The sequence below is a fragment of the Oncorhynchus masou genome, chromosome 28 (genome assembly GCF_036934945.1).
Source record: "Oncorhynchus masou masou isolate Uvic2021 chromosome 28, UVic_Omas_1.1, whole genome shotgun sequence".
Lineage (NCBI taxonomy): Eukaryota > Metazoa > Chordata > Actinopteri > Salmoniformes > Salmonidae > Oncorhynchus > Oncorhynchus masou.
Genome location: NC_088239.1, coordinates 38,790,450 through 38,862,538, shown reverse-complemented (window position 1 = coordinate 38,862,538; position 72,089 = coordinate 38,790,450). Strand labels below are relative to the sequence as shown.

The 72,089-nt window shown below is 40.4% G+C and overlaps 2 protein-coding genes and 1 pseudogene across 2 annotated transcripts; 2 read left to right on the top strand and 1 right to left on the bottom strand.

The window, feature by feature from the left end:
- Positions 1-8,024: 8,024 nt before the first annotated feature.
- Positions 8,025-10,903, top strand: LOC135516982 (retinal homeobox protein Rx3-like; annotated as a pseudogene).
- Positions 10,904-22,273: 11,370 nt separating this feature from the next.
- On the bottom strand, positions 22,274-31,116 carry LOC135516981 (serine/arginine repetitive matrix protein 1-like). Its single transcript, XM_064941031.1, has 2 exons — positions 31,091-31,116; positions 22,274-24,236 (listed from the first exon to the last, which is right to left on the bottom strand). The coding sequence occupies exons 1-2, from the start codon at positions 31,114-31,116 to the stop codon at positions 22,274-22,276; spliced, it is 1,989 nt and encodes a 662-aa protein (XP_064797103.1).
- A 5,434-nt stretch (positions 31,117-36,550) lies between these two features.
- On the top strand, positions 36,551-71,294 carry LOC135517558 (zinc finger CCCH domain-containing protein 15-like). Its single transcript, XM_064941971.1, has 10 exons — positions 36,551-36,731; positions 37,366-37,461; positions 50,100-50,205; positions 58,672-58,824; positions 58,920-59,020; positions 60,192-60,374; positions 60,654-60,800; positions 60,932-61,033; positions 61,188-61,320; positions 71,032-71,294. The coding sequence occupies exons 1-10, from the start codon at positions 36,654-36,656 to the stop codon at positions 71,202-71,204; spliced, it is 1,272 nt and encodes a 423-aa protein (XP_064798043.1). The 5' UTR covers positions 36,551-36,653; the 3' UTR covers positions 71,205-71,294.
- The last annotated feature ends 795 nt before the right edge of the window (positions 71,295-72,089 follow it).

Sequence of the window (72,089 nt, the reverse complement as noted above, 5' to 3'; positions counted from 1 at the left end):
TAGCCTAACACGTATAAATCTTGATTCAGTGCATTATTACAGGGTAAGTATTAGAATAAGCCTCCTCAATATTTACAGCCATAGGTGATAATATCTCTCTAGCTGCTGATCCATCATAAGTATTGTGGAATAATTATAATGATAAGGTAAGATTTGAATGGAGGAAGCTGACTCGAGAGCAGTGTTGCCTTTCTTTTGGTACTATCATTATTGACACATGCCTCAAGGAAGCACTTAGCAAATGTTCTCTCTGTGTGGTGTTTTAGGAAACGCATGTTACATATTCGGCCGGTGTAGATAAGATATATTGTTAAACACTCATCAGCCCAAGTTCCATCGTTATCTGGAAACCGGACCCAAGGCTCTCTGAAACTGCTCCTTGAGAGTGTTGTGACTATCATTAAGGTGATTATGGTTATTTTATCAAATCAATTAACTATGTATACTTATTACATGATTAAATTAATCATGTAACAATTAACTCATTAGCAATCTTGGGGCATCATGGAAAAGTTTATTTAATGAGTTACTGTTTCCCTAATTAACTCTAGAATATGTCGTTATCATACCAGTCATCCATTAATTATTATTATTACCTCATATCAGTCTCATTCTGAACATCGTTGACTTCAAATCTGCGCAAACCCTAGTCTAAATGATGATTCAACTATACACAAATTGGCTTAATTATTTATTTACTAACTAACTAAATAATCACACAGAATTACATAAACACACACACAGGATAGATTCTCTGTTGTATCACTCAGACATTCCAGTCTCAACACTGCAAATGCAAGAGAGAGAGAAAGTTTCCGATTGTTTGTTAAAGTCCGAGAACTGGCTCCACTGCCCTCTTCCTCTCTGGTGGGAGAGAGGGGGGGGGCTCTCTTTGATCCTCACCCAGGAAGGAAAGTCATGACAAGAGCTACCCTCCTTTAGGTTTTTTTCCAATCCCATTTGTATCTAACCTTATTAATCTTATGAACCAGATAATTATTAGAGTCATGTGAGCTAGATTAGAGTGAAAACATACCGGATGGTATCTCTCCAGGAACAGGGTTGAAGAGCCCTTGTATAGACCAATACAGATATTAAAGTCATGTTCTTGACCGACTCGCTCTGTTGGAGAAACAATAGACATGTTACATTAGCGAGTCAGATATCGTTATCTAGTGAGACTCCTGCTCCCACTAAAAGACCAATGCAGACAGAAGATAAGCAAGTGAGACAGACAGTCTGAACCTACTACTTTCCTGTTTCTTGTTTGCTCTGTAGAGACCAAAACAGTTGTAAACTTCCAAATACAATCCTGTCTATTTAGTGGCCAATGCAGGCATCAGATCAGCTAGTGAGTAACAGGCATCTTACTACAACTACTGTATTAGTGCATTCAGAAAGTATTTACACCCCTTGACTTCTTCCAAATGTTGTTGCATTACAGCCTGAATTTAAAATGAATTAAATTGAGATGTTTGTCACTGGATTACACACAATACCCCATATTGCCAAAGATGAATTATGTTAGAATTTTTTGTTGTGTTTTAATTAAAAAATTAAAAGCTGAAAAGTATTCAACCCATTTGTTATAGCAAGCCAAAATTAGGAGTAATTCTGCTTCAAACCTCTTGAGGATAGGGGAGACGCTAGCGTCTTAACTGGCCAATTGCCAGGGGAAATGCAGAGCGCCAGATTCAAATAAAATGCTATAAAATTCAAAACTTTCATTAAATCACACATGTAAGATACTCAATTAAAGCTACACTCATTGTGAATCCAGCCAACATGTCAGATTTTTAAAATGCTTTTCGGCGAAAGCCGAAAGAAGCTATTATCTGATAGCCTGCAGCCATCCTCACCAGCAGTAAAAAAAAAAGCAGTTAGCGTATCAGGCATAACACAAAACGCTGAAATAAAATATAAAATATGCATTACCTTTGATTAGCTTCTTTTGTTGGCACTCCAATATGTCCCATAAACATCACAATTGGTCCTTTTGTATGATTAATTCCGTCCATATATTTCGAAAAGCCTGTTTGATCCATAAAAAAAACAGCTTAGAAAAATGCAACGTCACTACAAAATATTTCAAAAGTTGCCTATAAACTTTGCCAAAATATTTCAAACTACTTTTGTAATACAACGTCAGGTATTTTTAAACGTTAATAATCGATCAAATTGTAGACGGGGCAATCTGTATTCAATACTTGAACAAAGAGAGATGGGGGGGAAAAAAATATCTGAACAGTTAGTCCTCTGGGTTTTGCCTGCTACATAAGTTCTGTTATACTCACAGACATCATTCAAACATTTTTAGAAACTTCAGAGTGTTTTCTATCCAAATCTATGAATAATATGCATATCTTATATTCTTGGCATGAGTAGCAGGAAGTTGAAATTGGGCACGCTATTTATCCAAAAGTGAAAATTCTGCCCGCAAGCTTTAAGAGGTTTTAACTTCTTCGATATAGGGGGCGCTCTTTTAATTTTTGGATAAAAAATGTTCCCGTTTTAAACAAGTTATTTTGTCACAAAAAGATGCTTGACTATGCATATAATTGACAGCTTTGGAAAGAAAACACTCTGACGTTTCCAAAACTGCAAAGATATTATCTGTGAGTGCCACAGAACTGATGCTACAGGCGAAACCAAGATGAAATTTCAAACAGGAAATGGCCCAGATTTTGAGGGCGCTGTGTTCCAATGTCTCCTTATATGGCTGTGAATGCGCCAGGAATGAGCCTACACTTTCTGTCGTTTCCCCAAGGTGTCTGCAGCATTGTGACGGCATATCATTGGAAGATTGACCATAAGAGACTACATTTACCAGGTGCCCGCTTGGTGTCCTCCGTCAAAATTATTGCGTAATCTCCAGCTGCGTGCATTTTACAATTTGCTTAAGAGGAGAAAGTCAACTGCCATGAATGATTTATCATCGAATAGATATGTGAAAAACACCTTGAGGATTGATTCTAAACAACGTTTGCCATGTTTCCGTCGATATTATGGAGTTAATTTGGAAAAAAGTTCAGCGTTGTAATGACTGAATTTTCGGGGTTTTTTCTTAGCCAAACGTGATGAACAAAACGAAGCGATTTCTCCTACACAAATAATCTTTTTGGAAAAACAGAACATTTGCTATCTAACTGAGAGTCTCCTCATTGAAAACATCTGAAGTTCTTCAAAGGTAAATTATTTTATTTGAATGCTTTTTGAACGCTTTTGTGAAAATGTTGCCTGCTGAATGCTCGGCTTAATGCTATGCTAGCTATCAATACTCTTACACAAATGCTTGTGTAGCTATGGTTGAAAAGCATATTTTGAAAATCTGAGATGACAGTGTTGTTAACAAAAGGCTAAGCTTGTGAGTGAATAAATTTCTTTAATTTCATTTGCGATTTTCATGAATAGTTAACATTGCGTTATGCTAATGAGCTTGAGGCTATGATTACGCTCCCGGATACGGGATTGCTCGACGCTAGAGGTTAACAAGTCAAATAATAAGCTACCTTGTGTGCAATAATAATGTTTAACTTCTTATGGCTTGGAGGCAGTATTTCGACGTCTGGATGAGAAGCGTGTCCTTTTACTCAGGCCCACAACCAAGGATATGCATTTATTTAGATGAGGATATAAAACATCATTCTAAAGTTTCCAAAACTGTTACAATCATGTCTGTGAGTATAACATAACTGATACAGCAGATGAAAACCTGAGGAAAATCAATCAGGAAGTGTGATTTTTTTATGTGGGTAGTTTTCAATTGAATGCCTATTGAGTTTCTAATGTTTAGGACCCAGATTGCAGTTCTTATGGCTTCCACTAGATGTCAACAGTCTTTAGACATTGTTTCAGGCTTGTTTTCTGAAAAATGAAGAAGAACGAGACCTTTCTGTCAGTGGACTGAGGAAGCATGCAGTGCTGGTTTCAACGCGTGACCGAGTGTGCACCCTTCGTTGTTTTTCCTTTCTATTGTCCGGTTGAAATATTATCAATTATTTAGACAATTAACAACCTGAGGATTAACTATAAACATTGTTTGACATGTTTTGACAAACTTTACCGTACTATTAGGATGTATTCGCCTGCATGTTTTGACTGCCTTTGAGCCAGTGGATTACTGAACACAACGCGCCAACAAAACTGATTTTTTGTGATCTGAAGAGGGACTTTATCGAACAAAACAAACGTTTATTGTGGAGCTGGGAATCTTGTGACTGCAACCAGATGAAGACCTTCAAAGGTAAGTGATTCATTTATCGCTATTTCTGACTTTCGTGACTCCTCTACTTGGTTAGAAAAAGTTTGTATGCTTTTGTAAGCGGGGCGCTGTCCTCAGATAATCGCATGGTATGCTTTCGCCGTAAAGCCTTTTTGAAATCTGACAAAGCGGCTGGATTAAAAAGATGTATAACACTTGTATTTTTGGAATATTTATTATGACTATTTCTGTATTTCGAATTTGGCGCTAATCAGTTTCACCGGATGTTGTCGAAGTGGGTTGCTAGCGGAACGCCAGCGCCAGAGAGGTTAAATGGTAAACATTTTTTTTGTGTTTGAGCTTGGTGATGGGTTAAACTGACGATTCTTTGAATAATTTTTGCTTTGCAACTGTATTTTTTTCTATTATCTCATATATTTTTTCATCAGACAGAGCAATGTCAAAGGCAAAGGCACAACAATGTACCCATCCCCTAAACTGAGAAAAATAGACCCATTGATGATCTTTCTTCCAGTTCTTGAATTCAGTTAAAATGCATGACATGAATTGACGAAATGGAGTTGAATGAAGTTGCACCCAGCCCTGGATATTGTTACTCATATTGTGAACTACAAATATGCTAATGAGTCAAGAGCCAAAGAACCCTTTTAATATCCAATATCCATCCCCTAAATTAAAAAGATACAAAATCTAAAAAGATAGAAACTAAAAGATAGATTTGTGTTATAACCGTTGTGTTTGATATTACAAGCTTAATTGTGATTACAGATGTAGGATCTTAATTTGATCACCCTGTTGCAGGAGAACTTTCCTGCAATGCAGGATATTAAAAACGTGTAGCGTATTTGATGTTTAAAAAAAGCTTCTGAAGTTTGTAACTTCCATTATCAAAATTCAGACTTCATTTCCATTTATGAAAAATATATCAACATCTACAAAAGTGTTGACTACTTATAACCCACATTTCCTGTTGCTGCAGGATAATTTTCCTGCTGTAGCAAACTACCTCAATTGAGGATCCTATAGCTGTACTATAGTTCTCAACATACCACATCCAGCTCTGCTTCCTTGTGCAGTGACTATTGGGCCAATGGCCAACAGAGGATAATGTCACTTTCAGCAATTGGGAAATGCTAAATCGTTATAAGGATTTTACTCCTTTTGAGTAAAAAGAAAGTAATCCCTTTAAGCAACTTGTGGGCCAGGGATTACCAACCTGCTGTCAATCTTTGTTTAGTGTTAATTACACATATCCTCCTCAATATTGAGGAAGTTAAGAAATGTTTCCAATCATTTGCACCTCAATGCTAGGCCTGGGCTCCACTCGGGTCTGTATGGTTAACCTCTCACATAATAAGGTTGTGTACTGTATAGGCCTAAAATGTAACAATGTAACTAGATGTGAACTATGACATTTAAAATGGTTACTTAATGGAGCATAAGCCATAGTATCTTTGTTTGCTTACAGATAATAGGATACAACAGGCTTATAGGCCAACTCAACTCATTCAACACATTCAACCCAACTTGAAGTAGGTCCAATTATTGAGACTGGATTAGGCCTTAAATGGAGAACAGCTATGCCTATAGTTGTTTATAGCTGTTACTAGTCATATACTATAGTAACTTGTGTTTTCATTGCTTAGTTTAACTCATTTTGTAAAATAATTATTGAATGTTTGTAGACTGTAAAGTCAAAGAAAATTATGGGGAATGTTTTTTTTTTGCTCATTATTTATTTATTTGGCCTTCACAGAACAAGTGGGCATAGTTAAGATAAATCTAAAAAATGAATACATTTAATGACAACTAAAGAGTTTTGAATTAAATATTTAATCATGAATATGTAATCTACCTCTCTGAGAAAGTTCGTAAGCTGCCAAAAGACCTATCAATAACTATTTAACAATTTTATATGTACAGTTGAAGTCGGAGGTTTACATACACCTTAGCCAAATACATTTAAACTTAGTTTTTTCTAATTCCTGACATTTAATCCTAGTATCCTCTTCGGTCAGTTTTGATCACCACTTAATTTAAGAATGTGAAATGTCAGAATAATAGTAGAGAGAATGATTTATTTCAGCTTTTCTTTCTTTCATCACATTCCCAGTGGGTCAGAAGTTTACATACACTCAATTAGTATTTGGTAGCATTGCCTTTAAATTGTTTAACTTGGGTCAATGTTTCGTGTAGCCTTCCACAAGCTTCCCACAATAATTGGGTGAATTTTGGCCCATTCCTCCTGAGAGAGCTGGTCAGGTATGTTGGACTCCTTGCTCGCACAAGCTTTTTCAGTTCTGCCCACAAATGTTCTATAGGATTGAGGTCAGGGCTTGGTGATGTTCACTCCAACCTTGACTTTGCTGTCCTTAAGCCATTTTGCCACAACTTTGGAAGTATGCTTGGGGTCAATGTCCATTTGAAGACCCAATTGAGACCAAACTTTAATTTCCTGACTGATGTCTTGAGATGCTGCTTCAATATATTCACATACATTTCCTACCTCATGATGCCATCTATTTTGTGAAGTGCACCAGTCCCTCCTGCAGCAAAGCACCCCCACAACTTGATGCTGCCACCCCGTGCTTCACTGTTGGGATGGTGTTCATCGGCTTGCAAGCCTCCCCCTTTTCCCCCCAAACATAACAATGGTCATTATGGCCAAACAGTTTTTTTATGTTTCATCAGACCAGTTGACATTTCTCCAAAAAGTCTCATCTTTATCCCCATGTCTGGCTTTTCTATGGCGGTTTTTGAGCAGTGGCTTCTTCTTTGCTGAACGGCCTTTCTGGTTATGTTGATATAGGACTCATTTTACTGTGGATATAGATACTTTGGTACCTGTTTCCTCCAGCATCTTCACAAGGTCCTTTGCTGATGTTCGGTGATTGATTTGCACTTTTCGCACAAAGTACGTTCATCTCATGATGTCAAGCAAGGAGGCACTGAATTTGAAGGTAGGCCTTGAAATACATCCACAGGTACACCTCCAATTGACTCAAATGATGTCCATTGGCCTATCAGAAGCTTCTAAATCCATTACATCATTAGATGGAATTTTCCAAGCTGTTTTAATTAAGGCAGAGTTTATTTAGTGTATGTAAACTTCTGGAATTGTGATACTGTGATTTATAATTATGATTTTGTTCTGACACCTTAAACCATACTCTTCTACCCCACCAGCTAATTTTACAGGCCACCATAAGCATGTTGCATCCCAAATGACACCATATCGCCTACATGGAGGGAATAGGGATTTGCCATTTGGGATGTAGCACATGACATCTGGAGATGGAGGGAAAGATTGTTTTAAGATTTATGTAAGGGGGTTTATAAACCAACACTGACTGACTGACAAGCACAGCAGAATACTTGTCTTGGGGAGGAGTTAGAGTAGTCTAGCTCTGCATTGCTGCATTGGTTCAATGAGGACAATGTAGTTACCCCCAAACCGCAGGGCTGGGTCAAGTCGAACGTGACATTCTTCTTTTGACGTGTCTAGTGGAGAGGTGGGAACTGTCACATGGACTGAGGGACACGGGGGTCTTACCGGGGGGACTACTTTATAAACCCCAGAAGATACAGCCTCCTCTATATGACAAGACCTCTCGTCGAGTGTCAGCTCGGTGGCCTCTATACTCAGTAGCAATGCATGCCTTACACAGATTTGTTAGTCAACAGTCTGTGTTTCATTCTATTTCAACATTTTTTTATGCATTCTTAAATATAACTTTCTCGGGAGTTTAAATGTATTTTTCAATGTCATTTCAAGTTAGTTTGAGAATATTTTATACATCAAATGTGGCTTCTTGGTTCAACTCCCGAAGTCATGGAAGAGCGCCTGTCGCCTTCTGCACGTTTTGTCCGAAGCCCCTGGAATAACCATAATCAAGCCGCAACGAGGGTTCACAGTATTGAAGCAATATTGGGATTTAAAGACGAAAATATGTTTCATCAATCTGTGTCCTACAATGAATCAGGAAAACCTGCTGAGCTGAGAGGAAATGGAATTATGTCATCCCCGAAGAAAGAACTCAACCCAAAATGTTTTGACAGTAAGTAACGTTGGCAATATTTTTTTAATTGATTCAAAATTTATTCAAAATGTTATCTTTCATACCAGTAGGCTATTTATAGTTATTTATTCCATGTTTAGGCCTACACATGCGTGCCAGTAACCATTCAAATTAGAGTAAAAGGTTGGCAAATATAGCTCAGAAGTTCATAAATTGATCCAGCCTACAATGTATTTTTCAGGTGTCTGCTGCAGCAGTTTGGGGCCTCTGTCAGTTCTGACTTAACTAAAGGGGAGGATAAATTGCACATTGATGAGAACCCAAAGAAGAAACACCGGCGTAATAGGACCACGTTCACCACCTTTCAGCTGCACGAGCTGGAGAGAGCGTTCGAAAAGTCGCACTATCCTGACGTCTACAGCAGAGAGGAGATCTCGCTCAAAGTTCATCTTCCCGAGGTCCGAGTACAGGTACATCATGAGCAAGCAACTGAGTCCGTCGTTGAAAATGTGTATGAAGTTCGACTCGAGGTCTATCAATGAATGTTTCGAGCATGGGCTCAACATAAGTTCTTGTCTTATCCTATTTGTGAAACATTTAGCAAAAGTTGTGTGTCTGAGTCTTATCAATAAAGTTTATATAAAATGTGGTTCGTGAAATAATCATCGTCTTTAGTTGAATATTCATCTTGTTAAATTACAACCGTAGGCTAATGTCAGGACCACTAAAATATGTTATTGCAATTTATATTAGGCCTAACTTCTTCACTATTAAGTAAATTTTCACATATGGTATTTGATGATAATAGCCCTTTTTTTACATAAATGTTGAGTCAATGCTGAGACCAAGGTCTCTTTTCTAGATGAGCCATGTATAGCACTACACACCAAAATACAATATACACAATCAAATACACGGTATTATACACAACAATACACCAAAAGCAAAACACAATCATAATAAAACAGATACATTCTTCTGTAAAAAGGTCCCTTAATCTTTTGAAATGCTCGAGAGACACCAATTCCTCCATTTTGAAGTGTACTGTCTATCATTCCACACATAAGATGCAAGGAAATGAAAGGCTGATTCTCCTAACTCTCTAGACTCTGAATGAGTTTCCAGAGTTAACCAACCAGGTGAATGGGTTTGATGCATTTTAAATCTTAACAGTGATGTTAGTTAAGTCGAGAGTTTGTGGAGCAGGGCTTTATATAATAATTGTTACCTATAAGTTTCAAGCCTTTGAAACCGTTTCAAGCCTTTGAAATTATCATCAATGAGATTCTATATTCAAACTATTAATTGAGTCTACTAAGCCATTAATGATGTTAAGTAAATAATCATGTATTTTATCTGCAAGATCTCATTGAGTCCAAGACCTGTCTATATACTTACATTATATAGATATTATTTAGATAATTAAAGTTATTCCAATGATGTATCATTATGTTTAAGACATTTCATTAGTAACAGTATCATAGTTAATAATGTATTACACAAAGGTTGACAGTTATCATTCATATATTCAAATAGTAGATATCTTCCCATTAAAGATATTACATATTTTCAAATAGCCTGCCAAAGCTAAGTTTTACAATAGACTGTTGTTGTGCTAATATGTGGAGAGATAGGCAATTGAGTTTATTTGACACAGCAAAGTTTTATTAAGTTGACAAACAGTACATTTTGGCAAAGAGGTTGAACTAAGTAGAGAAGTTTTCTGATTAAGCTTTCTTTCATCTGCCTTTCAGCAGTGTTATCATTGTTAGGGTTAAATCATGTGCAGATGTAGGAACTTCATTCCATCACCATGTTGCAGGAGAACTAAACCTGCTCTGCAGGAAATGTAAAACTTGTAATGTATATTTGAAGTTTAAAAAGCCTTCTGAACTTTGTAATTTCCACTATGAAATTTCAGACTTGATTTTCCCTTAAGAAAAATGTATCAACCCTACATAAATTACATTTATATTATAATCCATATAATAATTCATTCTTCCAGTTGCTACAGGATATATATACAGGATATATTTCCTGCTCAAATTAAGATCCTACATCTGTATGGTATTTCAAAATTTTACTGATATGGTCAAAGTGCCCCTGAATCTTGTTTCTGTGTATAATCGCCCCAGTTCTCATAATGTTGAATTACAGAATGTCTTAAAAGAATGTTGTGATGATTCCATCCCAGGTGTGGTTCCAGAACCGTCGGGCCAAGTGGCGTCGCCAGGAGAAGCTGGAGGTGAGCTCCATCAAGCTCCAGGACACTTCCTCCTTCCTGTCCTTCAGCCGCTCCTCCTCCCAGTCTCTGGGCTCCGGGCTACAGCTGGAGCCATGGCTCAGCACTCCCACCACCACTGCCACCCATCTGCAGTCCCTTTCCGGCTTCATCACCAGCCCATCTCAGGGCCTCCAAAGAACATCCAGCTACACTCCTCCACCCTTTCTCCACTCCCCCAGTTTCGGGCATATTGGTTCTCTGTGTCCTCCTCTGCCGCCCCCATACCAGTGCTCAGTGTCTGGGTACGTGGACAAGTTAACTATGGAGGAGTTGGATCCTTGTAATTCTAGTATTGTGTCTCTGAGGATGAAGGCTAAGGAGCATATTCAGTCTATTGGAAAACATGGTGAGGATGGATGCATGCTTGCATCCCTCTGAGGCAATGCAAAGACTAAAGACTTCTACTGAATGAATTGTTGCTGCATTATAGACATTAAAGTCCAATGTGCTAGAGGACTCTTCCCCACAAGATGATGAACATAGTTTTTTTGTCTTCTTCAATGGTTTACATTATCATCCCAGTCAGTGTTTTTTGTGCATTTTCAGTATATTCAAGTTTTATAATGTACTTTCCTCATCAATGAAATGCTTGCATTCACCAAGATACATCTGGTTTACTCTGGTCTACTTTTAGTTTCTGACTTAGGAAATGTACACTTTTCCTCCTTACCTTGTGCAGGTGTGTAAAGGTATCCAAATAAGCTGAGTAGGTTCGGTTGACGACGAGGTGAAGTGAACATCTGTGCTTGCATACTCCCTTAAAGGGACACTTTGGGATTTTGGCAATGAAGCCTTTTAACTACTTCCCCAGAATCAGATGAACTCATGGATACTATTTTTATGTCTCTGCACCCTGTTTGAAGGAAGTTAGAGGTAGTCTATGGTATCTACTAGCATGCTAGCAGTATTACTGTTTGTTCCTCTTGAGACGCCATATCCAGTACACTTCATCATAATAGTCAAAATTATGATTACAATAGCTCAAGAAATCTTTAATTCATTTTGACATTTTTGCCAGGGAGGTTTTAGTCGCAGATTTTGGTGCAGTATTTCTCAAGTGAAAAACTTAGCATGAAGACTACTCATCTGTTGTTGAATGCCAACAAACACTTAATTGAAGAATCCCTAAGAATCCCCAAAGCTCGAACAGGCTGGGGAAAAACTGACGAACACAGCCAAACACCAAAAACAAACACAAACCTCACAGAATGTTGTCATAATATATGCAGTAACTGTTTACAACTGGGAAGTATAAGATAATCTTAACAGGCTTTGCAGACGAGATTACCTTGCGTGCGTTGAATAAATTTAATTCAACCGCTGAAACCCTCCCACTTGCTGGCCAACAGATTTTCTAGTGAAATTTTTATTCAATGGCCTTCCCTTTAAATTTGGTGTACCTTTAATTAGAATTTTCTCAACAGACTCACTAGAACATATAGATGGGTTGGTTGTTTAGCAACAAAACCGACCCATGCACAACTATGGGGTAAAACAGACGGGGTTGGCTTAGATTGTTGACAACATGTAAACTATATTTAATCTCCAATGTTTATTGAAAACATGAATAAAGTTGCACAATACATTTTTTGACATGTTAGCATAGCATAGCATAAATGTGACAGTCAAACACCTCATAACAACACATGGTTTTCGGGAAGTTCTCAGCTAACCTGTCTATGGAGAGAATGTTTCAGAATGTTAGGGATCAATGAAAAAAAGCCTTGTAAATACATGCATTTTTCTTTCCTTTTCAGCACCAATTGGTAGATAAAAAATACTCTGATCTTGTATATTATTTAGGGTTAGCAAAGTACTTATACATTTTTTTACCTACCAACTAGGTAGGTTCTGCTCTACTATCAGTGCACACAACTCCTGCAAATGATGAAGTCATAGGCCTACAATTAAAATTCTGAATAACGATACAGATATTTCTACTTCACTTGTGGAAAAGAGGCCGAAATACCTGTCATATTGACATGCTTTTCAGTTTGCTGAAAAATGACTGGTTTCACATTTGTCTCCAACGATCATAACATAAAATAGATCTAAAACAACTGTCATTTATATTTACAATCCTCTTTTATTGACTAATTAACTAGGTCTTATTAATAGCTCTTATCAATTTATGAATTACAGTGCATAGAGATTTGGTGTTATTTCTACATATAATTATCATTTTTTTAAAGTAGTGGAATTTTGAGAAAATTAAGTCAAGTTCTGACTACGGAATATCTGTAGACACACCTCTGTCTCACCTCCTTTTCTGTAAATAGCATTGAATAGCTTGTGAATAGCATGATATTCTCATCCACGGGGTCAAGGTCAGAATATGCTTGAAGAGAAAAGTGTAGAAAAAGGGGAATTATGTTCCATTTAGGCACTCTTAATTCGGGTAAGAATTTCCCCTCTTACTGAATGAAGGATGCCATTGAAGAGAAAGTGGAAATGTTGCCTGCAACCTGGTTTCTATGTTGACATTTGCATCCCTATTTTAACAATTATCTTCCGTTATGTATATGTACTTCTGCTAAGACAATCACATCCCAGGATTAATCAATGTATTATTATTGTTTCCAAGCCCTTGTCTAGATAACTTTCTTTCATTAACGTTCTTCCAGTTTGTGCAGCTGACTTTACAAACGTTCATGACCAATTGTCCATTTGTTGTTTATCTCCATACGTTAATGATTTTATGGAAATAAAACTGCATAGTTACATCAACGCTTATCCCTTATTTCATTAATTGTCTTATGTCCTATGATATATGCATGTATTGTGTTGTTGCATACACGTTATGTGTCATAGCTTCACCATGCACAATGGGCATTTCTTATTCATTTGGAGGACTTATTCATTTGGAGACACTTGTTCATTTCAGTCAACATTTGGTTTGGAGAGAAAAAGAGAGACATATTTATTTCTTACAATAGAATATTCTTTTTTGAAGACGATTGCTTTTGCACAATGCTTTCAACTTTTTAGAAAACAAGTGGTTTTATATTCACACTTATTGCTAATTTAAATCTCAAGTCACAGAGCAGAGCGGAACAAGTGAACATGGTGTCCGGTTCCCTCTAGTGGACATTAGTGTTATGAAGAAGGAGAAACGTATCGTTCAACATTTTGAGTCCCAGCTTTATTTTGTTCAGAAAGCTGTCAACTACACCTTTCTTCGAATTAAACTATATATTATTTAGTCTACTTTCAAAACTGGGTGGGTTTTTTTGTGTGTGGGGGGGTCCCCGATGTCATTAGGAATAAGAGATTTGAAAGTCTAGGTTTCAGATCAAATATGTCATCAATTACTGTTTCAAAAGGAATAATAATAATAATAATAAAAAATCTTAGATCTTTATCTCTAAACATGTGTATATTCCCATCGGAACACAGCCATTTAAAAGTGCAGGGCTGATGAAACGTGCCATATCTTTATTTTCTGTCTTTCTGTCAGGAATGATATACAGTGCCTTGCAAAAGTATTCGGCCCCCTTGAACTTTGCAACCTTTTGCCACATTTCAGGCTTCAAACATAAAGATATAAAACTGTATTTTTTTGTGAAGAATCAACAACAAGTGGGACACAATCATGAAGTGGAACGACATTTATTGGATATTTCAAACTTTTTTAACAAATCAAAAACTGAAAAATTGGGCGTGCAAAATTATTCAGCCCCCTTAAGTTAATACTTTGTAGCGCCACTTTTTGCTGCGATTACAGCTGTAAGTCGCTTGGGGTATGTCTCTATCAGTTTTGCACATCGAGAGACTGAATTTTTTTCACATTCCTCCTTGCAAAACAGCTCGAGGTCAGTGAGGTTGGATGGAGAGCATTTGTGAACAGCAGTTTTCAGTTCTTTCCACAGATTCTCGATTGGATTCAGGTCTGGACTTTGACTTGGCCATTCCCTCTCCGTAGGGAGACCGGGCAAAGGGAGGAGACGACAGGACTTTGAAAACCGATCCACAATGACCAGGATCGTGGTGTAACCCTGTGAAGGTGGAAGATCAGTAAAAAAAATCTACCGACAGGTGCGACCACAGCCGTTGAGGAACGGGTAGAGGTTGTAGCTTACCTCTGGGCAGGTGTCTAGGAGCCTTGCACTGGGTGCACACCGAGCAGGAAGAAACATAAATCCTCACGTCCTTAGCTAAAGTGGGCCACCAGTACATCCCATCAAGACAGCGCATCAGGATGACCAGAGGAGGGTGACGTGTGAGCCCAATAGATCAATCGGTCGCGGACAGCAGATGGAACGTACAGACGACCAGCTGGACACTCAGGGGGAGAGGGCTCTGCATGTGACGCCCGCTCAATGTCCGCGTCCAGCTCCCACACTACAGGCGCCACCAGACACGAAGCTGGGAGTATGGGAGTGGGATCCATGGATTGCTCCTCTGTGTCATACAGCCGAGACAATGCGTCTGCCTTAACGTTCTGGGAGCCTGGTCTGTAAGAAAGAGTAAACACAAAACGAGTGAAAAACATGGCCCACCTTGCCTGGCGAGGATTCAATCTCTTCGCCTGCCGGATTTACTCCAGATTGCGGTGGTCAGTCCAGATGAGAAAAGGGTGTTTAGCCCCCTCAAGCCAATGCCTCTACATCTTCAAGGCTTCTACGACAGCTAACAGCTCTCGGTTCCCCACATCATAGTTTCGCTCCGCCGGGCTGAGCTTATTCGAACATAAAGCACAGGGGCGGAGCTTCAGTGGCGTACCCGAACGCTGAGAGAGTACTGCTCCTATCCCAGCTTCTGATGCATCCACCTCCACTATGAATGGCAAAGAGGGATACGGATGAGCCAACACAGGCACCGAGGTAAACAGTGTCTTCAGGTGACCAAAAGCCCTGTTCGCCTCAGCCGACCACTGCAAGCGCACCGGGCCCCCCTTTAGCAGTGAGGTAATGGGAGCAGCCACCTGACCAAAACCCCGGATAAACCTCCGGTAGTAATTGGCAAACCCCAAAAAACGCTGCACCTCCTTTACCGTGGTTGGAGTCGGCCAATTACGCACGGCGGTCACTCTCCATCTCCACTCCTGAAGTGGAAATCCGATGCCCAAGGAAGGAGATTGATTGTTGGAAGAACAAGCATTTCTCAGCCTTGACATATAGATCATGCTCCAACAGGCGACCAAGCAGCTGGCGCACCAGGGACATATATCAGAATATCATCGATATACACCACTACACCCTGCCCGTGCAGGTCCCTGAAGATCTCATCTACAAATGATTAGAAAACTGATGGAGCATTCATCAACCCATATGGCATGACAAGGTACTCATAATGACCTGAGGTGGTGCTAAATGCCGTCTTCCACTCATCACCCTTCCGAATATGCACCAGATTGTATGCACTCCAATTTTGTGAAAAAATGTGCCCCGTGCATTAACTCAATAACCGTATTGATCAGAGGTAGCGGGTAACTATATTTCACTGTGATTTTGTTAAGACCTCGACAATCAATGCACGGACATAAACCGCCATCCTTTTTTTTCACAAAAAAGAAACTCAAAGAGACGGGTGAAATGGATGGCGGAATGAACCCCTGATGCAGGGATTCAGAGACATATGTCTCCATAGCCTCCATCTCCGCTTGCGACAGGGGATACACGTGACTCTTGGGATATGCAGCGTCTACCAGGAGATCTATCCCACAATCCCCCCATCGATGGGGTGGAATTGAGCCAAATCGGCATATTCGGGGGGAATGCGCACGGTGGAGACCTGGTCTGGACTTTCCACCGTAGTAGCACCAACGGAAACCCCTAAACACCTACCTGAGCATTCTCGCGACCACCCCGTGAGAGCACTCTGTGGCCAAGAAACAGTGGGGTTATGGCAAGCTAACCAGGGTAGGCCTAGCACCACAGAATATGCAGGAGAATCAATAAGGAAAAGACTAATCTTCTCCTTGTGACCCTCCTGCGTTATCATACACAAAGTTGTGGTTACCTCCCTGATAAACCCTGACCCTAATGGTCGACTATCTAAGGCATGAATAGGGAAAGGCATATCCACAGGAACAATAGGGATACCTAAACTATGAGCTAAACTTTTATTAATGAAATTCCCAGCCGCACCTGAATCTACTAGCGCCTTATACTGGGAATGCAGGGAAAAATCAGTAAAGAGACCGAGACAAACATTAGTGCAACAGAGGGCTCTGGATGAGAATGGTGCCTACTCACCTGGGGTGACGCCAGAATGCCCTGCCTGCCTTCTCTATTCCCAGAGGAACCAACCCGGCACCGACCAGCAGTGTGCCCTCTGCGACCATGAATGGTGCTCGAGCGGGAACCCCCTCCGGTCTCCCTGCGCACCATCCCACCCAATTCCATAGGTTCGGGAGAGAGGGTGCGGGAGGATGGATCAACCAGACCCCGATCTAGATGTCCACGAGTAGCCAGCATGTTGTCCAGCTTGATGGACATGTCCACCAGCTGGTCGAAGGTGAGGGTGGTGTCACTACAGGCCAGCTCCCGACGGACATCCTCACGTAGACTACAACGGTAATGGTCGATCAGGGCCCTGTCGCTCCATCCAGCGCCGGCAGCCAAGGTCCTAAACTCCAAAGCAAAATCCTGGGCACTCCTCGTCTCCTGCTTCAGATGATAGAGGAGCTCACCCGCTGCTTTGCCTTCAGGTGGATGATCGAATACTATCCGGAATTGGCGGGTGAACTCCTCAAAATGGTCCAACGCCGCATCCTCCCTTCTACACACAGCGCTGGCCCATTCCAGGGCTTTCCCGGTGAGGCATGAGACGAGGGTGTAACTCTTCTCACGGTCAGATGGTACTGGGGAGGCCGTGGCTAGAAACAAGTTCAGCTTAAGGAGGAAACCCTGGCAGCCGGCAGTATCTCCGTTGTATCCCGTGGGTAGGGATAAATGGATCTTCGGTTCCGGAGAAGAAAAAACATTCAAGGGAGATTCCGGTTGTGGTGGTGGTGGCGCTGGAGAAACTCCCTGTCTCTCCCAGCGAGCCATATTCTGGACAATGCGATCCATGACAGAGCTTATACTGTCAATCTCCTCCTCTTGTTCCCGAACGCGTTCCTCCAGCTCCATGAGCATAGTTTCCTCTCCTGCTGACTACATATTTTTTGGTCAGGGATTCTGTCAGGCATATGTGTATAGGTGGCAGGGAAGTCAGGTGCAGGAGAGTCAAACGGAGTGTAAAATGGAGTCTTTTAATAAAGTCCAAGTAACATGCTCCATAACACTAAATAGACAAATGAATATAAATAAATATGGGTACGAAGACCCTTCGCGCACCTATACAAAAACAATACACTGACGATAAACAATCTCTGACAAAGACATGAGGGGACACAGAGGGTTAAATACAAAACAGGTAATGAATGGGATTGAAAACAGGTGTGTGGGAAGACAAGACAAAACCAATGGAAAATGAAAAATGGATCAATGATGGCTAGAAGACCGGTGACGTCGAACGCCGAGCACAGCCCGAACAAGGAGAGGCAACGACTTCGGCAGAAGTCGTGACAAATAGGCTGGGCAAGTTTAAACCTATGTCTATCACAGTATAAAGAATACTGTTTACATACATCTTGTCAGTTCTCTGTTCTGCCCTGCGTGGCATAACAGTGAGCCCGTATATACGAAAGTTGCATTTGCCATTTATTACCGAGCTAATAAAAAACACATAGTATAAAATCGGTGACTCATTGTTATATTTATCCTGATACAAGATTCGAATTTACGCAACTCTAACACTGTCTGTCTGTGCTTCTCCCTGTCCTCCTCTGTTGTCACTGTCTGTCTGTGCTTCTCCTTGTCCTCCTCTGTTGTCACTGTCTGTCTGTGCTGCTCCTTGTCCTCCTCTGTTGTCACTGTCTGTCTGTGCTTCTCCTTGTCCTCCTCTGTTGTCACTGTCTGTCTATGCTTCTCCTTGTTGTCACTGTCTGTCTGTGCTTCTCTGTTGTCACTGTCTGTCTGTGCTTCATCGTGTTCTCCTCTGTTTTCACTGTCTGTCTGTGCTTCTCCTCCTCTGTTTTCCTGTCTGTCTCCTCTCCGTTGTCACTGTCTGTCTGTGCTTCTCCTTGTCCTCCTCTGTTGTCACTGTCTGTCTGTGCTTCTCCTTGTCCTCCTCTGTTGTCACTGTCTGTCTGTGCTTCATCGTGTTCTCCTCTGTTTTCACCGTCTGTCTGTGCTTCTCCTTGTCCTCCTCGGTTGTCACTGTCTGTCTGTGCTTCTCCTTGTCCTCCTCTGTTTTTGTCACTGTCTTCTCCTTGTCCTTCTCTATTGTCACTGTCTGTCTGTGCTTCTCCTGTCTGTCTGTGCTTCTCCTTGTCCTCCTCTGTTGTCACCGTCTGTCTGTGCTTCTCCTTGTCCTCCTCTGTCGTCACCGTCTGTCTGTGCTTCTCCTTGTCCTCCTCTGTTGTCACTGTCTGTCTGTGCTTCTCCTGTCTGTCTGTGCTTCTCCTTGTCCTCCTCGGTTGTCACTGTCTGTCTGTGCTTCTCCTTGTCCTCCTCGGTTGTCACTGTCTGTCTGTGCTCCATCGTGTTCTCCTCTGTTTTCACCGTCTGTCTGCGCTTCTCCTTGTCCTCCTCGGTTGTCACTGTCTGTCTGTGCTACTCCTTGTCCTCCTCGGTTGTCACTGTCTGTCTGTGCTTCATCATGTTCTCCTCTGTTTTCACTGTCTGTCTGTGCTTCTCCTTGCCCTCCTCTGTTGTCACTGTCTGTCTGTGCTTCATCGTGTTCTCCTCTGTTTTCACCGTCTGTCTGTGCTTCTCCTTGTCCTCCTCTGTTGTCACTGTCTGTCTGTGATTCTCCTGTCTGTCTATGCTTCTCCTTGTCCTCCTCTGTTGTCACTGTCTGTCTGTGCTTCTCCTTGTCCTCCTCTGTTTTCACTGTCTGTCTGTGCTTCTCCTTGTCCTCTTCTGTTGTCACTGTGTGTCTGAGCTTGTCCTTGTCCTCCTCTGTTGTCACTGTCTGTGTGTGCTGCTCCTTGTCCTCCTCTGTTGTCACCGTCTGGCTGTGCTTCTCCTTGTCCTCCTCGGTTGTCACTGTCTGTCTGTGCTTCTCCTTGTCCTCCTCGGTTGTCACTGTCTGTCTGTGCTCCATCGTGTTCTCCTCTGTTTTCACCGTCTGTCTGCGCTTCTCCTTGTCCTCCTCGGTTGTCACTGTCTGTCTGTGCTACTCCTTGTCCTCCTCGGTTGTCACTGTCTGTCTGTGCTTCATCATGTTCTCCTCTGTTTTCACTGTCTGTCTGTGCTTCTCCTTGGTTGTCACTGTCTGTCTGTGCTTCATCTGTGTCTGTCTCCTCTCCTTGTTTTCACTGTCTGTCTGTGCTTCTCCTTGTCCTCTTCTGTTGTCACTGTGTGTCTGAGCTTGTCCTTGTCCTCCTCTGTTGTCACTGTCTGTGTGTGCTGCTCCTTGTCCTCCTCTGTTGTCACTGTCTGTCTGTGCTTCTCCTTGTCCTCCTTTGTTGTCACTGTCTGTCTGTGCTTCTCCTTGTCCTCCTCTGTTGTCACTGTCTGTCTGTGATTCTCCTGTCTGTCTATGCTTCTCCTTGTCCTCCTTGTTTTCACTGTCTGTCTGTGCTTCTCCTTGTCCTCCTCTGTTGTCACTGTCTGTCTGTTGTCACTGTCTGTGTGTGCTGCTCCTTGTCCTCCTCTGTTGTCACTGTCTGTCTGTGCTTCTCCTTGTCCTCCTTTGTTGTCACTGTCTGTCTGTGCTTCTCCTTGTCCTCCTCTGTTGTCACTGTCTGTCTGTGCCTCTCCGTGTCCTCCTCTGTTGTCACTGTCTGTCTGTGCTTCTCCTTGTCCTCCTCTGTTGTCACTGTCTGTCTGTGCTTCTCCTTGTCCTCCTCTTTTGTCACTGTCTGTCTGTGCTTCATCGTGTTCTCCTCTGTTTTCACCGTCTGTCTGTGCTTCTCCTTGTCCTCCTCGGTTGTCACTGTCTGTCTGTGCTTCATCGTGTTCTGCTCTGTTTTCACCGTCTGTCTGTGCTTCTCCTTGTCCTCCTCTGTTGTCACTGTCTGTCTGTGCTTCTCCTTGTCCTCCTATGTTGTCACTGTCTGTCTGTGCTTCTCCTTGTCCTCCTCTGTTGTCACCGTCTGTCTGTGCTTCTCCTTGTCCTCCTCTGTTGTCACTGTCTGTCTGTGCTTCTCCTGTCTGTCTGTGCTTCTCCTTCTCCTCCTCGGTTGTCACTGTCTGTCTGTGCTTCATCGTGTTCTCCTCTGTTTTCACCGTCTGTCTGTGCTTCTCCTTGTCCTCCTCGGTTGTCACCGTCTGTCTGTGCTTCTCCTTGTCCTCCTCGGTTGTCACTGTCTGTCTGTGCTTCATCGTGTTCTCCTCTGTTTTCACCGTCTGTCTGTGCTTCTCCTTGTCCTCCTCTGTTGTCAATGTCTGTCTGTGCTTCATTGTGTTCTGATCTGTTTTCACCGTCTGTCTGTGCTTCTCCTTGTCCTCCTCTGTTGTCACTGTCTGTCTGTGCTTCTCCTGTCTGTCTGTGCTTCTCCTTGTCCTCCTCTGTTGTCACTGTTTGTCTGTGCTTCTCCTGTCTGTCTTTGCTTCTCCTTGTCCTCCTCTGTTGTTACTGTCTGTCCGTGCTTCATCGTGTTCTCCTCTGTTGTCACTGTCTGTCTATGCTTCATCGTGTTGTCATCTGTTGTCACTGTCTGTCTATGCTTCATCGTGTTCTCCTCTGTTTTCACTGTCTGTCTGTGCTTCTCCTTGTCCTCCTCTGTTTGTCTGTTCTTCTCCTTGTCCTCCTCTGTTGTCACTGTCTGTCTATGGTTCCTCGTGTTCTCCTCTGTTTTCACTGTGTGTCTGTGCTTCTCCTTGTCCTCCTCTGTTGTCACTGTCTGCCTGTGCTTCTCCTTGTCCTCCTCTGTTGTCACTGTCTGTCTGTGCTTCTCCTGTCTGTCTGTGCTTCTCCTTGTCCTCTGTTGTCACTGTGTGTTTGTGCCTCTCCTTGTCCTCTGTTTTCACTGTGTGTATGTGCTTCTCCTTGTCCTCCTCTGTTGTCACTGTGTGCCTGTGCTTCTCCTTGTCCTCCTCTGTTGTCACTGTCTGTCTGTGCTTCTCCTTGTCCTCCTCTGTTGTCACTGTCTGTCTGTGCTTGTCCTTGTCCTCCTCTGTTGTTACAGTCTGTCTGTGCTTCTCCTTGTCCTCATTGGTTGTCAATGTCTGTCTGTGCTTCTCCTTGTCCTCCTCCTTTGTCACTGTCTGTCTGTGCTTCTCCTGTCTGTCTGTGCTTCTCCTTGTCCTCTGTTGTCACTCTCTGTCTGTGCTTCTCCTGTCTGTCTGTGCTTCTCCTTGTCCTCCCTTGTTCTTGGTCTTGTCTTGGTCTTGGTCTGGTCTTGGTCTTGTGTTGGTCTTGTTCTTGTCTAGGTCTTGGTCTTGGTCTTGGTCTGGTCTTGGTCTTGGTCTTGGTCTTGTTCTTGGTCTGGTCTTGGTCTTGTCTGGGTCTTGGTCTGGTCTTGGTCTGGTCTTGGTCCTTGTCTTGTTCTTGTTCTTGTCTGGGTCTTGGTCTTGTTTTTGGTCTGGTCTTGGTCTTGTCTTGGTCTTGTTCTTGTGCTTGGTCTTGTTCTTGTCTGGTCTTGGTCTGGGTCTGGGTCTTGGTCTGGGTCTTGTCTGGGTCTTGGTCTTGTCTGGGTCTTGGTCTGGGTCTTGTCTTGGTCTTGGTCTGAGTCTTGTCTGGGTCTTGGTCATGGTCTGGTCTTGTCTGCGTCTTGGTCTTGTCTGTGTCTTGTCCTTGGTCTGGTCTTGTCTAGGTCTGGGTCTTGTTCTTGGTATGGGTCTTGTCTGGTCTTGGTCTGAGTCTTGTCTGTGTCTTGGTCTGGTCTTGTCTGGGTCTTGGTCTTGTTCTTGGTCTTGGTCTTGTTCTTGGTCTTGGTCTTGTTCTTGGTCTTGGTCTTGTTCCTGGTCTGGTCTTGGTCTTGGTCTGGTCTTGGTCTCTTGGTCTTGGTCTTGGTCTGGGTCTGGTTCTTGGTCTGGGTCTTGCCTTGGTCTTGGTCTGAGTCTTGTCTGGGTCTTGGTCTTGGTCTGGTCTTGTCTGGGGCTTGGTCTTGTCTGGGTCTTGGTCTTGTTCTTGGTCTTGTTCCTGGTCTGGTCTTGGTCTTGGTCTTGTCTGGGTCTGGTCTTGTCTTGGTTTTGTCTTGGTCTTGGTCTGGACTTGGTCTGGTCTTGGACTGGTCTTGGTCTTGTGATGGTCTTGTTCTCGTCTTGGTCTTGGTATGGTCTTGGTCTGGGTCTTGGTCTTGGTCTGGTCTTGGTCTTGTCTTGGTCTTGTTCTTGTCTGGGTCTTGGTCTGGGTCTTGGTCTTGTCTGGGTCTTGTTCTTGGTCTTGTTCTTTGTCTTGGTCTGGGTCTTGGTCTTGGTCTGGTCTTGATCTGGGTCTTGGTCTTGCTCTTGGTCTGGGTCTTGGTCTGGGTCTTGTTATTGTCTGGGTGTTGGTCTTGGTCTTGTCATGGTCTTGGTCTTTGTATTGTCTGGGTCTTGGTCTTGTCTGGGTCTTGTTCTTGTTCTTGTCTTGGTCTTGTTCTTGGTCTGGCTCTGGTCTTGGTCTGGTTTTTGTCTGGTCTTGGTCTTCTCTGTGTCTTGGTCTTGTCTGGGTCTGGGTCTTGGTCTGGGTCTTGGTCTTGTCGGGGTCTTGGTCTTGTCTGGGTCTTGGTCTTTGTCTTGTCTGGGTCTTGGTCTTGTTCTTGGCCTTTGTTTTGTTCTTGGTCTTGGTGTTGTTCTTGGTCTTGTTTTTGGCCTGGTCTTGGTCTGGTCTTGGTCTGGTCTTGGTCTTGGTCTTGGTATTGGTCTTGGTCTGGTCTTGGTCCTTGTCTTGTTCTTGGTCTTGTCTGGGTCTTGGTCTTGTTTTTGGTCTGGTCTTGGTCTTGGTCTGGTCTTGGTCTGGTCTGGATCTGGGTCTTGGTCTTGTCTTGTCTGGTCTTGGTCTGGGTCTTGTCTTAGTCTGGGTCTTGTCTGGTTCTTGGTCTGGTCTTGGTCTGGTCTGGTCTTGGTCTTGGTCTTGTATGGTCTTGGTCTGGTCTGGGTCTGGGACTTGTCTGGGTCTTGTCTGGGTCTTGGTCTCGGTCTGGTTCTTGGTCTTGGTCTGGTCTTGGTCTGGGTCTTGGTCTTGTCTTGGTCTTGGTCTTGGTCTGGACTTGGTCCTTGTCTTGTCTGGGTCTTGGTCTCGGTCTGGTTCTTGGTCTGGTCTTGGTCTGGGTCTTGTCTTGTTCTTGGTCTTGTCTGGGTCTTGGTCTTGTTCTTGTTCTGGGTCTTGGTCTGGGTCTTGGTCTTGGTCTTGTCTGGGTCTTGGTCTGGGTCTTGTTCTTGGTCTGGGTCTTGTCTTGGTCTTGTTCTGAGTCTTGTCTGGGTCTTGGTCTTGGTCTGGTCTTGTCTGGGTCTTGGTCTTGTCTGGGTCTTGGTCTTGGTCTGGGTCTTGTTCTTGGTCTGGGTCTTGGTCTGGTCTTGTTCTTGGTCTTGTTCTTGTTCTTGGTCTGGTCTTGGTCTTGGTCTTGTTATTGGTCTTGGTCTGGGTCTTGGTCTGGGTCTTGGTCTTGTTCTGGTCTTGATCTTGGTCTGGGTCTGGGTCTTGTTGTGTTCTGGTCTGGGTCTGGGTCTTGGTCTTGTTCTGGTCTTGGTCTGTTCTTGGTCTGGGTCTTGGTCTGGGTCGGGTCTGGGTCTGGGTCTTGTTCTTGGTCAGGTCTTGGTCTGGGTCTTGTTCTTGGTCTGGGTCGGGTCTGGGTCTGGGTCTTGGTCTGGGTCTGGGTCTTGGTCTTGGTCTTGGTCTTGGTCTGGGTCTTGGTCTTGGTCTGGGTCTTGGTCTGGGTCTTGGTCTGGTCTTGGTCTGGGTCTTGGTCTGGGTCTTGGTCTGGTCTTGGTCTGGGTCTGGGTCTTGTCTTGGTCTTGGTCTGGGTCTTGTCTTGGTCTTGGTCTGGTCTTGTCTGGGTCTTGGTCTGGGTCTGGGTCTTGTTATTGGTCTTGGTCTGGTCTTGGTCTGGGTCTTATCTTGGTCTGGGTCTTATCTGGGTCTTGGTCTTGATCTGGGTCTTTTCTGGGTCTTGGTCTTGTCTTGGTCTTGTTATTGGTCTTGGTCTGGTCTTGGTCTGGGTCTTATCTTGGTCTGGGTCTTATCTGGGTCTTGGTCTTGATCTGGGTCTTTTCTGGGTCTTGGTCTTGGTCTGGTCTTGGTCTGGATCTGGGTCTTGGTCTGGGTCTTGTTCTTGGTCTGGTCTTGGTCTGGGTCTTGTCTGCATCTTGTCTGGGTAATGGTCTTGTCTTGGTCTTGGTCTGGGTCTTGTCTGGGTCTTGGTCTTGGTCTGGTCTTGTCTGGGTCTTGTCTGGTCTGGGTCTTGGTCTTAGTCTGGTCTTGTCTTGTTATTGGTCTTGGTTTTGGTCTGGGTCTTGGTCTGGGTCTTGGTCTTGTTTTGGGTCTTGTTCTGGGTCAAGACACTTTTCCATAAACATGGTCTAAATCATGTTTGATTGCACCCGTAAAGTAAATTTTTTACAGAACTGTTCAAACTAGATGATAGGAACACTGGACAATTTTCAGCAAAGTTGCAGCATTGAACTACAGAAATAACCACTTTTCCATAAACAAGGTCTAAATCATGTTTGGTTGCACTCTGTGTTACGCACGCCTCTATGAAGAGGGAACACAACACCCTGCTACAACTAAACTCTCCGTGAAGTGAAGAAGGTATGGACTGTAGGTGTAAGAAAGAATGACAACAGGCAGAATGTGGTACCGTTAACCAGGACTTTATTCCTTCACAAGGTAATATGGGGAAAAGTTGCTGGACGGAACCAAAGCAAAGAAAATACATCTCAAAGCCCCCCCTCTCCTATCTTAAATGCCTACCCACTACTTACCTAATTTAGCACCACCTGGTGCCCTAACCAAAATACAAGGGGGTGGTCCGCCCAGGTCTTACCTAGTGTGCCTTGACAGCGAATATGCTACGGGTATATGTATGACCGCGGGCCTCTTGCCTAAGCACTCCCTAGGTGCCTTCCCCTTCCCCCCGGGAACAAATGAAACAGAATATTAAACAATTTCACAAACAAAGTAAGAAACAAAGGACATCAAATAAGCTCTATCTGAGCAACAAACTCACAAAACATACCAACTCTCAGCACAGAAAAATCTCTCTAGCAAAATCTCTCTAGCAAAATCTCTCTAGCAAAATCTCTCTAGCAAAATCTCTCTAGCAAAATCTCTCTAGCAAAATCTCTCTAGCAAAATCTCTCTAGCAAAATCTCTCTAGCAAAATCTCTCTAGCAAAATCTCTCTAGCAAAATCTCTCTAGCAAAATCTCTCTAGCAAAATCTCTCTAGCAAAATCTCTGCAATGACCTCCCAGCAAATCTCTCTCTCCTGAACAGAACACTGGCATTTATATAGCTTCAGAATGAATGGGTAATTGGAGACAGCTGCGTCTTGACGAGGGGGCGGGGTCAGCTCTCCAATTAGCCATGGAGTCGACCAATCAGCTGCTTGAAAGGATTTCAGGAAGCCATTTCCTGAAATAAACACGTGCAAATACACAAACTACAACACATAAACGGGGGAACGTAACACTCTGGATAATGTTTTAAACATAACTGTTCAAACTAGATGATAGGGACAGTATGGACAATTTTCAGCAAGTTGCAGCAATTGAACTACAGAAATAACCACTTTTCCATAAACAAGGTCTAAATCATGTTTGGTTGCACTCTGGAAGTACATTTTTTACAGAACTGTTCAAACTAGATGATAGGAACACTGTGGACAATTTTCAGCAAGTTGCAGCAATTGAACTACAGAAATAACCACTTTTCCATAAACAAGGTCTAAAGCATGTTTGGTTGCACTCTGGATACAATGTTTTAAACATAACTGTTCAAACGAGATGATACGGACACTGTGGACAATTTTCAGCAAGTTGCAGCATTGAACTACAGAAATAACCACTTTTTCACAAACAAGGTCTAAAATCATGTTTGATGCACTCTGGATACAATGTTTTAAACATAACTGTTCAAACTAGATGATAGAGACACTGTGGACAATTTTCAGAAAGTTGCAGCATTGAACTACAGAAATAACCACTTTTCCATAAACAAGTTCTAAATCATGTTTGATTGCACTCTGAAAGTACATTTTTTACAGAACTGTTCAAACTAGATGATAGGGACACTGTGGACAATTTTCAGCAAGTTGCAGCATTGAACTACATAAATAACCACTTTTCCATAAACAAGGTCTAAATCATGTTTGATTGCACTCTGAAAGTACATTTTTTACAGAACTGTTCAAACTAGATGATAGGGACACTGTGGACAATTTTCAGCAAGTTGCAGCAATTGAACTACAGAAATAACCAATTTTCCATAAACAAGGTCTAAATCATGTTTGATTGCACTCTGAAAGTACATTTTTTACAGAACTGTTCAAACTAGATGATAAGGACACTGTGGACAATTTTCAGCAAGTTGCAGTAATTCAGAAATAACCACTTTTCCATAAACATGGTCTAAAATCATGTTTGATGCACTCTGGATACAATGTTTTAAACATAACTGTTCAAACTAGATGATAGGTACACTGTGGACAATTTTCAGCAAGTTGCAGCATTTGAACTACAGAAATAAACAGTTTTCCATAAACACGGTCTAAATGATGTTTGGTTGCACTCTGGAAGTACATTTTTTACAGAACTGTTCAAACTAGATGATAGGAACACTATGGACAATTTTCAGCAAGTTGCAGCAATTGAACTACAGAAATAACCACTTTTCCATAAACAAGGTCTAAAGCATGTTTGGTTGCACTCTGGATACAATGTTTTAAACATAACTGTTCAAACTAGATGATAGGGACACTGTGGACAATTTTCAGCAAGTTGCAGCATTGAACTACAGAAATAACCACTTTTTCACAAACAAGGTCTAAAATCATGTTTGATGCACTCTGGATACAAGGTTTTAAACTTAACTGTTCAAACTAGATGATAGGGACACTGTGGACAATTTTCAGCAAGTTGCAGCATTGAACTACAGAAATAACCACTTTTCCATAAACAAGGTCTAAATCATGTTTGATTGCACTCTGAAAGTACATTTTTTACAGAACTGTTCAAACTAGATGATAGGGACACTGTGGACAATTTTCAGCAAGTTGCAGTAATTCAGAAATAACCACTTTTCCATAAACATGGTCTAAATCATGTTTGGTTGGACTCTGGTTACAATGTTTTAAACATAACTGTTCAAACTAGATGATAGGTACACTGTGGACAATTTTCAGCAAGTTGCAACATTGAAATGCAGGAATAAACACTTTTCCATAAACAGGCTCTAAATCATGTTTGATGCACTCTTTTTGTACAATTTTTGCTGTGCTGTCTATTTGAGATGAAATTAACACTGTGGACATTGTTCAGCAAGTTGCAATATTGAAATGCAGAAATAAACACTTTTCCATGAACAAGCTCTAAATCATGTTTGATGCACTCTAGATGTACATTTTTTGCTGTGCTGTCTATTTGAGACGATATGAACACTGTATACAGTTTTCAGCAAGTTGCAACATGGAAATGCAGAAATAAACACTCTTCAATAAGCAAGCTCTCAATCATGTTTGATGCACTCTAGATGTACATTTTTTTGCTGTGCTGTCTATTTGAGACGATATTGTCAGGATTTGGCCAGGGTTGTTCCGGGTTTTGGTCACTAGATGCCCCCATTGTGCTTTTTGACCTTATGTTTTTTCCCTTGTTCCCCATTATTATTTGCACCTGTGCCTCGTTTACCCTGATTGTATTTAAACCCTTAGTTTCCCTCAGTTCTGTGCTCTGTGTTTGTATGTTAGCACCCAGCCCTAGTGTTCTGTGTATTCTTGTCGATTCCGGTGGATGCTCTTGTGGAATTCTGTTTTTGTTTTCGAGTATCTCTTGAGGCTTTTTTGTGCTATTCCTACCACCTTTTGGATTTGCCATTTTTTGTATTGAAGGACTTCTCCTTTTTACTTTATTAAATACACCGTCTTAAGTACTGCTGTGTCTGCCTCATCTTCTGGGTTCTGCTGACTATTTGTGGCTCAGTTGGTTAAGTGACTGTTTCTCACTCCGGAGACCCAGGTTCGTAACCGGGTCCTGACAGATATGAACACTGTAGACAGTTTTCAGCAAGTTGCAACATTGAAATGCAGAAATAAACACTTCCATAAACAAGCTCTAAATCATGTTTGATGCACACTGGAGGTAAAAATAAATGGTTCTGTTTATTCGAGACGATATAAACACTGTGAACAGTTTTCAGCAAGTTGCAATATTGAAATGCAGAAAAAATTTTTTATCCAAGAACAAGCTCTCAATCATGTTTGATGCACTCCAGATGTACAATTTTTGCTGTGCTGTCTATTTGAGATGAAAGAACACTGTAGACAGGTTTTCAGCAAGTTGCAACATTGAAATGCAGAAATAAACACTTTTCCATAAACAAGCTCTAAATCATGTTTGATGCACTCTGGATGTAAAAAAAATTGTTCTGTTTATTTGACACGATACACACACTGTGAACAGTTTTCAGCAAGTTGCAAAACAGAAATAGGCACTTTTTCATAAACAAGCTCTAATTCATGTTTGATGCACTCTAGATGTACAATTTTTGCTGTGCTGTCTATTTGAGATGAAAGAACACTGTAGACAGGTTTTCAGCAAGTTGCAACATTGAAATGCAGAAATAAACACTTTTCCATAAACAAGCTCTAAATCATGTTTGATGCACTCTGGATGTAAAAACAATGTTCTGTTTATTCGACACGATATACACACTGTGGACAATTTTCATCAAGTTGCAAAACAGAAATAGGCACTTTTTCATAAACAAGCTCTAATTCATGTTTGATGCACTCTAGATGTACAATTTTTGCTGTGCTGTCTATTTGAGATGAAATGAACACTGTAGACAGTTTTCAGCAAGTTGCAACATTGAAATGCAGAAATAAACACTTTTCCATAAACAAGCTCTAAATCATGTTTGATGCACTCTGGAAGTAAATCTTTTACAGAACTGTTCAAACTAGATGATTAGGAAAACTGTGGACAATTTACAGCAAGTTGCAGCATTGAACTACAGAAATAACCACTTTTCCATAAACAAGGTCTAAATCATGTTTAGTTGCACTCTGGAAGTACATTTTTCAAACTAGATGATAGGAACACTATGGACAATTTTAAGCAAGTTGCAATATTGAAATGCAGAAATAAACACTTTTCCATAGACAAGCTCTAAATCGTGATTGATGCACTCCAGATGTACAATTTTTGCTCTGCTGTCTATTTGAGACCATATGAACACTGTAGACAGTTTTCAGCAAGTTGCAATATTGAAATGCAGAAATAAACACTTTTTCATAAACAAGCTCTAAATCATGTTTGATGCACTCTAAATGTACAATTTTTGCTGTGCTGTCTATTTGAGATGAAATGAACACTGTAGACAGTTTTCAGCAAGTTGCAACATTGAAATGCAGAAATAAACACTTTTCCATAAACAAGCTCTAAATCATGTTTGATGCACTCTGGATGTAAAAACAAATTGTTCTGTTTATTCGACACGATATACACAATGTGGACAATTTTCAGCAAGTTGCAACTCAGAAATAGGCACTTTTTCATAAACAAGCTCTAATTCATGTTTGATAAACTCTAGATGTACAATTTTTGCTGTGCTGTCTATTTGAGATGAAATGAACACTGTGAACAGTTTTCAGCAAGTTGCAACATTGAAATGCAGAAAAAAACACTTTTCAATGAACAAGCTCTCAATCATGTTTGATGAACTCTTTATGTACAATTTTTGCTGTGCTGTCTATTTGAGATGAAATGAACACTGTAGACAGTTTTCAGCAAGTTGCAACATTGAAATGCAGAAATAAACACTATTCCATAAACAGGCTCTAAATCATGTTTGATGCGCTCTATATGTAAATTTTTTGCTGTGCTGTCTATTTGAGATTAAATGAACACTGTGGACAGTTTTCAGCAAGTTGCAACATTGAAATGAAGAAATAAAAACTTTTCCATTAACAAGCTCTAAATCATGTTTGATGCACTCTGGATGTAAAAAAAAAAATTGTTCTGTTTATTCGACACGATATACACACTGTGGACAATTTTCATCAAGTTGCAACTCAGAAATAGGCACTTTTTCATAAACAAGCTCTAATTCATGTTTGATGCACTATCAATGTACAATTTCTGCAGTGCTGTCTATTTGAGATGAAATGAACACTGTAGACAGTTTTCAGCAAGTTGCAACAATGAAATGAAGAAATAAAAACTTTTCCATAAACAAGCTCTAAATCATGTTTGATGCACTCTGGAGGTAAAAATAAATGTTCTGTTTATTCGACACAATATCCACACTGTGGACAATTTTCATCATGTTGCAAAACAGAAATAGGCACTTTTTCATAAACAAGCTCTAATTCATGTTTGATGCACTCTAGATGTACAATTTTTGCTGTGCTGTCTATTTGAGATGAAATGAAAACTCTGAACAGTTTTCAGCAAGTTGCAACATTGAAATGCAGAAAAACACACTTTTCAATGAACAAGCTCTCAATCATGTTTGATGCACTCTTTATGTACAATTTTTACTGTGCTGTCTATTTGAGATGAAAGAACACTGTAGGTAGGTTTTCAGCAAGTTGCAACATTGAAATGCAGAAATAAACACTTTTCCATAAACAAGCTCTAAATCATGTTTGAGCACTCTGGATGAAACATTTTTTTCTGTTTGTTCGAGACGATATAAACACTGTGGACAATTTTCAGCAAGTTGCAACACAGAAATAGGCACTTTTTCATAAACAAGCTCTAATTCATGTTTGATGCACTCTTTTTGTACAATTTTTGCTGTGCTGTCTATTTGAGATGAAATGAACACTGTGAACAGTTTTCAGCAAGTTGCAATATTGAAATGCAGAAAAAAACACTTTTCAATGAACAAGCTCTCAATCATGTTTGATGAACTCTTTATGTACAATTTTTGCTGTGCTGTCTAATTGAGATGAAATGAACACTGTCGACAGTTTTCAGCAAGTTGCAACATTGAAATGCAGAAATAAACACTTTTCCATAAACAAGCTCTAAATCATGTTTGATGCACTCTGGATGTAAAAAAAAATTGTTCTGTTTATTCAACACGATATACACACTGTGGACAATTTTTAGCAAGTTGCAACACAGAAATAGGCACTTTTTCATAAACAAGCTCTAATTCATGTTTGATGCACTCTCGATGTACACTTTTTGCTGTGCTGTCTATTTGAGAGGAAATGAACACTGTAGACAATTTTCAGCAAGTTGCAACACAGAAATAGTCACTTTATCATAAACAAGCTCTCAATCATGTTTGATGCACTCTAGATGTACAATTTTTGCTGTGCTGTCTATTTGAGATGAAATGAACACTGTAGACAGTTTTCAGCAAGTTGCAACATTGAAATGCAGAAATAAACACTTTTCAATGAACAAGCTCTCAATCATGTTTGATGCACTCTTGATGTACAATTTTTGCTGTGCTGTCTATTTGAGATGAAATGAACACTGTAGACAGTTTTCAGCAAGTTGCAACATTGAAATGCAGAAATAAACCCTTTTCCATAAACAAGCTCTAAATCATGTTTGATGCACTCTGGAGGTAAAAATAAATGTTCTGTTTATTCGACACAATATCCACACTGTGGACAATTTTCATCATGTTGCAAAACAGAAATAGGCACTTTTTCATAAACAAGCTCTAATTCATGTTTGATGCACTCTAGATGTACAATTTTTGCTGTGCTGTCTATTTGAGATGAAATGAAAACTCTGAACAGTTTTCAGCAAGTTGCAACATTGAAATGCAGAAAAACACACTTTTCAATGAACAAGCTCTCAATCATGTTTGATGCACTCTTTATGTACAATTTTTACTGTGCTGTCTATTTGAGATGAAAGAACACTGTAGGTAGGTTTTCAGCAAGTTGCAACATTGAAATGCAGAAATAAACACTTTTCCATAAACAAGCTCTAAATCATGTTTGAGCACTCTGGATGAAACATTTTTTTCTGTTTGTTCGACACGATATAAACACTGTGGACAATTTTCAGCAAGTTGCAACACAGAAATAGGCACTTTTTCATAAACAAGCTCTAATTCATGTTTGATGCACTCTTTTTGTACAATTTTTGCTGTGCTGTCTATTTGAGATGAAATGAACACTGTGAACAGTTTTCAGCAAGTTGCAATATTGAAATGCAGAAAAAAACACTTTTCAATGAACAAGCTCTCAATCATGTTTGATGAACTCTTTATGTACAATTTTTGCTGTGCTGTCTATTTGAGATGAAATGAACACTGTAGACAGTTTTCAGCAAGTTGCAACATTGAAATGCAGAAATAAAAACTTTTCCATAAACAAGCTCTAAATCATGTTTGATGCACTCTGGATGTAAAAAAAATTGTTCTGTTTTATTCGAAATATAATATAAACACTGTGGACAATTTTCAGCAAGTTACAACACAGAAATAGGCACATTTTCATAAACAAGCTCTAATTCATGTCTGATGAACTCTCGATGTACAATTTTTGCTGTGCTGTCTATTTGAAATGAAATGAACACTGTGAACAGTTTTCAGCAAGTTGCAACATTGAAATGCAGAAAAAAACACTTTTCAATGAACAAGCTCTCAATCATGTTTGATGAACTCTTTATGTACAATTTTTGCTGTGCTGTCTATTTGAGATGAAATGAACACTGTCGACAGTTTTCAGCAAGTTGCAACATTGAAATGCAGAAATAAACACTTTTCCATAAACAAGCTCTAAATCATGTTTGATGCACTCTGGATGTAAAAAAAATTGTTCTGTTTTATTCGACATGATATACACACTGTGGACAATTTTTAGCAAGTTGCAACACAGAAATAGGCACTTTTTCATAAACAAGCTCTAATTCATGTTTGATGCACTCTCGATGTACACTTTTTGCTGTGCTGTCTATTTGAGAGGAAATGAACACTGTAGACAATTTTCAGCAAGTTGCAACACAGAAATAGTCACTTTATCATAAACAAGCTCTCAATCATGTTTGATGCACTCTAGATGTACAATTTTTGCTGTGCTGTCTATTTGAGATGAAATGAACACTGTAGACAGTTTTCAGCAAGTTGCAACATTGAAATGCAGAAATAAACCCTTTTCCATAAACAAGCTCTAAATCATGTTTGATGCACTCTGGAGGTAAAAATAAATGTTCTGTTTATTCGACACAATATCCACACTGTGGACAATTTTCATCATGTTGCAAAACAGAAATAGGCACTTTTTCATAAACAAGCTCTAATTCATGTTTGATGCACTCTAGATGTACAATTTTTGCTGTGCTGTCTATTTGAGATGAAATGAAAACTCTGAACAGTTTTCAGCAAGTTGCAACATTGAAATGCAGAAAAACACACTTTTCAATGAACAAGCTCTCAATCATGTTTGATGCACTCTTTATGTACAATTTTTACTGTGCTGTCTATTTGAGATGAAAGAACACTGTAGGTAGGTTTTCAGCAAGTTGCAACATTGAAATGCAGAAATAAACACTTTTCCATAAACAAGCTCTAAATCATGTTTGAGCACTCTGGATGAAACATTTTTTTCTGTTTGTTCGACACGATATAAACACTGTGGACAATTTTCAGCAAGTTGCAACACAGAAATAGGCACTTTTTCATAAACAAGCTCTAATTCATGTTTGATGCACTCTTTTTGTACAATTTTTGCTGTGCTGTCTATTTGAGATGAAATGAACACTGTGAACAGTTTTCACAAGTTGCAATATTGAAATGCAGAAAAAAACACTTTTCAATGAACAAGCTCTCAATCATGTTTGATGAACTCTTTATGTACAATTTTTGCTGTGCTGTCTATTTGAGATGAAATGAACACTGTAGACAGTTTTCAGCAAGTTGCAACATTGAAATGCAGAAATAAAAACTTTTCCATAAACAAGCTCTAAATCATGTTTGATGCACTCTGGATGTAAAAAAATTGTTCTGTTTTATTCGAAATATAATATAAACACTGTGGACAATTTTCAGCAAGTTACAACACAGAAATAGGCACATTTTCATAAACAAGCTCTAATTCATGTCTGATGAACTCTCGATGTACAATTTTTGCTGTGCTGTCTATTTGAAATGAAATGAACACTGTGAACAGTTTTCAGCAAGTTGCAACATTGAAATGCAGAAAAAAACACTTTTCAATGAACAAGCTCTCAATCATGTTTGATGAACTCTTTATGTACAATTTTTGCTGTGCTGTCTATTTGAGATGAAATGAACACTGTCGACAGTTTTCAGCAAGTTGCAACATTGAAATGCAGAAATAAACACTTTTCCATAAACAAGCTCTAAATCATGTTTGATGCACTCTGGATGTAAAAAAAAATTGTTCTGTTTATTCAACACGATATACACACTGTGGACAATTTTTAGCAAGTTGCAACACAGAAATAGGCACTTTTTCATAAACAAGCTCTAATTCATGTTTGATGCACTCTCGATGTACACTTTTTGCTGTGCTGTCTATTTGAGAGGAAATGAACACTGTAGACAATTTTCAGCAAGTTGCAACACAGAAATAGTCACTTTATCATAAACAAGCTCTCAATCATGTTTGATGCACTCTAGATGTACAATTTTTGCTGTGCTGTCTATTTGAGATGAAATGAACACTGTAGACAGTTTTCAGCAAGTTGCAACATTGAAATGCAGAAATAAACACTTTTCAATGAACAAGCTCTCAATCATGTTTGATGCACTCTATATGTACAATTTTTGATGTGCTGTCTATTTGAGATGAAATGAACACTGTGGACAGTTTTCAGCAAGTTACAATATTGAAATGCAGAAATAAACACTTTTCCATAAACAAGCTCTCAATCATGTTTGATGCACTCTTGATGTACAATTTTTGCTGTGCTGTCTATTTGAGATGAAATGAACACTGTAGACAGTTTTCAGCAAGTTGCAACATTGAAATGCAGAAATAAACACTTTTCCATAAACAGGCTCTAAATCATGTTTGATGCACTCTATATGTACAATTTTTGATGTGCTGTCTATTTGAGATGAAATGAACACTGTGGACAGTTTTCAGCAAGTTGCAATATTGAAATGCAGAAATAAACACTTTTCCATAAACAAGCTCTAAATCATGTTTGATGCCCTCTAGATGTACAATTTTTGCTGTGCTGTCTATTTGAGATTAAATGAACACCGTAGACAGTTTTCAGCAAGTTGCAACATTGAAATGCAGAAATAAAAACTTTTCCAAAAACAAGCTCTAAATCATGTTTGATGCACTATGGATGTAAAAAAAAATGTAGTACTGTTTAAACTACATGATAAGAACACCGTGGACAATTTTCAGGAAGTTGCAACCATGAAAAACATATATTTTTTAAAATCTCCATAAACAAGGTCTAAATCATGTTTGATGCACTCTCTTGTGTATTTTGTAAGTAAGTAACATTTTTTTTTGCATTACTGTTTAAACTAGATGATAAGAACACTGTGGACAATTTTCAGCAAGTTGTAACCATGAAAAACAGAAATAAACACTTTTCCATAAACAAGGTCTAAATCATGTTTGATGCACTCTGTATATGTATATGTAAATAAACAGTTTTTCATAATATTGCTTGAGTGATTTCTCCACTTGTTACCACAGCGACATCGTCATAACTGCTAAACGCCACCTATTTCCACAATTTCTCTTCTTAAAATCTGATTTTAAAGTGAACCCTAATCTTAACCACACTGCTAACATTGTGCCTAACCTTATATTCAGATTTATGTCATGAATTTGCACAATATTGCCACGATTTTGAATGTGTTTGTTGTTGAATGTGTTTGACGTAAAACGATGGTCAAGACTCTCCAGCACAGTAGGTGTCGGTAATGTACCATTAATGTTGGATGCCAACCGCACCAAACAAATACCTACGAAGAAGAAAATGAACACTGACGTCATTCAGCGTCACGGAGTGGCCTGTTAGTACTTTATGTAGCGGTGGCTATGGTAATAGAATATTTCTAAATATAGTTACATCATTCGCTATGCCTCCGAAGAAACCAGCTCAAGCTGCCACGGGTAGTAAAAAAACGCAAGAAAAGAAGAAGGAAAAGATCATTGAGGTGAAATCCCTTTCGCGCACCATAGTCAAATTAAATAGGATAATGCTAAGCTAGTTTGCTAGCTACAAGAGTAATTGGTAGCTAGCTAAATTACAGTAACGTTCAAAGGTTATTTTGTGAAGCTAGCTAGTGAGTTAGACAGGACGTTAGATGCTAGCTAGTTATACCACGGATTGTTAAACGCACTTTCCAAACCGTTATATTTGCTTGGTACCAAACTGACAAACGTAGCGGTCTTATGCTAACCCCTTTTTAAGAACGTGGTAGCTACTGGTATCTAACTTGTGCTTGCATGTTGTAGCTAGTTAGCTGCAGACAGTAGCTAGCAAAGGTTACAAACTTATTTTTTCTTATTAATGTTAGTTAGGTTGTGTGATCGTCTGTCCACGGCTTCCTTGAACTGCTTAATTAACGTTAGTAGTTGTAACACAGATGGCTAGCTTGTTGTCATGTCGAATCTTTGTTGGTACAGTAAGTTAGCTAGTTTGTCAGCTACTATAACTACTTAGCTAGCGCCAGAAACCGTATTATTTTGTCGTTCAGAGGTTTCTTCTTTGTAGCCTGCCAACTAACAACGTTTAACGTTATGTCCTTATTAAATTGTTGATATTCCATTTGTTTATCTTTTATGTAGGACAAGACATTTGGGTTGAAGAACAAAAAGGGTGGAAAACAACAGAAATTTATCAAGAATGTCTCTCAGCAAGTCAAGCAAGTTCCTGGTAGTAAGGTAAGCAGGACCAATCAGGCCTATAGTCTTGTTGTTTCTCAGTGAATGACCACTGGCTTGACATGTAAGTTCAACAGAGATGTTTGCCATTAGAGCATCATCAACCTATAGCCATAAGAACCAGGCTTTTGTTCTCGTGTCTTCTCTCTGTTCAGAATGTACCCCATTCATAGACATTAATTGCTTTAGGGCCTATTGATAATAGTATCATCTGACCGGGGGAGTTTTGTTAAGATCCCTGGCGCTTGCTGTTAACATTAACATATGCATCGCTTCTGGTACTGTTTTGGAAACATAAGGAACGTTTCTTCCATATCAGTAAAGAAAATTAAAGACAATGTTAAATATCTACACACTTTATATGGTTAGTGTTCCCACACGGCCATATCTCCATGTTACGGCGCTTGTTTATAGAAGACGGGCTGCGGTCCAAACACTGAAAAGACACACCGTTGTCCACTTATGCTTTATACATTATGCCCCATCGCCATCTTGGAGGGCGGTCCAAATGATTAGCCAAGCAAGGGAAGTTTGCAACGTTAAACCCCTCAGCCCTAGTTTTTAGCCGGCTTTGCGAGTGTACAATTATGTTCACTCCGGGGCCTGAAACTCCCCATTTTTCAAATCGCGAAGATTGTACATCCACTTAGAAAAGTCAGCGAAAACATAAATACAACAATGGAGAAGTCAACATACAAGTGTAGGTAAAAACGAATGCATACAATTTAGAAATTGTGCTACTAATGCACATGACGGCACAAACGCGTCTCGTAAATATGTTTTTGTTATCTTTTGGAAATTTTTGAAAAAACATTTTCCTTCAGACGTTCTAGCTAATGTTATTTAGCTAATTAATTTTCTAGCAAGCATACAGTAGGCATATAATAATTATATATTTCATTTAAGTAGGATTGCACTCATAATTGACTGTAGGACATATAAAGCACCCACAAGCTACCGGCGGCTGAAAACACAATCATCACGGGATGAAAGAGTGACGAATTTCTGGCCAAGGAAGGTCCATTTAAAAATCATTCCTTCCCCCCTTGCCCTGCAAGTGTATACAAGTCAGACGTCATAATACGTCATCAGAAGTGTACATTTAATTTGAGGGCTGAGGGGATAGGATGCGTCTTTTAAGTGTTTGGACCGCAGACAGAGAAGCGACCACCTGTGCTAATTAGCTATCTATAGCGTGCTCCAAACACTTGTGTGTAAGCGTAACTCGGGAAGTGTAGTTTTGCCGGATGGAGCCACCCAAAACTGTATGGATCTGTGCAACACTGCTGCAGTAAGTGTATTTTTTTATTTGAATGATTCTTTCTCGCTGATGACTAAGGGCCATATGTTTCAAAAGCTGTATTTCAACCGACAATTATTTATGTTTCTAAACTTGAAAACAGTCGGGATTGTAGGTCACACGAGCCAGTCTTTGGCGAAGCTAATCGCTGAAATCTGTTAAAGTCCCCTAGAGTTTTTGAGAGCTGGTCGGAAACAGTGTGCTTTGCCAGAATGTGGACAGCTAAAGCAACCCGTTGGATTTTACAAAACTCAAGGTAGCTACTACTCACCCCAACACCTAAGCGTTGCATTTTCTTGTGATCCAATGGGCTGCTATAGCATTTGCTGGCTGAGCAGGCTGACGAAAAAGGCAGTTTAATAAAAAACTATCAGTATTTCAATCTTATCAATTAAACATTTTATCATTTTGGGAACATTTTTAAGAGTACAGTGACATATTCCATCATTGGATTGAGGTACATTTTCCCAGCCATATACTGTGCCGGGCTCCACGCTGTCCACATTATGGCATTGCTCTGTTCCAACTAGAGAATACATTTTACGAAAGTCAGGTTCTTATGGCTACATCAATCTATAGATGTTTTCTCGCTACTTTACTTTGAATTGATGCTCATCTAGCCTAATTTTTCCCTGGATCTAGCGTCTTATTTCGGCGTGTAGACTTCCCACACTAGTTGCTAACAATAACATTCCAGAAGACTGAACAATCCCTTTACAAGTCAGAATGTTGAATAAACTTCAGTTGAACTTACTCTGCTGGTTGTCCACTGAGTTCGTCCTTGTGCTGTTGGAAATTTGAGACAAAACATCCACAGAAAAGAATTAAAGACATGCTCTGGAACTTTGGCGAGTAATTATTGTTGAAACCTCCGACTTTAGGCTGGATGTGTTTAATGTGCAGTTCATACATGCATGATCTATAAGCAGAATTTCTGTCTAACCTCAATTAGCCACGCAATGCCTAGTCTGAAAGACACTTTTCTGGAAGCCGGGCAGCGCCGTTTATCCCCACCTCGGCCAGCCCCCTAGTAATTCGAGCTTCAGCCATCACAGTCTTGAGTGATAGCTAGCAAGATGCACACAGCAGAGCAATTATGGGATACACATAAACTCAGCACAAAAATAAACGTCCTTTTTTCAGGACCCTGTCTTTAAAAAATAATTCGTAAAAATCCAAATAACTTCAGATCGTCATTCCACTAGCGGAACCCCCCCGCAACAGCCTGTGAAAGTGCAGGGCGCCAAATTCAAAGCAACAAAAATCTCATTGAAGTTCCTCAAGCATACAAGTATTTTACACCATTTTAAATCTACAATTCTCGTTAATCCAGCCACAGTGTCTGATTAAAAAAAGGATTTACAGCGAAAGCACCACAAACGATTTATGTTTGGTCACCATCAAGCCACAGAAAACCACAGCCATTTTTCCTGCCAAAGAGAAGAGTCACAAAAAGCAGAAATAGAGAAAATTAATCACTAACCTTTGATGACACTCATAGGACTTCATGTTACACAATACATGTACATGTATGTTTTGTTTGATAAAGGAAGGAGAAAGCAAACCATGAAATAATCTGAGTACAGCCTTTACACAACAAAGCAGCCAACAAGATACCTGCCATATTGGGTAGTCAACATTACTCAGAAATAGCATTTTAAATATTCAGTAACCTGTGATGATCTTCATCCGAATGCACTCCCAGGAATCCCAGTTCCACCATAAATGTTTGATTTGTTCGATAATGTCCATCAGTTATGTCCAAATATCTTCTTTTGTTAGGGCGTTTGGTGAAAAATCCAAAAGCGTGTTCAGGTCGAACGAAAAGTTCGAAAAGTTCCGTTACAGCCCGTAGAAACATGCCAAACTAAGTATGGAATCAATCTTTTGGATGTTTTTAACATAAAACTTAATTAATGTTCCAACCGGACAATTCCTTTGTCTGTACAAATGAAGTGGAACGTAACTACCTTTCATGTGAGCGCTCCAGACCGAGGCTGTGACACTGCCAGACCACTCACTCAAAGAGCTATTATGAGCCCCTCCTTTAGAGTAGAATCCTCAAAACAGTTTCTAAATACTGTTGACATCTAGTGGAAGCCATAGGAAATGAAACATAACTAATATCCCACTGAGTTGAAAAACTACAAACCTCAGATTTCCCACTTCCTGGTTGGATTTTTTTCTCAGGTTTTTGTCTGCCATATGAGTTCTGTTATACTCAATCATTCAAACAGTTTTAGAAACTGTGTTTTCTATCCAAATTGACTAATTATATGCATATTCTAGCTTTTACGGCTGAGTAGCAGGCAGCTTAATTTGGGAATGTTTTTCATCCAAGCTACCCAATACTACCCCAAAGAAGTTAAACACTGTTTCCCATTGCTTGTTCAATGAACCATAAACAATTAATGATCACGCACCTGTGGAACGGTCGTTAAGACACTAACAGCTTACAGACGGTAGGCAATTAAAACTTAGGACACTTGAGGCCTTTCTACTGACTCTGGAAAAACACCAAAAGAAAGATGCCCAGGGTTGCTGGTCATCTGCGTGAATGTGCTTTGGGCATGCTGCAAGGAGGCATGAGGACTGCAGATGTGGCCAGGGCAATAAATTGCAATGTCCTTGCTGTGAGACGTCTAAGACAGCGCTACAGGGAGACAGGACAGACTGCTGATCGTCCTCACAGTGGCAGACCACGTGTATCAACATCTGCACAGGATCGATACATCCTAACATTACACCTGCGGGACAGGTACAGGCTGGCAACAACAACTGCCCGAGTTACACCAGGAATGCACAATCCTTCCATCTGTGCTCAGACTGTCCGCAATAGGCTGAGAGGCTGGACTGAGGGCTTGTAGGCCTGTTGTAGGCAGGTCCTCACCAGACATCACCGGGTTGTGCACAAACCCGCCGCCGCTGGACCAGACAGGACTGGCAAAAAGTGCTCTTTACTGATGGGGTGATGGTCAGATTCACGTTTATTGTCGAAGAAATGGGCGTTATTGCAGGCAATCTCAACGCTGTGCGTTACAGGGAAGACATCCTCCTCCCTCATGTGGTACCCTTCCTGCGGGATCACCACCCTGACATGACCCTCCAGCATGACAACGCACCAGACATACTGCTTGTTCTGAGCGCGATTTCCTGCAAAACAGGAATGTCAGTGTTCTGCCATTGCCAGCGAGGAGCCTGTATCTCAATCCCATTGAGCACGTTTGGGACCTGTTGGAAATTAATTTCATAATTTCTGTTAATGTAATTTATTTAGGCATAGTTTTTGAAATATTTTATAAATCGAATAAAAATCAGCATATCAGCCTGGATCCGAATGTCACTTTAGCGTGTTTGTGCGCATCACTTGCATCTGTGCGAGACGAGTGGGTCATTGCTCAAGGCGAGCGAGACAGTCGGACATTGCAGAAGCAGGCCTAAGCTATAAAATATGTTAAAGAACAGACTAATAACTAGTAGCCAATTCAAACATATCTTGTACCCTCTAGGCAACTTTTTTGCCATTATTGGCATGTATTCATGTTTTTGTCAAGTCCCCCAAAAAATTCCACCGCCGACACACACGAATATGGCCATTCACAGTTGATTTACATTTAACGATTCATATGATTCATTTAAACAATTATTTGACCAATCAAATTATTGTGTAACTTGGTTCAATCGTGGTGAATCAAAATAATCATTGGAACTGCGAACAGTAATTTTATACCTTTTTGCCTTTTGGTTTATGTGGCTTCAACTTGTTTAGTAGATACTTCCAAGTAGATTTTGGGATAATGTTGGGACATTGCAGGCTTACTAGCATCTAGTTGCAAAGTAAATCGTTCTAAGGCAGCTAAGATAAATGATTAAACTAGAAAAAATGGATTTCCTAAATTTGTGGGTTTGCTTCAGATGAATCAAAAATATTTGTAACCTACCATAGCCATTTGATCTTTGATATATTGAATGAGATCATTATTTCAAGAGAAACTATTTGGTTGTAATGTTGCAATGTTTTACATCAAGGATGATCAAATCGATTATTGGTCACATACATGTGTTTAGAAGTGTCACGACTTCTGCCAAAGTCGTTGCCTCTCCTTGTTTGGGCGGTGCTCGGCGTGTGATGTCACCGGTCTTCTAGCCATCATTGATCCATTTTTAATTTTCCATTGGTTTTGTCTTGTCTTCCCACACACCTGTTTTCAATCCCATTCATTACCTGTTGTGTATTTAACCCTCTGTTTCCCCTCATGTCTTTGTCAGAGATTGTTTTATTGTCAGTGTAGTTTGATGTTGTTTAGGTGCGCGTTGGGTCCTCGTACCCATGTTTGTTTGTTTTTGTTTATGTACATTTTAGTGTTATGGAGCATGCTACGTGGACTTTATTAAAAGACTCCATTTTACACTCCGTTTGACTCTCCTGCGCCTGACTTCCCTGCCACCTATACACCTATGCCTGACAAGAAGATGTTATTGCAGGTGTAGTGAAATGCTTTTTTCTCTAGCTCCAACAGTGCAGTAATATCTAACAATTTCACAATACACACATCTAAGTAAAGGAATTAAGACTAAAATATATTTGAATGAACAATGTCAGCGTGGCAAAGACTAGGATACAGTACAATAGAATAAAGTACCATATATACATATGAGATGGTAATGCAATATATGTAAACATTAGTGGCCAGTGATTTCAAGTCGTCTGTATATAGGGCAGCAGCCTCCGTGCTGGTGATTGCTATTTAAGTCTAATGGCCTTGAGATAGAAGCTGTTTTTCAGTCTCTCAGTCCCAGCTTTGATGCACCTGTACTGACCTCGCTTTCTGGATGATAGCGGGGTGAACACGCAGTGGCTTGGGTGTTTGTCCTTGATGATCTTTTTGGCCTTCCTGTGACATCGGGTGCTGTAGTTTGCCCCCGGTGATGCGTTGGGCAGACCACACCGCCCTCTGGAGAGCCTTACGGTTGTGGGTGGTGCAGTTGCCATACCAGGCGGTGGTACAACCCAACAGGGTGCTCACAATTGTGCGTCTGTAAAAGTTTGAGGATTTTAAGTGCAAAGCCAAATTTCTTCAGCCTCCTGGGGTTGAAGAGGCACTATTCCGCCTTCTTCAAAACTGTCTGTGTGGGTGGCCCATTTCAGTTTGTCAGTGATGTGTATGCCGAGGAGCTTGAAGCTTTCTTCCTTCCCCACTGCAGTCCCGTTGATGTGGATAGGGGGGTGTTCTCTCTGCTATTTCCCGAAGTACACAATCAGCTCTTTTGTTGTGTTGACGTTGAGTGAGGTTATTTTCCTGACCCAACACACCCAGGGCCCTCACCACCTCCCTGTAGGCTGTCTCGTCATTGTTGGTAATCAGGCCGACTACTGTTGTCATCTGAAACTTGATTGAGTTGGAGTCGTGCGGGGCCATGCCAGTCATGGGGGGGGGGCAGTGTTGAGGATCAGCGAAGTGGAGGTGTTGTTTCCTACCTTAGCCACCTGGAGGTGGCCTGTCAGGAAGTCCCCAGGACCCAGTTGCACAGGTTGGGGTTCAGACCCAGGGCCTCAAGCTTAATGATGAGCTTGTTGGGTACTAGGGTGTTGAATGCTGAGCTATAGTCAATGAACAGCATTCTTACGTAGGTATTCCTTTTATTCAGATGGGATAGGGCAGTGGGCAGTGCGACGGCGATTGCATTGTCTGGATCTATCGGGGCGGTAAGCAAATTGAAGTGGGTTTAGGCTGTCAGGTAAGGTCGACTTGATCCTTGACTAGTCTCTCAAAACACTTCATGATGACAGGAGTGAGTGCTCCAGGTGATCCAATGGATGTGTATGCTTTTATTCTAGTCCCCCTCGAACAAATATTTTAGAAATAAGCTGCTATGCTGGACCTTGATAAACTGGCTCTGTGTTTGATCAAAAGCCTGCACACCCAGTAGCTCTCCAGACTGAGAGTTGACCACATGTTTTATACTTTTGCCTGAAAGCTATTCTACTTTGCGGGGGTGTTAACTTCTTATGGCTGAGATCCCGTTACCGGAGCGATATAACAACAACCAGTGATAGTACAGGGCGCCATATTCAAAAGAACAGAAAACTCATAATTAAAATTCTTCAAACATACATGTATCTTATATCGTTTAAGGTAGTCTTGTTGTTAATCCCACCACAGTGTCCAATTTCAAATAGGATTTACGAGGAAAGCACCACAAACGATTGTTTGGTCACCAACAACTCACTAAAATACACAGCCGATTTTTACCAGCCAAAGAGAAAGAGAGAAAAAACACATATAGAGATAAAATGAATCACTAACCTTTGATCATTTTCATCAGATGACACTCATAGGACTTCATGTTACACAATACATCCATGTTTTGTTAAAGTTCATATTTATATCAGAAATCTTGACATTGGCGTATTAGATTCACTAGTTCCAAAAACATCCAGTGATTTTGCATAGCCACATCATTCAACAGAAATACTCATCAGGAATGTAGATGATAATACAAGTTATACACATGGAATTATAGATATAGCTGTCCTTAATGCAACCGCTGTGTCAGATTTAAAAAAAACTTTACGGAAAAAGAAACGCATGCAATAATCTGAGACGGCGCTTAAAAGTAAAAACGCCACAGCCGCAAAGATGGCGTCAACATAAAACAAGGAATTACATGATAAATATTCTCTTACCTTTTGATGATCTACATCAGAAAGCACTCCAGGAATCCCAGGTCCACAATAAATGTTTTAATTTGTTTTGTTTGAAAATATCTGTTATTTATGTCCAAATACCATCTTTTGTTTGCGCGTTTCAGCATTATATCGGACAAAAACTTCAAAAAGTTATTTTACCGGTCGAAGAAACATTTCAAACTAAGTACAGAATCAATCATTAGGATGATTTTAACATATAGCTTCAATAAAGTTCCAACCGGCTGTTGAAGGAATTTAATTCCTCTGTTTTAATTCCCAATTAAAATTAAACACCCTGTCAATTCATAAGAATTTGTAAGATCCTTATTTTATAGGAATGGACAGAGCCCGGTCTTAAAAGTCAAGTAACAGCCTTTAATCAAGAGAGTACTGAGTACATACACATTTTACCACAGGTTATAAACTGAAAATGACGTCAGCGTTTTCTAAATGTTCCGTCTCTTCTTGACACTGGTAGAAAGGCTCTATAGCTCTCAAGCCTTCCCTCCCGCCTACAGCCAAGGTCAGTCAGTGTAGATAAGCATTCTAGACAGTCTAGATTCATAGTTCATTCATTTGTACCAAGGAACAGACCGTCATTGTTCTAAATTCTTGACTACATTCACTACATTATATTCAATACTGGGAGCAATAGAGAAAATTCATACATGTACAGTAGCATAATAGTATTCTGATTAGTACATCCTGATTGAAATGTATACATAATTAGTCATTATAGATAAAAATTCCCTTAACACCGGCGTACTCCTTGTCTTCGTGAGCAATGGAACTCAAGTGACTACCATGAGGAATCAGTCAGGTGTCTGGCAGTCAGCCATTTTCTGATCATGTTTATTCCTCAATCATTCATTGCCACAACATCATATAAGTCTCATTCTAACTTCTATTGATGGTTGACATCTAGTGGAACCCCTAGGCAGTGCAACATCATTCATATCTCAAGGGGATTTCATTGGGGACTCTGGTGAATACATACAAAGCTCAGATTTCTGACTTCCTGTTTTGATTTCAACTCAGGATTCTGCCTGCCAATATGAGTTATGTTATACTCACAGACATTCATACAGTTTTAGAAACTTGAGTGTTTTCTATCCAATACTAATAAGAAAATGCATATATTAGAAACTGAGACTGAGGAGCAGGCCGTTTACTTTTGGCACCTTATTCATCCAAGCTACTCAATACTGTCCCCCAGCCATAAAAAGTTAAGTGCCTTGCACCATGACAGATGGTGCGACATGGCGCCAGAGAGCAGCTTTTGAGTCTACCACTTTAAGCATACTTTTTAATACATGCATAAAGGATATTTTGTTAAAAGTCATGAAATTCTATCTGTCAAAATGCGTACGAACCCTGATACAAAAGTACTGAATAAAATCTCTTTAAACTGGCATCAAATCTCATGACTCTGTGCCTAGCTCTCGTGATTGAGTTTTTTAATTCCCTGAGGCATGCACATAAGACATAAATACATCCACCCGATGCATGTGTACTGCCAGATAGGAATTTCAACAGCAGAACAAGCATTTTAAAAAGTCTGTTTGATAATACTTTCCTGTGGATATTTTGTGAAATTTCAAATGGCATAGGACCAACCAAGTGGACAATTGGCTGAGTAAGGGAACACCCCCCTGAAATAGACAAAAATGAATGGGAAGTCATTGGCACTGGACAAACCATATACACGGTGTCCAATACCACTCAATGCGGCGTCATTTCGTTCAAAGTTGATTGCAAATGCCATATGCAAATGCAACACAAGTCAACATCTAAAAGCAACATCAAAAACCTAGCAACCCCTTAAAGTGCTTTCTGGACCGTTTTTTGAAATTCTTTTGATTTTTGTGTCAATTACACATGTATAAGAACTGTATCAACATACTTTAGTCATATTTTATTATCATTTTTTATTTTATTTTACTTGTGCATAAGGCATATGATTTCATAGAAAGTCGGAAATGTGAACTTTTTTTCAAAAACGTATCACCCCCTTCAAAAAGTGCTTTCTGGACCGTTTTTCTGGACCGCTTTTTGTCAATTAATCATGTGTAAGAACTGTAGAATATACTTTTAACTTTTATCATTTATTTTATTTTTTACTTGTGCATATGTTTTGTCCATTTGTAATATGATTTCATAGGAAGTCAAAAGTCACTTTTTTTGTCCAAATGCAATATGAAAGATTTGAAAATGTCAAATCAGGATGTTATGTCCTTTTGCCATTTACCATCACAATTTTGACATGCTCAAAAATACTGCAGAAATGCAAAATTGACTGACCTGATGAACACAGGATGGCCGGGCAGTGATAGTTGCTCCTTTGCATTGCTCGTTGTGTTGATTTCATCATGTCCAATTGGTGATGTGTTTTTCACTATTGAATCATATTGCAAATGCACGCGCATTTGCAATATGTTTCAATGGGCATTTACCATCATGAATTTGGCATGCTCGAAAATCATGCAGAAATGCAAAATTGACTGGCCTGATGAACACAGGATGGCCTGGCAGTGATAGTTGTGTTGATTTCATTATGTCCATTTGTTTATGTTTTCTCACTTTTGCAAAGTCACTGTGCATTTGCAATATGGTTCAATGGGCATTTACCATCACAAATTTGTCATGCTATAAAAATCGTGCAGGAATGCTAAATTGACTGGCCCGATGAACTCGGGATGGCTGGGCAGTGATTCTGGTACCTCTCCATCGCTCGTTAGGGTTGATTTCAGAATGCCATTTTGGTGATGGTACCTCACTGTTTAAACATATTGCAAATGGTCAAGAGTCACCAAGTCACCGTCCATCAGTCAATTAGATATCATTCTGACACCAAACTGATACAAACTGACACCAAACCCACTTTTTCCAACTCGTTTAGTAGCCAAGTATCACATACTTCAGAGCTGGCCCCAAATTCACACCGCCTTCGGTTCAAACCATAAAAAAACATAAAACACGTAGTTACGTTCTAGCTGCTGGTCCATTTCTTATGTTATGTGTAGGCCTAGCTGAGGCGACCCCGAATCCCAAGTTTCGGCTCGATAGGTCATTTGGTGTCCGAGCAAAACCCTAATTGGTGCTGAAAATCCATTTTTTTCCATGACTTGCTATGGGGTCCTTGAATGAGCTATCGGACAGAAACGTTGGGTTCTGTGTCTATGTGCCAAGACGGTCACAATGCACTTAGTCTTGAGACTCTGGGACATTTCCAAATGTCGACATTTTCGTGATGCAAAAATGAATTGAAGTCATTGCAAATGTACGAGGCTGTTTCTCGGTCCGAGAACCGTCTAGAGCCACGTAACTCACCATGCACTATCGACCTGCGGTCTAAAACAGGATTCTAAAGTTTCGGAAATCTAGGTCTGACGTTTCTTTAAAAGTTCCAACAAGGTTAACTAATGCAGGCAGTGTATGTCTCTACGCACCTCAATGGGTCCCTCCTTCAAAGCTGTGTGTGTGTGTGTGTGTGTGTGTGTGTGTGTGTGTGATTTTAGTTTTCCTTAGAAATTTTATGGGAAAAATGACTGATTTACAGTTCATGGGGGTTGTCTAATCATATATATGAAGTTTTGGAAAGATCTGATTTTTTTTTAACCCCTCGAAACAGCCCCTGAGACACCAATTATGGCACTTCCGGTTGGCACAGGAAGCTATAAGTCAACACACATCCTCATTGGGTATTCTATTACAGAATCCTGAGTTAAGTCTTTACCATAAAAACTGACTGATTTACACAGGGTTGAATGCACTATGTCTATCAAACTGCAGGCAGGGTATGGATATACACTTTTAGGGTGATTTTAACCACTTCCGGTTGGTCCAGGAAGCTTAGAATCGACACAGGTAGACCTCATACTGGCCTGATGGACTGTTACCGAAGACAGGTTCATACGGCATTCATAACCCATATAGGCTTCAGGTTGAATTTAGGGGTGCAGCTAATGTATTCATATGGGGAGAGAAGTCAATGCAAACTGTGATGTAAACACCTTCTTTTAATTGTTAAGGGGTTAATCCCAGAGAAATGGCCATAACTCAAAAACCGTTGAGGCCTAGACGCCATCTTGTTCGGGGCCAACTGCCCATTATGCCAAACCTACGCTCACCAAGTTTCGGCTTCGAAATATTTTCAGTTTTCGAGATAAGGCCCTGTCGTGATTCGTGATGTTTTGTCCAATTGCAATATGATTGCTTATGCCCTCTTGTGGGATTTTCCGGTACAGCGGAAAATGACCTAAATTTGATTATTTTATAAAACGGAAACCGAATGTCTGACAAAGTTAATTTGATGACTTCCCGGTAGGTCTGGCCCTGCCGCTTGGCCCGACGCCGTCCGCGAATTTTACCAACGTTTTCGGACGTCTAGTAAGGGACCGTACATTTGCAATATGGACTTTCTCACTAACCATACAGCAAATGTCAAAATGTTCCCTTAAGGTATGTAAGTCCCAATGACAGTTCATTCAATGTTCTTGCTACACAAGGTAAAATAAGGCACCTTCTGGAAAATGTAAATGGATATAAAGCCGCCTAATCTCAAGCTATTGCTTGCTATTAGGTCAGGAGGTCGGCAAACCTGGATCCTGTTGTGGACTTGTGACTAACTAGATCCTGTTTTCCTAGGCTGCTGCTGAAGGGGACAAGAACAAAAAGGGTGACAAGAAGAAAGAGTTAGATGAGCTGAACGAGCTTTTCAAGCCAGTGGTGGCTGCTCAGAAAGTCGCTAAAGGTGAGGATGGAAATGTCTTCTATATTCAGCTACAAAGTTTCTTCTCGTACAGTTGAAGTTGGAAGTTTATATACACTTAGGTTGGAGTCATTAACTCATTTTTCAACCACTCCTAAAATTTCTTAATAACAAACTAAATTTTGGCACGTCGGTTAGGACGTTTACTTTATGCATGGCACAAGTCATTTTTCCAACAATTGTTTAGACCAGATTATTTCACTTATAATTCATTGTCACAATTCCAGTGGGTCAGAAGTTGACATACAGTAAGTTGACTGTGCCTTTTAACAGCATGGAAAATTCCAGAAAATTACATCATGGCTTTAGAAGCTTCTGATAGGCTAATTTACATCATTTTGAGTCAATTGGAGATGTACCTGTGGATGTATTTCAAGGCCTGCCTTCAAACTCAGTGCCTCTTTGCTTGACAATGATGAGGGAAAATCAAAAGAAATCAGCCAAGACCCCAGAAAAAAGAATTGTAGACCTCCAAGTTTGGTTCATCCTTGGGGGCAATATCCAAATGCCTGAAGGTACCACGTTCATCTGTACAAACAATAGTATGCAAGTATAAACACCATGGGACCCCGCAGTCGTCATACCGCTCAAGAAGGAGATGCATTCTGTCTCCTCGAGATGAACGTGCTTTGGTGCGAAAAGTGCAAATCAAGCCCAGAAAAACAGCAAAGGACCTTGTGAAGATGCTGGAGGAAACCGGTACAAAAGTATCTATATCCACAGTAAAACGAGTCCTCTATCGACATGACTTGAAATGCCGCTCAGCAAGGAAGAAGCCACGACTCCAAAACCGACTACTCCAAAACCGACATAAAAAAGCCAGACTACGTTTTGCAACTGCACATGGGGACAACGATTGTACTTTTTGGAGAAATTTCCTCTGGTCTGATGAAACAAAAATATAACTTTTTGGCCATAATGATCATTGTTATGTTTGGATGAAAAAGCGGGAGACTTGCAAGCCGAAGAACACCATCCCAACTGTGAAGCACAGGCGTGGCAGCATCATGTTGTGGGGGTGCTTTGCTGCAGGAGGGACTAATGCACTTCACAAAATAGAAGGAAAATTATGTGGATATATTAAAGCAACATCTCAAGACATCAGTCAGGAAGTTTAAGCTTGACCGCAAATGGATCTTCCAAATGGACAATGACCCCAAGCATACTTCTAAAGTTGTGGCAAAATGGCTTAACTTCTTAGGGATGAGACGGGCTGAAATTCTGTTAACGGATCGATTTGACAACAGCCAGTGAAAGTGCAGGGTGCCAAATTCAAACAGAAATCTCATAATTAAAATTCCTCAAACATACAAGTATTAAACACCATTTTAAAGATTAACAAGTTTATCTCACCACAGTGTCCGACTTAAAAAAAGGCTTTATGACAAAAGCATACAATGCGATTGTTAGGTCAGCACCTATTCACAGAAAAACACTTTTTTCCAGCCAAACAGAGGAGTCACAAAAAGCAGAGATAAAATGAATCACTAACCTTTTGACGATCTTCATCAGATGACACTCATAGGACTTCATGTTACACAATACATGTATGTTTGGTTGGATAAAGTTCATATTTATATCCAAAAATCTCAGTTTACATTGGCGTGTTATGTTCAGTAATGTTTTACTTCCAAAACATCCGGTGATTTTGCAGAGAGCTACATCAATTTACAGAAATACTCAACATAAATGTTAATGAAAATACAAGTGTTATACATGGAATTAAAGATATACTTCTCCTTAATGCAACCGCTGTGTCAGATTGCAAAAAAGCTTTACGGAAAAGGCACACCATGCAATAATCTGAGAACAGCGCTCAGGAACCAAAACAAACCATACAGATACCCACCATGTTGTGGGAGTCAACAGAAGTCAGGAATAGCATTATAAATATTAACTTACCTTTTATTATCTTCATCAGAATGCACTCCCAGGAATCTCAGTTCCACAAATGTTTTTTTTTTTAATTAAGTCCGTTTATGTGCAAATAACTCCTTTTTGTTCGCACGTTTAGTTCACAAATCCAAATTCATGAGGTGCAGGCACTTAGTCCAGGCAGTCAAAAAAGTTATATTACAGTTCGTAAAAACATGTCAAACAATATATAGAATCAATCTTTTGGATGTTTTGTTAAAATCTTCAATAATATTTCAACTGGACAATTCCTTTGTCTTTCGAAATGAAAAGGAATGCAGCTCATGGCATTCTGCCAGACCCCTTAGTCAAACAGCTCTTTTTCACTCTTCCTTCACATTGGAAGCCTGGATCAAATTTACACTATCTTGGATAGGCAACGACTTGAATACCTACAAACCTCAGATTTCCCAATTCCTGGTTGGATTTTTTTCTCGGGTTTTTGCATGCCATATGTGCTCTTTTATACTCGAATACATCATTCAAACAGTTTTAGACACTTCAGAGTTTTCTATCTAAATCTACTAATACTATGCATATCCTAGCTTCTGGGCCTAAGTAGCAGGCAGTTCACTCTGGGCACCTTATTCATCCAAGCTACTCAATACTGCCCCTCATCCATAAGAAGTTAAGGACAACAAAGTCAAGGCCACTCCAATACCATCACAAATCCCTGACTTCAATCCCATAGAAAATCTTTGGGCAGAACTGAAAATGCGGGTGCGAGCAAGGAGGTCAACAAACTCCGTTACACCAGCTCTGTCAGGAGGAATGAGCCAAAATTCACCCAGCTTTCTGTAGGATGCTTGTGTGTTTGAAACGTTTAACCAAAGTTAAACCATTTAAAGGCAATGCTTCCAAATACTAATTGAGTGTATGTGAACTTCTGACCCACTGGGAATGTGATTGAATAAATAAAAGCTGAAATAAATCTTTCTCTTTACTATTATTCTGACATTTCACATTAAATAGTGGTGATCCTAACTGACCGAAGATAGGGAATTTTTACTAGGATTAAATGTAAGGAATTGTGAGGTGAGTTTAAGTGTATTTGGCTAAGGTGTATGTAAACTTCCGACTTCAACTGTACATAGATTCAGAAAATGCCCTGTTTAATCTAAAAGGACGTTTTGCGACCTTACCCTATTGAATGCTTAGGAAACTCATATTGTCAGGATTAATCACTGATTAGGCTTATGCATACTTCCCACCACTAATGTTTGTCAATAATTAGAACAGGGCAAAGGTGCAAAAAGGTATTATGCTATAAACTGAGCATTTTCAGACAATCTTTGTGCACCAGGCAAACTACTGTGTATCCTCCGTCTTGAAAAGCTAACCGGTGTGCATAGTTGCATCATTGCTGTCTTGTTACAGAGATACTATAAGAGCTGTTAAAATTCCAAATAGAAAACTTGGCACATTATTCATTCCATTAGTTCAGTTTTCTCTGGAGGGTTATATCAGGTTTCAATTAACCCAATTTGCAATGTTCGCTCTAAGTTGTCTCTGTAAAGAAAAGTTTATTGCAACGTATGAGGGCTCTATAAAAGAGCTGTCTCAAATTACAAGTTTAACACTAACATGTAAAAGCATTTGTAACAGTGTTAACAAATTAATGTTCACTGTAATGTTAATAAAGTTCTTAAAGATTGTATTGCGTGTTTCAATGAATGAGTTTGTAATGAATGTTAATGTTTGTTGTTGATGTACAGTACCAGTCAAAAGTTTGGAGACACCTACGCATTCAAGGGTTTTCTTTATTTTGACTAGTTTCTACATTGTGGAATACTAGTGAAGACATCAAAAACTGCATAACGCATGGAATCATGTCGTAACCAAAATAGTGTTAGACAAATCAGAATATATTTCAAAGTAGCCACCTGTTGCTCGGATGACAGCTTTGCACACTCTTGGCATTCTTTCAACCAGCTTCATGAGGTGGCACCGGGAATGCATTTCAATTAACAGGTGTCCCTTGTTAACTTGTCTAGGACACAGGTTCAGCTAACGGAACCCCCCCCAACATTCCGCTGAAAAGGCAGCGCGGGAAATTCAAAAATACTTTTTTGAAATATTTAACTTTCACACATTAACAAGTTCAATACAGCAAATGAAAGAAGCATCTTGTTAATCGACGCATCGTTTCCGATTTTTACAATGTTTTACAGCGAAAACACAACATATATTTATGTTGGATCACCACCAAATCCAAAAAAACACACAGCCATTTTTCCCAGCCAAAGATAGTCACAAAAGCAGAATTGGAGATAATTAATCACTAACCTTTGATAATCTTCATCAGATGACACTCATTTGACATCATGTTACACACTACATTTATGTTTTGTTCGATAATATGCATATTTATATCCACAAATCTCGGTTTACATTGGTGCCATGTTCAGAAATGCCTCAAATATCCGGAGTAATTACAGAGAGCCACGTCATATAACAGAAATACTCATCATAAACTTTGACGAAAAATACATGTTTTACATATAATTAAAGATACACTGGTTGTTAATGCAACCGCTGTGTCAGATTTTTTTTCAAACGTTACGAAAAAAGATGGCGCTCAGAAGTAAATATATTTCTCCACCATGTTGGAGTCAACAGAGATACGAAATTGCATCATAAATATTCCCTTACCTTTGATGATCTTTCATCAGAATGCAGTGCAAGGAGTCCTAATCGTTGCAATAAATCATTGTTTTGTTCCATAATGTCCATTACTGGTGTCCAATAAGCTACTTTTGCTAGCACGTTTAGTTCACATGTCCAAAAGCTGGCGCTGGTCCAGGCGAACTCGGACGAAAACTTAAAGTTATATTCCAGGTCGAATAAACTGGTCAAACTAAGTAGAGAATCACTCTTCAGGATGCTATTATCATATATATCCAATAACATTCCAACCGGAGCATTCGTTTTTGTCTACAAAGTAATGGAACGCAAGGCGATATAATGACTACTGCGCGTAACCAGGAACTGGCATTCTGCCAGACCAGTGACTCAAAATAGCGGCCATCCGGTCCCACATCACACTAAAGGCTTCATTCCACGTTCTTCTGACTGTTGACATCTAGTGGAATGCGTAGGAAGTGCGAACAGATCCATATCTTATTTGAATGTGAATAGACGATGAGTTGAAAATCAACCAGCCCCAGAATTTCCACTTCCTGTTTGGAAGTTTGCCTGCCCTATGAGTTCTGTTATACTCACAGACATATTTCAAACAGTTTTAGAAACTTCAGAGTGTTTTCTATCCAATAGTAATAATAATATGCATACAGTGCCTTGCGAAAGTATTTGGCCCCCTTGAACTTTGCGACCTTTTGCCACTTTTCAGGCTTCAAACATAAAGATATGAAACTGTATTTTTTTTGTGAAGAATCAACAACAAGTGGGACACAATCATGAAGTGGAACGACATTTATTGGATATTTCAAACTTTTTTAACAAATCAAAAACTGAAAAATTGGGCGTGCAAAATTATTCAGCCCCCTTAAGTTAATACTTTGTAGCGCCACCTTTTGCTGCGATTACAGCTGTAAGTCACTTGGGGTATGTCTATCAGTTTTGCACATCGAGAGACTGACATTTTCTCCCATTCCTCCTTGCAAAACAGCTCGAGCTCAGTGAGGTTTACTTTCAGTGCAGCAAACTCTCTCCAGAAGTTCAGTGAGGATCTCTGAATGATCCAATGTTGACCTAAATGACTAATGATGATAAATACAATCCACCTGTGTGTAATCAAGTCTCCGTATAAATGCACCTGCACTGTGATAGTCTCAGAGGTCCGTTAAAAGCGCAGAGAGCATCATGAAGAACAAGGAACACACCAGGCAGGTCCGAGATACTGTTGTGAAGAAGTGTAAAGCTGGATTTGGATACAAAAAGATTTCCCAAGCTTTAAACATCCCAAGGAGCAGTGTGAAAGCGATAATATTGAAATGGAAGGAGTATCAGACCACTGCAAATCTACCAAGACCTGGCCGTCCCTCTAAACTTTCAGCTCATACAAGGAGAAGACTGATCAGAGATGCAGCCAAGAGGCCCATGATCACTCTGGATGAACTGCAGAGATCTACAGCTGAGGTGGGAGACTCTGTCCATAGGACAACAATCAGTCGTATATTGCGCAAATCTGGCCTTTATGGAAGAGTGGCAAGAAAGCCATTTCTTAAAGATATCCATAAAAAGTGTAGTTAAAAGTTTGCCACAAGCCACCTTGGAGACACACCAAACATGTGGAAGAAGGTGCTCTGGTCAGATGAAACCAAAATTGAACTTTTTGGCAACAATGCAAAACGTTATGTAAAAGCAACACAGTCAATCACCCTGAACACACCATACCCACTGTCAAATATGGTGGTGGCATCATCATGGTTTGGGCCTGCTTTTCTTCAGCAGGGACAGGGAAGATGGTTAAAATTGATGGGAAGATGGATGGAGCCAAATACAGGACCATTCTGGAAGAGAACCTGATGGAGTCTGCAAAAGACCTGAGACTGGGACGGAGATTTGTCTTCCAACAAGACAATGATCCAAAACATAAAGCAAAATCTACAATGGAATGGTTCAAAAATAAACATATCCAGGTGTTAGAATGGCCAAGTCAAAGTCCAGACCTGAAGCCAATTGAGAATCTGTGGAAAGAATTGAAAACTGCTGTTCACAAATGCTCTCCATCCAACCTCACTGAGCTCGAGCTGTTTTGCAAGGAGGAATGGGAGAAAATGTCAGTCTCTCGATGTGCAAAACTGATAGACATACCCCAAGTGACTTACAGCTGTAATCGCAGCAAAAGGTGGCGCTACAAAGTATTAACTTAAGGGGGCTGAATAATTTTGCACGCCCAATTTTTCAGTTTTTGATTTGTTAAAAAACTTTGAAATATCCAATAAATGTCGTTCCACTTCATGATTGTGTCCCACTTGTTGATTCTTCACAAAAAATACAGTTTTATATCTTTATGTTTGAAGCCTGAAATGTGGCAAAAGGTCGCAAAGTTCAAGGGTGCCAAATACTTTCGCAAGGCACTGTATATTAGCATCTGGGACAGAGTAGGAGGCAGTTCACTATGGGCACACAATTCATCCAAAGTGAAAATGCTGCCCCCTATCTTTTAAAAGGTTAAATGTGAATTTGTAGAATTTATTTTCTCAGTAATGCATTTGAGCCAATCCGTTGTTGTGACAAGGTAGGGGTGGTATACAGAAGATAGCCCTATTTGGCAAAATACCAAGTCCATATTATGGCAAGAACAGCCCAAATAAGCAAAGAGAAATGACAGTCCATTACTTTAAGACATGAAGGTCCGACAATCGGGAAAATGTAAGTGCATTCGGGAAAAACCATCAAACGCTATGATTAAACTGGCTCTGGTGAGGCTCCCCATAGGAAAGGAAGACCCAGAGTTACCTCTGCTGCAGAGGATAAGTTTGTTAGAGTTACCAGCCTCTGAAATTGCAGCCCAAATAAATGCTTCACAGAGTTCAAGTAACAGACACATCTCAACATCAACTGTTCAGAGGAAGCTGTGTGAATCAGGCCTTTATGGTTGAATTGCTGCAAAGAAACCACTATTAAAGGACTCCAATGAGAAGAAACGACTTGCTTTGTCCAAGAAACACGGGCAATGGACATTAGACCAGTAGAAGTCTGTCCTTTGGGCTGCTGAGTCCAGATTTGTGATTTTTGGTTCCAACCCCCATGTCTTTGTGATGAGCAGAGTAGGTGAACGGATGATCTCCGCATGTGTGGTTCCCACCATGAAGCGTGGGGGCGCTTTGCTGGTGACACTGATTTATTTAGAATTCAAGGCACACTTAACCAGCATGGCTATTGCAGCATTCTGCTTCGATACGCCATCCCTTCTGGTATGCGCTTAGTGGGACTATAATTTGCTTTTCAACAGGACAATGACGCAACACATCTCCAGGTTTAATGGCTATTTGACCAAGAAGGAGAGGGATGGAGTGCTGCATCAGATGACCTGGCAACCCACAATCACACGACCTCAACCCAATTGAGATGGTTTGGACCGCAGAGTGAAGGAAAAGCAGCCTACAAGTTCTCAGCATGTGGGAACTCCTTCAAGACTGTTGGAAAAGCATTCCAGGTGAAGCTGATTAAGAGAATGCCAAGAGTGCAAAGCTGGCAAGGCGGCTGCTTTGAAGAATCTAAAGTTTAGAAAATATATTTTGATTGAACACTTTTTTTTTGTTTGTTACTAGTCTTTTTAGTTACTACAGATTCTATGTGTTCATAGTTTTGATGTCTTTTCTGTTCTACAAAGTAGTAAAAGTAAAGCAAAACCCAAACTTTTGACTGGTACTGTACATAATTTAAATCATTACGCATTATTGTTATCCTCTGTTGGGTTACAATAACAAAAGAGAATAAGAAAAACATTTGTGTAATTATACTATTCAATCCACCCATCTGGCAACAGTGGCAGGAAAGACCCTGAGGTAATGAGTGCGAGAAGAAACATACAGTACTTGTTACATTTTCCTCTTAATTCTGCAGGGGTGGACCCAAAGTCAGTTCTCTGTGCCTTCTTCAAGCAAGGCCAATGCACCAAAGGAGACAAGTGCAAGTTCTCCCATGATTTGACACTCGAGAGGAAGTGTGAAAAACGGAGCCTCTACGTTGACAAGAGAGATGACGAGCTTGAGAAAGGTTAGTGTCTTCTAATCAGTGTTGTCAGCAGTGAATAAACAGCTGATATCTCTGCTGGGTTTTGTAGAGCTGACTATTTATCCTGTTTTGTATAGACACCATGGATAATTGGGATGAGAAGAAGTTGGAGGAGGTTGTGAACCAGAAGCACGGAGAAGCTGAAAAGAAAAAAGCTCAAAGCTCAAAAACTCAAATTGTATGTTTTGGCACATCACTCTAAAAGCTAAGATTCATCACTACTATACAGTGCAGTCAGCAAATGTTCAGACCTCTTCCCCGTTTCCACATTTTATGTTACAGCCTTATTCTAAAATGGATTTAAAAAACAAAAAACAAATCCTCCTCAATCTACACCCAATACCCCATAATATCAAAGCGAATACTGTTTTTTCAATTTTACATAGGGTTTCAGACTCTTTGCCATGAGACTTGAAATGGAGCTTGGGTGCATCCGGTTTCCATTGATCATCCTTAACATGATTCTACAACTTCATTGGAGTCCACCTGTGGTAAATGTAATTGATTGGATATGATTTGGGAAAGCACACACCTGTCTAAGGTCCCACAGTTGGCGATGCATGTCAGAGCAAAAACCAAGCCATGAGGTCGAAGGAATTTTGAGAGAAACATGAGAAACAAGATTCTCTGGTCTGATGGAACCAGGTTGAACTCTTTGGCCTGAATGCCAAGCATAAAATCTGGAGGATACGTGGCACCATCCCTACGGTGAAGCGCGGGGGTGGCAGCACCATGCTGTCGGGATGTTTGTCAGCGGCAGGGACTGGGAGACTAGTCAGGATCGAGGCAAAGATGAACGGAGCAAAGTACAGAGAGGTCCTTGATGAAAACCTGCTCCAGAGCACTCAGGGCCTCTGACTGGGCTGAAGGTTCACCTTCCAACAAGACATCAACCCTAAGCACACAGCCAAGACGAGTGGCCTCGGGACATGTCTGAATAACCTTGAGTGGCCCAGCCAGAGTCCGGATTTGAACCCGATAGACATCTCTGGAGAGACTTGAATATAGCTGTGCGGCGATGCTCCCCATCCAACCTGAGATGATGATCTGCAGTGAAGAATAGGACAAATTCCCCAAATACAGGCATGCAAAGCTTGTAGCGTCATACCTAAGAAGACCAGAGGCTGTAATCGGTGCCCAAGGTGCTTCAACAAAGTACTGAGTAAAGGGTCTGAATACTTATGTAAATGTGATATTTCAGTTTATTTTCAATCAATTTGCAATTTGTGTATAGATTGAGGGGGGATTTTTTTTTATAAGGCTGTAACGTAACAAAATGTGGAAAAAGTGAAGGGGTCTGAATACTTTCTGAATGCAATAGACTTACTTCTGCTTTTATCGTCTTGTAGGTTTGCAAGCATTTCCTTGATGCCATTGAAAACAACAAATATGGTTGGTTTTGGGTATGTCCTAGTGGAGCTGACACTTGTATGTACCGCCATGCATTGCCTGCTGGGTTTGTGCTCAAGAAAGACCAGAAGAAGGATGAAAAGGAAGATGAAATCTCAATGGAAGAGTTGATAGAGAATGAGGTAGATTTGACCACTTTCACTAAAATTCATGTTCCTCCTTGAGATTTGTCTTATTATTATTTTGCCCATATTACTCTTCAAGCCACAATGTTTGTTTCAATCGGCAGCCCTGCTACTTTATCCACTCTGAAATACATAAAGAGCTATGGATGCCAGGACTGTCTGTCAACTCTGTTAATGTTTGAGATCACTCAGTGACCAACATATAAAAAAAAATCTAACTTCAATAACAGTGCTGAGATTAAGAAATGTTTACAAAAAAATGACTTTGTATGTCAGCGATCTGCCCTAGGACCAAATGTCACCCGGATAACTCTGGAGACCTTCTTGGCCTGGAAAAAGAGGAAAAGGCAAGAAAAAGTGGCCAAGGCAGAGCAAGACATGGAGAAAAAGAAGGCTGATTTCAAAGCTGGCAGGTCCTTTGGGGTGAGCTTTGATTTTGTTTTCAGAGGATGTTGCTAAAGCTCGAAATAATCATGTATTTTGATTGCCGTATCACATCTTACAGATAAGTGGAAAACATTTTAATACTAACACGAGTTGTTTTTGTTGTGTAGGTAAGCGGCCGTCAAGTATTTGAGTTCTGTCCTGATCTGGCTGATGATGACGATGAGGAGGCTGATGACATAAAATATGTTGAGGACAATGATGACGTTGAGGTAAGCCTGAAACACATTTTTCAATAGGTATGCATCTCTGGGGATACTCAGGAAATCTTTACTGAAGTACCTTAAAGTGTGTAGGTGCTACACCATATTTAATTATCATGAAGTGATACATATGTATGCCATTGATACTGCCCCCCCCCCACAGGTTGAATATGTTCACGAGTTCCAGGATGTTGATCTAGCCAGGTTTGTTCCAAAGGAAGTTGACAACACCGGAATAACTGTTGCTGCAGTCGACAGATTCACAGCCAAATCAAAGCCAACAAAGGAAAAGAATGGTGAGCGTTTCAAATTATTCTGCCAATAAAATTAATGGAAGCCACATCTTCCTTGATCTCTTTTTTCAAAGCATTTATTACTATCCCAATGTGTTTTCCATAACATGCCTGTCTTTAAACCTCTTTCGATCACACAATTGGCCCTCAGCCTTTAAAGGGGCAATCCGAGAGACTTGTTTCTGTAAACAGCTGATAAACTCAAATTCGCAGACATACCTAATGATACAACGACTGACCATCCTTTTGATCAAAATTATAGTTTTAAAGGGACAATCTGAAGTTGGTACATCCACTTTTGGATTTATAAGTTAATGATATGTACCCATTGACTTCTGAAGAATAATACTTATAAATGCCTCATGGGCTTAGTTCAACTATCGTACCCTGTCAGAATCCAAAATATAAGCTTGTCTTACTCCAATGTTTGTAAACAAAGTAAAACATGGTTAAAACCAGGGATTGGAACGGATTTTTTTTTTCCCAATCGTTTCATTTTAAACAGAAGCTACAAAATAGACCAGCAAAAGAAAGTTCTGAATCGGTTCAACCCCCCCCCAAAAAGTAACTGTTTTATATAGTCTCAAGTATTTTTCCCTTTTTTTCATTTTAGCTTTAAATAAACTTTAAATAAATATTAAATTACTTCACCAATCAGTGCGGATTGAGCAGGCAAGCTAGTTTACGTATATATTATTATATATCATTTTCACCTTTATTTAACCTTTTTGGGATAGGGGGTGGCATTTTCACTTCTGAATGAATAGCGTGCCCAGAGTGAACTGCCTCTACTCTGTCCCAGATGCTAATATATGCATATTATCATTAGTATTGGATCGAAAACACTCTGACGTTTCTAAAACTGTTTGAATGGTGTCTGTGAGTATAACAGCACATATGGCAGGTGAAAACCTGAGAAAAATCCAACCAGGAAGTGGGACATTTGAGGTTTTTAGTTTTTCAAAGCTTGGCTGACCAAATACACATTGAGATATGGATGAGGTTGCACTTCCTAGGGCTTCCACTAGATGTCAACCGTCTTTAGAAACTGGTTTGAGGATTCTACTATAAAGGAGTGGCTCATGAGACCTCTGAGTCAGTGGTCTGGCAGAGAGCTTTGGTCTCATGACGCTCGCTCCCGACAGAGTCACCTCTCGTTCCAGTGCTTTTCTTCAGACATAGGAATTCTCTGGTTGGAACATTTATGTTTTATGTTAACAGCCTAACGATTGATTCCATACATTGTTTGACATGTTTCTAAAGGACTATAATGGAACTTTTAAAGTTTTTGTCTGGATGAAGTGCTCGCACCTCATGAAGATGGATTACTGGGCTGAACACGATACCAACAAGTGGCTATTTGGACATTCAGTGGGGCAAAAAATTATTTAGTCAGCCACCAATTGTGCAAGTTCTCTCACTTAAAAAGATAAGCGAGGCCTGTAATTTTCATCATAGGTACACTTCAACTATGACAGACAAAATGGGAGAAAAAAATCCAGAAAATCACTGATTTTTTTATGTATTTATTTGCGAATTATGGTGGAAAATAAGTATTTGGTCAATAACAAAAGTTTATCTCAATACTTTGTTATATATATCCTTTGTTGGCAATGACAGAGGTCAAACGTTTTCTGTAAGTCTTCACAAGGTTTTCACACACTGTTGCTGGTATTTTATCCCATTCCTCCATGCAGATCTCCTCTAGAGCAGTGATGTTTTGGGGCTGTTGCTGGGCAACACAGACTTTCAACTCCCTCCAAAGATTTTCTATGGGGTTGAGATCTGGAGACTGGCTAGGCCACTCCAGGACCTTGAAATGCTTCTTACGAAGCCACTCCTTCGTTGCCCGGGCGGTGTGTTTGGGATCATTGTCATGCTGAAAGACCCAGCCACGTTTCATCTTCAATGCCCTTGCTGATGGAAGGAGGTTTTCACTCAAAATCTCACGATACATGGCCCCATTCATTCTTTCCTTTACACGGATCAGTCATCCTGGTCCCTTTGCAGAAAAACAGCCCCAAAGCATGTTTCAGGCTTTGATTTTGAAAAATGAGCCTGAACGTCAACATTGCATCAGTGGTCAGCTGAATTCTTTCAATGTTTTGTGTGTAAAGGACAAATGCGGCAATTGTTTCTCTCTACTAAGAAGCCACCGGTCCCGGTTGATATATTATCGAATAGATATTTTAAAAACACCTTGAGGGTTGATTATAAACAACGTTTGCCATGTTTCTGTCTATTATGGAGCTAATTTGGAATATTTTTTGGCGTTGTCGTTACCTCAATTTCCGGTCGATTTCTCAGCCAAACGTGAAGAACAAACGGAGCTATTTCACCTACAAAAATATTATTTTTGGAAAAAAGGAATATTTGCCATCTAACTGGGAGTCTCGTGAGTGAAAACATCCGAAGCTCATCAAAGGTAAACAATTTAAATTGATTGCTTTACTGATTTTTGTGACCAGGTTGCCTGCTGTTAGTCTGGCATAGCATTATGACTAGCTATCGATAAACTTACACAAATGCTTGTCTTGCTTTGGCTGTAAAGCATAATCAAAATCTGAGATGACAGGGTGATTAACAAAAGGCTAAGCTGTGTTTCAATATATTTCACTTGTGATTTCATGAATAGTAATATTTTCTAGTAATATTTATGTCTGTTGCGTTACGCTAATTAGTGTCAGTTGATGATTACGCTCCCGGACCCGGGATGGGTAGTATCAAGAGGTTTTAACCAGGTAGGCCAGTTGAGAACAAGTTCTCATTTACAACTGCGACCTGGCCAAGATCGAGCAAAGCAGTGCGACACATAGTTACACATTGGATAAACAAACGTACAGTCAATAACACAATATAAAAATCTATGTACAGTGTGTGCAAATGTAGTAAGATTAGGGAGGTAAAGGCTATAAATAGGCCATAGTGGCAAAATAATTTCAATTTAGCAATTCAACACTGGAGTGATAGATGTGCAGAAGATGAATGTGCAAGTAGAGATACTGGGTTGCAAAGGAGCAAAAACATAAATAACATGGAAATTAGGTAGTTGGGTGAGCTATTTAGAGATGGGCTATGTAGAGGTGCAATGATCGGTTAGCTGCTCTGACAGCTGATGCTTAAATTTAGAGGGAGATATGTCTCCAGCTTCAGTGATTTTTGCAATTCGTTCAAGTCATTGGCAGCAGAGAACTGAAAGGAAAGGCGGCCAAAGGACGAGTTTGCTTTGGGGTGACCACTGAAATATAACTGCTGGAGCGTGTGCTACGGGTGACTGCTGCTATAGTGACCAGTGAGCTGAGATAAGGTGGGGCTTTACCTAGCGAATACTTATAGGTGACCTGGAGCCAGTGGGTTTGGTGCCAAATATGAAGCGAGGGCCTGCCAATGAGAGCATACAGGTTGCAGCGGTGGGTAGTATATGGGGCTTTGGTGACAAAATGGATTGCACTGTGATAGACTGCTTCCAATTTGCTGAGTAGAGTGTTGGAGGCCATTTTGTAAATGACATCGCCAAAGTCAAGGATTGGTAGGATAGTCAGTTTTACGGGGGTATGTTTGGCAGCATGAGTGAAGGATGCTTTGTTGCGAAACAGGAAGCCGATTCTAGATTTAATTTTGGATTGGAGATGTTTAATGTGAGTCTGGAAGGAGAGTTTACAGCCTCACCAGACACCTAGGTATTTGTAGTTGTCCACATTCTAAGTCAGAACCGTCCAGAGTAGTGATGCTAGGCGGGCGGGCGGGTGCGGGCAGCGATCGGTTGAGAGCATGCATTTAGTTTTGCTTGCATTTAACAGCAGTTGGGAGGCCACGAAGGAGAGTTGTATGACATTGAAGCTCATCTGGAGGTTAGTTAAGTGTCCAAAGAAGGGCCAGAAGTATACAAAATGGTGTCGTCTGCATAGAGGTGGATCAGACAATCACCAGCAAGAGCGACATTTATTTATCTTATTTTTTTTACCTTTATTTAACTCGGCAAGTCAGTTAACCTGTAGGGATGCCCAGCCCGTGAACGGGACCGTTACATCATCTGAAACTAATTAGCATAACGCAACGGACATAAATCTTCCTAGAAAATATTCCTATTCATGAAAATCACAAGTGACATATATTGGAACACAGCTTAGCCTTTTGTTAATCACCCTGTCATCTCAGATTTTCAAAATATGCTTTACAGCCAACGCTAGACAAGCATTTGTGTAAGTTTATCATAGCCTAGCATAGCATTATGCCTTGCTAGCAGCAGGCAAACTTGTCACGGAAATCAGAAAAATAATCAAATTAAATCGTTTATCTTTGATGAACTTCGGATGTTTTCACTCACAAGACTCCCAGGTAGACAGCCAAAGTTTATTTTTTTCCCCAAAATATTATTTTTGTAGGCGAAATAGCTCCGTTTGTTCCTCACGTTTGGCTGAGAAATCGCCATTAGCTCCATAATATCGACAGAAACATGGAAAACGTTGTTTCGAATCCATCCTCAATGTGTTTTTCTAATATCTATTCGATAATATATCCGTCGGGACAGTTCCTTTGTCTCTAGGACCGATTGGCTACCTCTGCACTTTTTGCGAGAATCTCTCTCGGAGCCACCGTGTGACCACTTACGCAATGTGCCCCCGTACGGCTATTCTTCAACAGAAATGCGTAAAACTACGTCACAATGCTGTAGACACCTTGGGGAATACGTAGAAAGCGTAAGCTCGGTGATGGTATATTCACAGCCATATAGGGAGTCATTGGAACGCAGCCATTTCAAAACCTGGGGCACTTCCGGATTGGATTTTTCTAAGGCTTTCGCCTGCAACATCATTTCTGTTATACTCACAGACAATATCTTTACAGTTTTGGAAACGTTAGTGTTTTCTATCCAACGCTGTCAATTATATGCATATTCTAGCATCTTTTCCTGACAAAATATCCCTTTTAAAAACGGTTTCTTTTTTTCTACAAAAATGAAAATACTGCCCCCTAACACCAAGAGGGTTAAGAACAAATTCTTATTTTCAATGACGGCCTAGGAACAGTGGGTTTACTGCCTGTTCAGGGGCAGAACGACAGATTTGTACCTTGTCAGCTCGGGGGTTTGAACTTGCAACCTGGTTCCTAGTCCAACGCTCTAACCACTAGGCTACCCTGCCGCCCCAGACATCATTGATGTATACAGAGAAAAGAGTCGGCCCGAGAATTGAACCCTGCGGCACCCCCATTGAGACTATAAACTATCAAAATAAAGTAGCGCACTCCATGTGTAGTCTTCCAGCAATTTAATGGGTATTTACCAGTGTTTCGGCATCACTGTTCCTTCTTCAGGTTTAATGTAATAAATACTTAAACCAGGTTATGTAGATCCACAGTGCAGTTAGTGTAACCAATGACAATAGTGAGGGGTGTTTGTATTTAATTTTTATTACATGTAATCTTTTGGTTCAACCTTAATATATAATAAACATCAACAGGGGGAACGGAACATATTAGGTGTGCGCTAATAAGCTGTAAAAATATTAACTCCCATAGAGACTGCCGTAGGTCTGGACAACAGGCCCTCCGATTTGACACACTGAACTCTGTCTGTCTGAGAAGTAGTTGGTGAACCAGGCGAGACAGTCATTTGAGAATCCGATGCTGTTGAGACTGCCGATAAGAATGTGGTGATTGACAGAGTCGAAAGCCTTGGCCAGGTCAATGAATACAGTTTCACAGTAATATCTCTCGTCGATGGCGGTTATATTGTTTAAAACCTTGAAGCGTGGCTGAGGCGCACCCATGAAGCCAGATTGCATTGCAGAGAAGGTACGGTGGGATTCGAAATGGTCGTTAAGCTGTTTATTAACTTGGCTTCCGAAGACTTTAGAAAGACAGGGTAGGATAGATATAGGTCTTTAACTGTTTGGGACTAGAGTGTCACCCCCTTTGAAGAGGGGGGTGACCGCGGCAGCTTTCCAATCTTTAGGGATCTCCGATGATACGAAAGAGGTTGAACAGGCTAGTAATAGGGGTTGCAACAATTATGGCGGATAATTTTAGAAGGAGAGGGTCCAGATTGTCTAGCCCAGCTAATTTGTAGGGGTCCAGATTTTGCAGCTCTTTCAGAACATCAGCTATCTGGATTTGGGTGACGGAAAAATGGGGGAGGCTTGGGCAAGTTGCTGTGGGGGGTGCAGAGCTGTTGACCGGGATAGCCAGGTGGAAAGCATGGCCAGCCGTAGAAAAATGCTTATTGAAATTCTCGATTATCGTAGATTTATCGGTAGTGACTGTTTCCTAGGCGCAGTGGGCATCTGGGAGGGGGTGCTCTTATTCTCCATGGAATTTAGTGTCCCACACTTTTTGGAGTTTGTGCTACAGGATGCAAATTTCTGTTAGGAAAGCAAAGGCTAGCTTTTCCAAACTGCCTGTGCACATTTGGTTCCTAACTTCACAGAAAAGTTGCATATCGCAGGGGCTATTTCATGCTAATGCAGTACGCCACAGGATGTTTTTGTGCTGGTCAAGGGCAGGTCTGGAGTGAACGAAGGGCTATATCTGTTCTTGAATGGGGCATGCTTATTTTAAGATGGTGAGGAAAGCACTTTTAAAGAATAACCAGGCATCCTCTACTGACGGAATGAGGTCAATATGTTTCCAGGTCGATAAGAAAGGCCTGCTTACTGAAGTGTTTTAGGGAGCGTTTGACAGTGATGAGGGGTTATTGTTTGACCACGGATCCATTACGGACGTCAGTTAATTCACATGGTGTCCAGGACACAGTTGGGGGCTGAGGGGGGGTCTATAACAAGCGGCAACAGTAAGAGACTTATTTCTGGAAAGGTGGGTTTTTAAAAGTAAAAGCTTGAACTGTTTGGGTACAGACCTGGATAGCATGACATAGCTCTGCAGGCTGTCGCTGCAGTAGATTGCAACTCCACCCCCTTTGGCAGTTCTATCTTGGTGGAAAATGTTGTAGTTGGGGATGGAAATGTCAGAATTGTGGTTTGCCTTCCTAAGCCAGGATTCAGACATGACTAGGACATCAGGTTTAGCAGAGAGTGCTTAAGCAGTGTATAAAACAAACTTAGGGAGGAGGCTTCTGATTTTAACATGCATGAAACCAAGGCTTTTGCGGTTACAGAAGTCAACAAATGATAGCGTCAGGGGAATAGGAGTGGAACTAGAGGCAACAGGGCCTGGATTAATCTTTACATCACCAGAGTAACAGAGGAGTATTAGGATAAGGGTACGACTCAAGGCTATAAGAACTGGTCGTCCAGTACATCACATGCGTGATGAACAGACAAGTGTAGCCTATGGCAGAAGAAGTGTGAAGCCTGAAGAGCAGGCTTGAAGCACTAGGCATCTTGTTATGACATGCATTATCTCAATTGGGTCCACAGAATTATACCTTGGAGGAGCAGCTTCTATGAAGGGACTTTGAATGTCCTTTTGAGCTAGCTAACAACTTGTGTGTGCAGAGCGTCACCAGAATTAAAAACATGTTTAACCTTTTTTTTGTAATGAATAAATCCAATGTGAAACATGATAACTAGGCCTATAGTAATCCTTAACTTCTTACGACTGAAATCCCGTTAACGGGATCGATTTGACAACAGCCAGTGGAAGTGCAGGGCGCCAAATCCAAACAACAAAAATATCATAATTAAAATTCCTCAAACATAGAAGTATAATACACCATTTTAAAGATACATTTTTTGTTACCACGATTTCAAAAAGGCTTTACGACGAAAGCATACCATGCGATTATGTTAAGTCAGCGCCTAGTCACAGAAAAACACAGCCATTTTTCCAGCCAAAGAGAGGAGTCACAAAAAGCAGAAATGGAGATCTTCGATCTTCATCAGATGACACTCACAGAACTTCATGTTACACAATACATGTATGTTTTGTTCGATAAAGTTCATATTTATATCCAAAAATCTCAGTTTACATTTGTGCGTTATGTTCAGTAATGTTTTGCTTACAAAACATCCGGTGATTTTGCAGAGAGCCACATCAATTTATAGAAATACTTACCATAAATGTTGTTGAAAATACAAGTGTTATACATGGAATTAAAGATATACTTCTCCTTAATGCAACCACTGTGTCAGATTTCAAAAAAGCTTTACAGAAAAAGCGCACCATGCAGTAATCTGAGAACAGCGCTCAGGCACCAAACAAGCCATACAGATACCCGCCATGTTGTGGAGTCAACAGAAGTCAGAAATAGCATTATAAATATTCACTTTGATTATCTTCATCAGAATACACTCCCAGGAATCCCAGTTCCAAAATAAATGTTTGTTTTGTTCGATAAAGTCCATAATTTATGTCCAAATACATCTAATTTGTTCGCGTTTAGTTCACAAATCCAAATTCATGAGGAGCAGGCACTTAGTCCAGACGAAAAGTAAAAAGGGTATATTACAGTTCGTAGAAACATGTCAAACGGTATATAGAATCAATCTTTAGGATGTTTTTAACATAACTCTTCAATAATGTTTCAACCGGACAATTCCTTTGTCTTTCGAAATGAAAAGGAGCATGATTTAGCTCATGGCATTCTACCAGACCTCTTAGTCAAACAGCTATTATTCACTCCCCCTTTACAGTAGAAGCCTGAAACAAGGTTCTAAAGACTGTTGACATCTAGTGGAAGCCTTAGGAAGTGCAATCGGATCAAATTTACACAACTGGAGAGGCAAAGACGTGAATACCTACAAACCTCAGATTTCCCACTTCCTGGTTGGATTTTTTCTTAGGTTTCTGCCTGCCATATGAGTTCTGTTATACTCAGACACCATTCAAACAGTTTTAGAAACTTCAGAGTGTTTTCTATCCAAATCTACTAATAATATGCGTATCTTAGCTTCTGGGCCTGAGCAGCAGGCAGTTTACTCTGGGCACCTTATTCATCCAAGCCACTCAATACTGCCCCCCAGCCATAGGAAGTCAAGTAACATTCAAAAAGTGAATCCATTCTTTTGCTAATAAAAACCTCTCCGATCTTATCACTGTTTTAACATCAGTACAGTACCCTATACTTGGGAGGGGCAGGGAGCCTGCACACACACTGACATATTTTCAGCTTGTGGGACTAGAAATAAATGCCTGGAACGAAAAATAATGTTAACTTATTTCCATGCTTTTAAAATAACCGTTCTGTTCCCGCAACAATATGGATCACTTTCGTTCCCGGTTACATTTCTGTTCTGTGAAAAATGTTTTCGGGTTCTGTTCACTGAACCGGTTCCAACCCCTGGTTAAAACTATAATTTTGATATCATGGATGGTCAGTCCTTGCATCCATAGCGCTGTATGAATTTGAGTGAATTCCAGCCTAATCCCATAGCTTTTTACCGAAATGGACAGGGAGAACACTTAGTTTCAACTGAGGATTTCCCCTTTAATCTATATAGTGTTTGTAAGCAATGTAATTGTAAACAATTGAGTAAAACAAGCTTATATTTTGGGTTCTGATGGGGTATGACAGTTGAACTAACTGTCATACCCCACCATGAGGAATTTAGAAGTTATATTCTTCAGGAATCAATGGCTATATTAAAAGTCCAAAAAGATACATTCTAATCCCAGGTGCCCTTTGCACAAAGTTCAATGACTCCCTTGCCACGTCACCTGCCATTACAATTCCGTTCATGGGTCACAGCACAGATGCTGATGCCTTTGACTGAGGAGATGTGATGTTCTGAACCTGTGCCTTTCACCATCTCCCAGATGACCAGCTGAACGGTGCTTGCGGAGGTGTGGAGGAGAACGGGCACGATGGGGAAGACGAGACTCTCGACGACAAGGAAGCAGAGCCTGTGCCTGTGGACGAGAACCTTTTCACCGGCGAGGACCTGGACGAACTGGATGAGGAACTCAACACACTGGACCTGGATGACTGACAATGATGACTTCTAGTAGAACAGTGCCTCATGGACTATGAATAAGAGATGTCTAAAACAGATTCACAATAAAACATCCTGATGCTCACATCTTGTTGCTGCTGCTGTTTCTTTTCCCCCTCAGTGGTCCTGATTGCAAAAAGAGTGAAAAGGATTTGAGAGGGCGTACATCTTGAATCGGGTTCATGTGAAATCACCAGTTCTTTCTGTCTGTAATGAATCCTGTATATTGATTTTGGGTTCTATCTAATAAACATCCTCCTGACATGTATTATTAGACCATACCATGACAGATTGTGCAACTCCTTTTGAGCAGGTACAACAGGGACGTAGGGTTGTAGTATAAAAAACTGATTGAATAGCAGATTAAGAGCAATTCCATATTCATGCAATTATTTTACACTTTTGGGATCTACATATATTGAGTTTTACAGAATAAAGACCCATGACATAGAGACCATGAGGAATACATCCTGGGCCCGGTTTCCTGACAGCGATGGAATTTAAGGCTTATGCGTGTTTTTAACGATGCGTCTTTCCTACAAAGACCGACAATGTTACATGCATTTGCCAAACACCACGCAAAGAGAGTGTTCGCTAAGTGTGTCGATATTGATAGGAGCGAAAGAAAGGCAAACATTGCTCTCGGGTCAGCTTTTTCCATTCATCTTACCTTAAAAATAGAATTATTCCACAATACTGACAATTAATCAGAAAGATCTCACCAAGGAATGCAAATATTGAGGCAGCTTATTCTAATGCTTACCCTATAATACACTAAATAAAGATTTGGCACTTTGCACACATGAAATATTGAGGCATTACAGACAGCCTACAATTAGCAAAATAGAACATGGTTGGATGAACATGACATTTATAAAGTAT

What these genes read in the sequence shown, in the direction of transcription:
- LOC135516981 (XM_064941031.1), bottom strand. Translation starts at nt 31,116, where the DNA reads ATGATTGAGAGCTTGTTCATTGAAAA. An exon ending in GAGAGCTTGTTCATTGAAAA is followed by an intron (nt 24,237 to 31,090) that starts GTGTGTTTTTCT and finishes ACCCAGACCCAG; the next exon opens with ACCCGACCCAGACCAAGAAC.
- LOC135517558 (XM_064941971.1), top strand. Translation starts at nt 36,654, where the DNA reads ATGCCTCCGAAGAAACCAGCTCAAGCTGCCACGGGTAGTAAAAAAACG. An exon ending in AAGAGTTGATAGAGAATGAG is followed by an intron (nt 60,375 to 60,653) that starts GTAGATTTGACC and finishes TTTGTATGTCAG; the next exon opens with CGATCTGCCCTAGGACCAAA. An exon ending in GCCAACAAAGGAAAAGAATG is followed by an intron (nt 61,321 to 71,031) that starts GTGAGCGTTTCA and finishes ACCATCTCCCAG; the next exon opens with ATGACCAGCTGAACGGTGCT.